This window comes from Diabrotica undecimpunctata, chromosome 5 (genome assembly GCF_040954645.1).
Source record: "Diabrotica undecimpunctata isolate CICGRU chromosome 5, icDiaUnde3, whole genome shotgun sequence".
In the NCBI taxonomy this organism is placed as follows: Eukaryota; Metazoa; Arthropoda; class Insecta; order Coleoptera; family Chrysomelidae; genus Diabrotica; species Diabrotica undecimpunctata.
The window spans coordinates 61,053,779-61,114,726 of record NC_092807.1 but is presented as its reverse complement, the minus strand read 5'-3'; the positions used below and the strand labels follow the sequence as shown (position 1 = coordinate 61,114,726).

Sequence of the window (60,948 nt, the reverse complement as noted above, 5' to 3'; positions counted from 1 at the left end):
CTGTGCCTTTACATTCTGTTTCTTCGTCCTTTCTTCTAGAGATGTTGTTCATGTTTTTCTCTTTTGGTATAACCATTAGAGGTGAGCGCTTTACAGAATGTAAAGGCAAAGCGTTCTTGCCCTATATATCAGGGGTAATGGACAGAATTGGGCGAATACTTAAGAAAGCCAACGTAAAGACCATTTTCAAGCCTACAAATAAAATCAAGGACTGTTTAAAATCGGTGAAAGACAAACGCGACCCATTAGCAACGGCCGGAGTATATCGAGTTACTCTATAATATCAATAGTTATAGGCCGGAGTTACTCTGTAATATCAATTCTGACAATCCAAGAGCAGCATTACTGCTCTCACATAATATTAAATATATTTCTGTTCCAGAATTTACCACAGCAGATTTGGTAACCGCAATAGTGGAAATGCTAACAGAAGTAGGCAAGAGGCAAATTGTTATCGTTTCGGCTTATTTTCCGGGTGACTCTAAAAACCATCCATCTCCAGAGAAAGTTCAAAGACTTGGGGACATGGGATGGTGCAAGAACAAGAACAGACAATTAATTATTGGCTGCGATGCAAATGCACACCACACAGTATGGGGTAGCACAGCAATCAATAACAGGGGTGAGCACCCCCTGGACTAAATATCTGCTAATAACTTAAATATTGCAAACAGAGGTAACAAACCCACATTTATAAACGCAATTAGAAAAGAGGTTCTTGATATAACACTAACTAGTTCGAGGCAGTAACTACCGCCTTAAAACTGCAACAGACACAAATAATGAAACCTTGAGATCTAGTTGGCCACCTACAAATCTTAGAAGAAATTCCATTGGATTCTAAGTACATGCCGACAGATATTATGCCAGTCAAATTCGAATTTGAAACACCCTCTGAACTGGTCATAAAAAACCACCAAATGGGTGAAGAAATTGAACCAAAAGTGAAAAAAGGTTCACTCGTATGGTATACGGATGGATCTAAGATAGATGAAAGGGCAGGTGTGGGAGTTACTGGGCCCAATTTCAGGCTATCCAAATCTCTTGGAAACGCCCCAACTATCTTTCAGGCAGAAATACATACTATAGACATAAGTTCCCAAGAACCAAGACACACGTAGGACAAAAGTCTTTATTTTATCAGACAGCCAAGCCACCTTAAAGGCTCTAAAGTCATTTACATGCGAGTCAAAGTTGGTTTGGGACTGTACACAGTACAGTACAAACAATCTCTCAAGAAGCTGTCGGAACGCAACAATGTAACTGTGATGTGGGTGCCAGGTCACAAGGGAATTGTAGGAAATGAGGAAGCTGACAGCCTAGCAAAAGAAGAAGCTAATACCCCATTTCAGGGTCCGGAACCCTTCTGTGGACTATCGAAAAGCCACATAAGAGAGGAACTCCGTACCTGGGAACTCAATCAACTTAGATCATATTGGTCTAACACACCAGGACAAAGGCAAGCAAAAATGCTCATAAAAGTGTCGCCTACTGCAACAAACCGCCTTCTCGCAATGAGTAAAAAAAGATATCAATCAAAATGGTTACTGGCCTTCTCACTGGTCACTACCTTCTGAGACATCATCTCAAGAAAATGGCAAAATCATATAGTGAGAACTGTCATTTCTGTCACAATGAAAAAGAAACGGCAGAACATATACTATGCAATTGCGTAGCACTGTTCTGCAAACAACTAAAATTCCTAGAAGAGGTCAGTCTGGCGTCCTCTGACATAGGAAACTAGTCACCTAGGAAGGTAATTAACTTCATCAGAAGTATTGGCATTCTAGAGTTTAACTAGATTAAGGTATGTACAAAAGATCTCTATAGGTCGAAGTGCAGTGAGGCCGCATGGCCTTAATGACCTCACATAATCTAATCTAATCTAATCTAGTTTCTTCACTTGTTTTATTGGTAATGGTCACTAGCGAGCTAAAGTATGTGAAACTGTTAACACTTTTAAAGATATGACTTCCAAATGCCGTTTCCCGTTTCTCATTTGCTATAGGATCCTTAGTAACCAACATGTACTTGGTTTTGTCTTTGCTGATGACTAGACCGACCTGTTTCTCCGCGGCTTTCAATTCTAGGAAATATTGCGCAACATCTCGCTTGCTCACTTGCTACGCCGTATTATGTCAATGTCATCAGCGTATGCTAAGATTTGTATCGGTCTACTGTAAATAGTACCGCCGTCTCTAATTCGTGTATCTCGCACTGCCTTTTCCTAGGCAATGTTAAAAAGGACTTTGAGATAAAGGATGGACTCAGACCCTTGTCTCAGTCCATCCTTTATCTCAAAGTATCGAGAATTACGTTAAATGTTTAATAGACTTGTGGAAATTCTTTTATTATAATTTAGATTGAGGATCTAATGACTCTGCGTAATTTAAAAAAAATATATATTCAATAAGGATTATACCTTTTATCTAACGAATATGCATTTTTATATAAATTAATATTGTAAGTGCGCAATATGCAAAAGAATTTAAGAAGAAAAAGAAAGTAAACAAATAGTTCTAATCCATAAACGATCAATAATAAAATTAATATTATTGGTTATACTAATTAGCCAATTGTTAACTCAGTTCAATTTTCTTTAAAAAATTTAGCTGTTGAGAATAGAGCTACCGCTAAAAGTTTGTAAAACATATATTAAAATTAATATTAAAACAAAGGAAATACTGTCCTAAGATTTGATTCACCTATTATGTTTATACATTTATTTTTACATTTTATTTGAATATTTTATTTGTAATTTGTAATTTATTTCTAAATAGTTATATTCATATAGTTATAGTTAATTTCGAAATCCAACTCCTAAATTGTTATGAAAAGAAAAATTTTTCAAAAATTTTGTTTTTTCCCTATATTTTATTTTAGATAATTATTTCTATTTCGCTGTAAGTCCGGATCTGGACTTAGGCATCTTAAATCTACTATAAAAATAATAGCGACATCACTTAAAAAATTAAAAGAAGTCAGAATGGCTCTCGCAGCACTACCGACATCGTATGAATACTACACGGATGGTGGTATCACCGCTGGGTTGTCTGATCAACAGCCCTATTTTACACTTAACAATAAAAATATTACCATATACAGTGGCGCTTTTCACTATTTTCGGGTTCCAAGAGCTTACTGGAGGGATAGATTAAGGAAAATGAGAGCGGCTGGACTTAATACTGTAGAAACTTATGTTCCCTGGAATTTACATGAACCGCAATCAGGTAAGTTTATATTTATTGTTTAAATAATAAAATACAAATATTTCAAAATCAGCTGTATACTAAATCGTTTTAAAGGAAGATAAGGTATTGTGTGTCTTCAAGTACCTTTAGGAGAGGAAATAAAGGTCAAAAGTGTAGAAAGATAAAATGTTTTCAACTAATCATATTTTAACGTCAAAGTATGTACCTATATGAATATATATATATATATATATATATATATATATATATATATATATATATATATATATATATATATATATATATATATATATATATATATATATATATATATATATATATATATATATATATATATATATATAATATGAATTGAGATGACGAATATAAAAAAATATACGGCAAAAGGAGCACAATTCGTCAAACTTTCCGTGTATGACTTGGTATCAATACACTTTTATAACGTTATTTTTTTTATATGCCCTACATCTTCGAAATTTTGGACGTCTTCTTGATCTCTTGACGCCTCTTGAATACCACAGTGTAATTCTAATGGACTATCTATTGTCAGTTCTTCTCGCCAAATGTCCCGCTCACTGCCATTTTAAAGATTTAATTCTATGGATTACATCAGTAACCATGGTTTTCTGTCTGATCCATTCTATTATTTTTCGATATGACTTTTTTATACCTAGCATGCATCGCTACATTGACCTTTGAGTGACTTTAAGTTTCGATATTATCTCTTTGTTTGGTGTCCAAGTTTCGCAGCCATATGTTATGATTGGAAGTATACTTTGATCGAATGCTTTTTACATCAGGTGGATTGACGTCGTCTGCAAATCTTGGATGGCTAAGGTATTCTCCATCAATGGATATTTCTTTGTTTCGCCAGTTCATTTTGCTGAATATATTTTCTCGAGTTGCAGTGAAGAGATTTTCTACTGGTAGTAGGAAATCCTGAAGTGTTTTCATAAATATTTATATTAACTTTTGCTTGTCTGTATATATTTGCTAAAGTTTCCATGTACGGTTTGTCAATTCCTTGGTTGGTCAAAGCTTCCATTACTGCTTTGGGATATAAATAATCGAAAGCCTTCTGGAAATCTATGAAGGTTAATGCTAGCGGTATTTCATATTCTTTAGCTGTACTCATTAGTTCTCGAAGTGTATATATATTTATATATTTATATATTTATAAATATATATATATATATATATATATATATATATATATTTATATATTTATAAATATATATATAACAAAGTAAATCATATATATCGTATGTCTCAGAAGTATTCCAATACTCCAATTTCCGTTTTTTAATTCCCATTCTTTCCCAATTACGAGTTCTTTATATTTCATCACTATAACAAATTGTAAGATCCGTAGTATTCGTCTGTGGCATCACATTTTAGAAATCTCTAGTTTTCTCTTTAGATAACTCCGACATAGTATATAAGCTTCCACTCTGTATAGCAAAACAAAAATCATAGAGCATTTAAGTAGACCTTAGACGGTAATCTTAGGTCTCAATTTATCAAAATTGAGTTTATAAACATTTATCTGTCCTTTGGCTATAAGTTGAATTATCTCTACAGAATAGCTCTATCTACTATATAATATGTGATTAAATATTTTAGCAAAAGCTGCCATCGCTTTTTTGAATTAAATGGCCAAATATATGGGCTAGAAGGAAAACTTTGTTAAACTTCGCTTACTTGAATCGGTATCAATAGAGTGTTATGACTCATTTCAGCATCCCGGCTTCATCAGATACTCGTGCTGGTACAAATTTAAACTCGGAAAGTCCAACGAATGTCTTCTAAAACTTTACCACTGCAGTGGTTAGCGTACCATCTACTTTATTGACCATAAACGAAAACGATTTAATAATATCGTTTTCTGTCCTCTGGGCTATACGAAATGCGTAAAATATTAAATCTTTTAGCAAAAGCTACTATCGCTTTGTGGAATGAAATTGCCAAATATTTGGCCGAGCAGGACAAATTCGTTAAACTTCCCCTGCTCGATTTAAAATTTAATCCTTTACACGTTTCATATAGTCCAGAGTACAGAAAACGATATTATTAAATTAACGTTATTAAAATTGTACTTATCTGATTTGACGTTAAAAATTTTTTCGCTACTGCTTTTTGTGCTATTAGAGCTTCTGGTTCTGTTGACACTGCAGAGATGTCACTGATTTATTTGTATGTATCGCAGTCGAATCATTCAATTTTTCTATTAGACTGGATTTATTGGTACGCATTTCACTACTATCACTAATAAATAAAAAGTTTAAGTCACTTATTGCCGGAACTGCTATATTAATTATCGTATTTATTTTATTACTCAGGAAGTACTAGTGATCCAAAATATAGACACATAGTTGCTCATAACTATCAACAATAACCTAAAATACTACATTTTAAACTTAGATTATTGCTTGTACTTATTATGGAATTATCATGGTACAAATTAGATCATGAATTGGTAATATAGCCTTTACACAGACATATGCAATAACTGATAATAAAGGCGATAAAGAAGTAGAAAATTGTTACGGTTATATTAAACTGATATTGAAATTAACCAAAAAATATAGCGTGTCAATATTGTTTCGAGATTTTATTGTCAAAGTAGGAGAAGGTGATGGAGCTTATGACGTCTGGGACCTTTGGTATGGTTTGCAAACAAGAAATGAAACTTTTGTATGTAACAACAGATAATTATTGCGAACACATGATTTAAACTCGTAAAGCGTGGATTATACCCCTAAAAATCACCAACACATACAAAAGATCATATTATACACAATCAGATAGATTAAGTATATCATTATTAACCGCCGAAACAGCGATACAACCAGTTTAAACCTTTTCTGGTACAGATGTAGCATCAGACAATCCATTAATTGTAACTTTTAAGATAAGATTAAAAAGAATGTCTAGATAATATCAAAATAACAGTTTTCATATAACAAACTTCAAAAACGAGAATACAATATCAGAAGTCATAAAATACCTAAACAGACTTATTACAAGACACTAGTATAAAAGGCGTTCATGAAATGTGGGAAAAAAATTCATAAAATTGAAATAAATTAGTTTTCAGATGAGCACACATATGCGTCTTTCATTGTTAATTTATTGCTCTAGTTCTGCTCCTTTTATTAATTAACCATCTTCCGAGAAATTATGAGTGCTGTAGCTTCCGAGAAACAATAAGTATTGTAGTTTAAGTATGAAGCTTCAATAATTTTTGTGTTTTGAAAAATAATGAAGCAATAAAAAGTATTGTTGGTGTTGAACTGCTTCAATAAATTAAATAAAAACCGTGTATGAACTAGTCTTAATTACTAAATACATACTGAAAATCATAAAATTGATCTTAAGTATCTAATAACCAGTAGCGTCTCAACCTCGGCAGAGGTAAGACGTATTTACAGTGATTGAGTTTGTATACACCATACATATATAGTATATGTGTCCACTTAGATAATAACTAACATATTTATAGTATATTTCACGGCTTTTCGTTGCCGTGATATAGATATGGCTATGCAAGCTTTACCGTAAAGTCAGTAGCGCACCTAGAATTTGCCTCTGGGGGGGAAGGGGGGCTTTGGTTGGTCTCCGAATTTGTTTTTATGATGTTACCTCCATTTTGAGTCCTTAAAATGTGTTAGTAACAGTGTCGAAATAGGGTCCGGGAGGGGGGGATTTAACCGCCAAACTCCCCCTGGGTGCACCACTGCGTTAAGTTAGCATAGTCATTATTTCTCGGACACAAACGGTTATAAATTGTTTCTTGGCGGAAAATTTTAACAATAAATTAGAAATTAATTCCTTGCAGTTCACTTGTGTAGTTTCATCGTTTTTGGCCGATATCTGGATTTTTCCAGGGATAACTTTTGCGCTAGCGAACGATGGGGTGATTTTAAGAATTGTTCAATTTACAAATCAACAGCAATTAATTAGCAATAACATATTCGGCAAACAGCTCTTACATCAGGTATCACTAACATATTAAACAACCACAATTCAGTTGCGACAAAAGAATTAATCAGTCAAGAAGTTTTATTTTTTTGCAAAGAGAAGAAAAAAGTACAAAAAAAACAAAGAAAAATAAAAGGTGTTAATAAAAACCTAAATCAAATTTGCCGTAGAAAATTATACGGATTTATACGGATATAGAAAAAACCTTATATTGGATGATAAAATGCGTTAGGCTTTCACGGCCATCGTCTAACTTGTTAAACCGTTTGTTCGGTCTGTTAGGCCGTTGGCTTCTGAGATTAGTTCTCGACGTTTCGCCAACACTAGGGGTTGGCATCTTCTGGAGATGTTACTGCTTCGATTGTAGTTTCAGCTTACAAGCGAATTAGTAACAACTCCAGAATATATAAAGATGGGAGAAATACATAAAACAGTTGTTCTTTACAGATGATGAAAGCAATAGAAGGTTACACAATTCACTCAAAATTTCTAAAATTTACTGATACCGTTAAACTTCAAATGTTAGTTAATTACTTTAATACGGTATATACTATAGAGATCATGGTAATTGGATGGCTTAAATCAGTATTACTCTACCGAAAAACAAATATAAAGAGAAACTTTTTTTAAAAATACAGAAAAAGTGGCATGAAATATACCTTGAATATGTTCCTAATAATAATCCACGAACTGATATGCAGAAAACTAGTTTCACATTTTAATGAAATTCAACTTAAGAAGCAGAAAAGCACTATTTTTTATCAATATACCAATATATGACATCATGACTTGAACGTCGATATTTATGTGTAGTATTTTAATAGCAAAAGGCGTTTGATAAAGTGATATATGAAATTATGCCTAAATAAGACAAAATTAGAAATCCATTTAATTTACTTATCTTAGTATTGCACTTCAACTGATACGTAGTATTAGACGAACATACAAACATGCAAATTACAAAATACCTATAACTATATTTTTTTAATATTTTTTAGGTGTATATGATTTTGGGAATGGAGGATCAGATTTTGAGGACTTTCTCCATGTAGAAGAATTTCTGAAAATCGCGAAAGAGGAGGATCTCTTTGCACTTGTTCGAGCAGGTCCGTATATATGCTCAGAATGGGAGTTTGGAGGATTACCGAGTTGGATACTAAGAAACACTTCATCAGTGAGAAACTCCAAAGATCAAAATTATTTAAGTTACGTTAAGAGATATTTTAATGTTTTGCTGCCTTTATTAGCTCTCTTGCAATTCCAAAAAGGAGGCCCAATTATCGGATTTCAAATTGAAAATGAATATGGAAATACTGGAAATGATGATGTTGAATACCTTAAATACATCCAACAAATTTTTAAAGATAATAATCTCGTTGAGTTGTATTATACTTCTGATCCACCTAGTGCGAATGGACGTGGTGCTATACCGGGTGTTTTACAAACTGCAAATTTTAATTCTGATCCAAAGTGGCAGCTAGACAAGCTTAACCAACTACAACATAATAAACCGACAATGACTATGGAGTTTTGGACAGGCTGGTTTGATCATTGGTTAGAAGATCATCATACCGTAGGTGCTCAACAATTTAAAAGTCTTCTAGAACAAATTTTGGATTATCCCTCTTCCGTTAACCATTACATGTTTGTAGGTAAGTAAAATTAAACATTCACTATTAAAGCCGTTCTTTATAGTAAATAATACTTTTAGTGTTTTAAAATTTTCATACTATTTTTACATTCTTTGCTATTCCGGTCTATTTAAATTATGCTTTTTGTATTCCCTTTTTTTAATTTTTTTGGTTATCTACACTTTTTCGATCATTTGTAATCTTAGATTTTTTGTTAAATATTATGTTTGTTCTTCATAAATAGTGGTTACTACCAAAAGTTCAACCTCTACTTGATTTATCAACTTGTCCTTTAATCCTAATGTTTGTTTAATTATCGGTTAACCAATTATTGAGATTATTACATTATTATTATAGCTTTGGTATAATTCACTTATTTTAATTTTTCTAGTTTCAATATCGGTGATCAGTTTTTTCCGTAGTTTTTAACTACTTTGTAGATTTTCGTCATTCAGATTAATTTCCGATTCAATGTCGTGCTTTGTTTATTCTATTAGCTCGTCGTCTGCGGTATCTGGATCTCCGCCAACTTCTTCAGCATATACTTCGCTAAATATAGCTTGAGCCATAGCCCTAAGTTTATCTTTTTATGATAGTTTTTTGAGATTTCTTTCTGGTACACGATCCCTGCAAATTATGTAGTTTGTTATACCCGTGATTTATAATTGTTACGAGAAATATATAGAGGCAGTCATTTTTAATTTTAATCATTCATTTTTAATTAATATTTTAAAGAGATATGACCGTATTGCTACGAAATAAAGAATAGAATATAAAAAAAACAAGACCACAAAAGCAACTAAAGAGTCGTTAGGTAGTGCAATATAATAGATCCTCACAAATATCCAAAATGTCTACCTTTTGTTACATATAAGTCTCTATACATTAATTATATTAGAAAAGCGTAATATAAATCTCACAAAATTCACTCACATAACTAGTTGCTTGGTGTATCACATACACCACTGACCACTGATAAACTTTTTCTGAATTTTTCCAATTGTCAGTCTATCTTTGCAGTAATCAATTTAGAACTGTCGAAGCTTATGGCTGACACATCAGAGATAGGTTAGGTAGAGGGGCGCGTGTGGCAACCAGAGTTTGTCAGGCATGGCAGCCAATTTAGTGCGACTGGTATAATACTGAATACGCCGTAGTCCGTAATTAGAGGTTAAAATGAGGTTTTAGAAGTTAATCGCACATATGAAAATTGAGTTATACTTGGAAAAGCCCTATCGAATGCCTATTTGCAAATGTCTGCATGAAATTTGGCATAACTCAGGTTCTAACAATCGAATCAAAGTTTACCAAGTGTCAGTTTGTTTATTGTTGTAAAAGGAACAATTTTATTTTGGTAAAATTAATTATCATTAATAGTTTAGCAGATACAATCGTTTAAACAATTAAATTGCTAATAACAGATTATCTGACGGATTTTCAGCCTGAAAAAAAAACGTCAAGTTATCGAGGGGTCATAAACCCCCTCCTCTGGCAAAATACAAACAATAACGTTTGTAGCTTGTTTACAAGTAAAGTTAAAAACAAAAAACTTTAAAAGAAAATGTTAAAAATATCCACCATTTGTTTTAATTCATTTTATGATATGGTTTCGGAAAGATTTCTTAATATCAAATAAACTTTGTCTATTATTTTTATTCATTTTAGAATTGTAAAGAGGTTACTCACTGGATTAACTTTCTACATGTCTGCATTCTTTACCATACCAAATGCTTAATGCCCAATGGGCAGATTGTTGTACTCAATGGAGTTAATAAAAAAAATTATATACGTTCGGGGTGTCTTCTATTCTCTGTCGCAAATATAAAAGAGAAATTGCTTTATTCGCCACCAAATTGACGCGACGAATTGTTTTTGTTTATAAATATTTTCTAGTGTTCGAATTAACGTGTAATAACAAATCTAATTATTTTTTGTGAAATATTGAGTGTCATCATTTTAATTTTTGTTGTTAAATTTTTATATATTTTTATAATTTATATTTGATTTTTTAGGTAGTACCAACTTCGGTTTTACGAATGGAGCTAATAGTCTTCATTCAGGTATGGACAATACTGGACTTCAACCTACTACCACAAGTTACGACTATGATTCTCCTATAACCGAATATGGTGATTACACAGAAAAATATCAAATTGTAAAGGATGCAATTGCTGCTCGTAACCCCGTTAAAACTAAATTGCCCGATCAACCTAAAGCAGAACCTTTGGTTAAGTATGCGTCTCTACAAATTGAAGGGCAGTTAACTTTAGCGGACCTAATAAACTCAGAAATTAAATCAGGAGAAAATGTAATTCAACACACTGGTGATCCAATTCCGATGGAACAGTTGCCAATTAATAGTAATTCTGGACAAAGCTTTGGGTATATTGTTTATAGACATACCCATACTACAGCTGGAGCTGTAAAACTAACATTGACTGGAACTATAAGAGACACACTGCTTGTATTAGTTAATGGAGTACTCCGAACTCCAGTCCCTTCAAAAAAGAGCGACGTTGATGGTGTAGGGTTTTGGAGGTTAGTTAATACATCATTAGATCTTCAAACAGATACAAATACTCATGAAACAACATACGTTATTGACATTATAGTTGAGAATAATGGACGCAACAATTTTGGAGGATTAGATCAGTTTAGACAATTTAAAGGATTAACAGACTCATTTCAAATCAATGGAAAAAATATGATGAAATTTGATATTATTCCACTGGAATTTAAAAAATCTTGGAACGGTGCTCTTAAGAACTGGCAACCTCTTACTTCAACACAATCTACACCTGCTTTATACAAGTTTACACTAAATATTGATAACGACCCACAAGACACATATATAGATTCAAGTCAATGGACAAAAGGTATAACCATAGTTAACGGATTTGTCCTGGGAAGACATTTCTTTGTTGGTCCCCAACAAAGTTTATATCTGCCTGCACCTTTATTAAATAAAGGTGAAAATACAATTATCGTATTTGAACACTATAATGCTCCCGATGAACTCACCTTTGTAGATCATCCAATTTTCCAATCACGAGGCTAATACCTACTATTTAAATGTAATATAGAAAATAAAAAGAATTAGTATATACTTTTGGTAATTTTAATAAGTTTGTATATCCTTTTTAATTTTCTAATATTTTAGTCAAGGTTTAATATTAAAAAAGAGGATTCTAATTCCAACCATCGAACCGTAGCATGTATCGAAGACGAATTTTTTATCAAACAGTAATTATTGGTATAAATATATCGCTAATAAATAAATGTAGTTAAAAAGTTTAATTAATTATATTTAATTTAAATTTGACCATATCCAAGTGAAAAAGTGTTTTACATCATATATGCTGAAATAAGCGATTTTTATTTATTATTACCAACAAATTGCAAACTTCATGCGAAATACATACACAAAAAATCGAAACCTTACTTTTTAAACACAAACCGAAAAACCTGTTTCTAATCGGTAATTTATCGATAAAAGACAGTATTAGCTTTTAAGAATTGAGCATGTCAAAATTATTAATAATGGCTAATTCAAGTCATATATCGAATTTACCCACTACAATTTCAAAACCATATTTACAAATTACAAAACAACAGAAAGCAGTGTCATCCCCAACCCAGTAACAAGCTATATGCTGAGAGTTCCATGGATAAGTGTTGAGAGGTGGAAGATATGAATTACTCCAAATCATATTGTAAGGTAAAGTGTAGGGCAAAAGATCAGTTGGAAGACACCACGTCTTGTGGTTGGAAGATCTGAGGAGATGGTTTGACCACCATTCACATAAATCTTTCGTGCAGCAGTTTTTTAAGCTATAATTGCCATTTGGATCGCCAACCTTCGAAATAAGACGCGGCAATAAGAAGAACATGCTACAGTAATAAATTCTTTTATTGGAATAATACTGGAAGAATACCTTAAAGCTATAAACAGTATAATTAATCCAAATAATATTAGTTTTTCTTCGTCAATTTCAAATAACTGAATATGCGTATATTTATCAATTTTAAACACATCTTAAGTTTCCGCCGCATTGTCTATATAACCCCATCAGAGATTTTAATCCCTATCAGAATTTTGGTTAATTTTGAAAACACACCTTACTGCATTTTCTTCTAACACAAAAGCCATTCATGTTCAAATTGTAACACAAATCCCAAACACGTCAACACTCACATTAGAAAATAATATTGAACCAAACATAATATTTGAATCAAATGAAATTAGCAACATTTATTCGTTCTCATCCAAACCAAACACAATCATCCTACATGAAATAAAAATTATAGAACTGACAGATAAAACTCCATCTAGCCACCTAAAAATATACGCCTCCTCGAAAAACTTTGATTCAAATTTATCTTGCGCAGTTGTAATATCCTCTTTATGTCGTCAGTCCATCTCGTGAGTGGTCTTCCCGGATTTCGTTTATCCGCTTTTGGTCTCCAGTCCAAGATTTTTTTGATCCATCTATTATCTTTTACTTCAACTACGTGTCCTGACCACTTCCATTTAATTTTAGCTACGTAAATATTTATAATGTGCTCGACACCACTTCTTCTACGAATTTCTTTGTTTCTAACCCTATCTCGCAACGTTATGCCCAACAATGATCTTTCCATTATATGTTGAGTCACTGGTAGTTTTCGTACAGATGAGCTTGTTACAGTAAGTATCTCTGCACCATATTTAAGAACAGGTAGAACATTTATTGAGAAAAAACTCTTTGTTTAAGCTGATAGGTATATCACCTAGAGTTATTTTTCTTAGCAGCTCAGCAGTTGATTAACTTTCCTAATTTTTACCATATGTTCAAGGTATATGTAGTTGTCAACAACTTTAATTTCGACGTTTTTTACCTTTAAAGAATGACTAGAAACTAAATTCATCATTTTTAACTTTTGCTAATTAATATTTAGACCTACTATACGTGCTGCATCGCTAAGTTCATTTAACATATCATTGACAATTTTTAGGTCATGTGGAATCAGGACAATGTCATCTGCGAATCGTAGATGACTAAGCATCTCACTATCGATATCTAATCCGTTATTTTCTCATTCAAGTTATTTCAAAGCATTTAATTAAAGTACTATTTATAAGGCATAGTATCTCCCTTTAAAATATTTATATTATTGGTAGGACCATGCAAATGTATTTACATTATAATACATTATGCAATATATACATTGCTCTTTATATCTTCTATAATGTTGGTGTACCAATGATCAATTCGACACTCTTACAATGCCTTTAGAAGTGCAGGTAGTTTGATAGTTTCAAACGCTTTATGGTCTATCAAAGTCTATAAACGTTAGAACTAAAGGTCTATTGTAGAACTTAAGATACAAATCAAATTTTGTTCCAAACGATTGGTTATTATTCTAGTGTAGTTTGTATAAATGGTTGACTAGAGAAATTGGCCTGTAATTCTCTAGGTACATTGTCACCCTTTTTGTGGGTCAAAAAACTGTCAAGTTTAAACACAATTTTCAAATTTCCTTACAATTTTTTACGATTTAAATAGTACTAAACACCAAACCTAAATTTTATTTAGTTCTACACGAAACGTCGTTCGTGTAAACGACTTTCGTGTAGTGTGTAAATCTAATTAACTAATTAGTCATGTATTTAGGTACTGTATATAGTATACATTAATTACGGTAAATACATTGAAAAATTATTATGAATAATACTTAGGACGAAAACAATTCCTCGTCTTTGAAGGATCCCCCAGATATAGATGTCACAGAAAATAACATGGAAACAGGTAACAAATCTTATAATTGAAATAATAAATTTAATTTCACAGACATTGGACTATAGATACTATGTGATTATAAAATCTTGTGATTTAAATATTCGATTATCAGCAGTGAAAGTTGTTAATTATTTATTTAAAAACTTAATCTTTAAAAAAGACATTATGGATATTCCATTAGTTGGTAGAAACAAATTAAAAATTATATTTAAAACTTATACTATTGCAAATTCCATTATAGGACATCAATTGATTAAAGATAATAATTTAGTTTCTTACATTCCTAACTAAAAAAAATCATAAAAAACCTATTAGAGAGTGGACACCTTTTTGGACGAAAAATACACATTAGAAAATATCGAAAGCAACAAAAAAGTTGTTGACGTTAAAAGAATGAAACGTAAAATTATTGATTCTGATAATGAGGTACAGTTTATACTAAGACAAATGGTCGTTCTAACATTCATAGGAAATAACCTGCCACAGTTTGTGTGTGTGTGTGAGAGAGAGAGAGAGAGATGGCATTAGACAAAAAATCTTTTTGCCACAGAAAATTGTTATAAGGATGTTTAAATTTTTATTTTAGAATCGTTTATAAACTTGATTAGAATATTATATATAGATTTGTCAGAATAAGATAACAGATTGCTGATGTTAACTGGTAGGCTAATATTGAGATCAATTAAATCTAGATATAGGCTTCGAGTCTGTTCCCTATGATTAGGACAATCGAAAAATAAGTGGTTCAAATCTCCGACAGATTTACCATCACAAGGACAGAAAGGGGTTTCATAGATTCCAATCCTATGCAGATGCTCTGGAAAGAGGCCATGGTTAAGTTTTAACCGGGTTATTACCGAAGAATGTACTTTATTATAGTTAAGATTAAAATGGGGAATATTTTTTGGTAAGCATGGATGAATAGAAAAGTAATGGTTTCTTGAAGTCTTCTGAACCTCTTTATATTTTGACATCCATCTTTTCCTGCCAATACTCCTGATAATAGAAAAAAGATCTTTAAAGTAGTAAAAATTTGTAATTTCTGATATCTCAGATGTATTTTTTGCCATACCATCCACTAATTCGTTTCCAATTACTCCATTATGTCCTTTAACCCAGAGTAAAGTAACTGTTTTTTTTTGTGAATTTTAGATCATGTAATAATTTTTTGATATCAACTATAATGGAGTTTTGAAAATTATCCAATGGATGGCTACGAATAGCTTGTAATAATGCCTGAGAATCTGATACTATTACGATGTTCTCACAATAATTAGTGACACACCAAGTTAGTGCTTTCTGTATAGCAGCAGCCTCTGCTGTAAAAATAGAACAACATTCAGGAATTCGATATTTCTCAACATAATTGCTGTTTGAAACAAAAAAAGCGAAACCAGTACTTTCAACAGTTTTTGAACCATCTGTATAAATTATTGTTAAATCTTCCCCTAATTTGCTTAGTATGGATTTGAATATCATACTAGTTAAAATTGCCAAATCTGAATAAAAGGGCATTATAATGGTTGGTTTGTCTATCAGAACTTCAAAGTCTTGTATGTAAAAAGGAAATTTTGGGAGCTGTAATATATAAGATTCAAATGAATTCGTATCGATAAAAGATTCTGCAAGAGGAGGAGAATTTTTTATTCTCCAATAAGAATTTGTTAAATTTTCTGTCAAAAGTAAACCTATTTTGTGAACCATAGTTGTATTAAACGATCTGTATGTTATTAGACGTTTGTTGGCTAACATTTGCCAACGTATGTGTAAAGGTGGTTCCTGGGCTTCTGCTAGAACTGCTTGGTTTGGTAAAGACATCATAGCCCCTAGACAAATTTTTATTGATTTAAATTGTATTCTGTCAAGAGTTAATAGATTTGTTTTGCATGTTGAACCGTAAAGAACACAACCGTAATCCAGAATGGATCGTATGTAGGATCTATAAAACATTAAAGAGATATTTTGATCTGCACCCCATCTTTTTTTAGAAACGAAACGCAGAAGGTTAATTCCACGCTCGCACTTTTGTTTTACGTACTTTATATGGCTGGACCACAAGATTTTTTTTATCTAGGATCATGCCTAGATACTTATACTCTTCTGCTAAGGGGAAATTATAATCACCTATTTGGCATTTGCCTGTGACTTTTTGTCTACGTCTAGTGAAACATACAATCGAAGATTTTTCTTGTGATATACTAAAACCCATTTGTTTCACCCACTTATCTAAGTTACTAAAGCTAAGTTTTAGATTCAACATACAATCTTCATAGGATTTATGGCTGGTATATAAACATATATCGTCTGCATATTGAATTATTTTGCATTTTTCATCCATCAAACCATGCAGATCTGCAGTATAAACATTAAATAATAAAAGACTTAGAATTGAGCCTTGTGGGAGACCGTTATATAATATTCTTGGACCGTGTAATACATTTCTATGGTCCCGTAAGTATATTTTTCTATTCACATACAAATTTATTATATTTACAGATAATCTTTTATCAATACCACCCCCCACCATTTTTGAATATAATATATCCAAATCAACCACGTCATATGCACCCTTTAAATCTAGAAACAAACATAGCATAAATTCGTTTTTTGAAAAACAGAGTTGAATATCCGTAACTAAATGTATGAGAGCATCAATGGTACCTCGACCTCTACGAAATCCATACTGTGAGTAGGGAAAAACTGAACTACTTTCAATAAAATGTTCTAATCTAAATTTTATAAGCCTTTTTAGTAAAAGGTTTTTTTATGGGCATAGATTTGGAAGCAGCTAGAGAGATAGTCTGAAAGAGTAGGGCTGTCTTCTCATCGTTAGAAAGATTATTAGATGATAAAAATGAGGATAATTGTTTGTCTAAATCTGTCTGAAATAGCTTCCAGTCAGCGCGGCAATCGTTCCATTTTGTTGATGGATTAATTAGGAAAGAAGTAGGATTAATTTTAAGCTCTATTTTAATAGGAAAATAATCGGATCCCAATGTGTCGGGATATACTGACCAGTTTATACGATTTGTTAATGAGGCTGAGGTGATAGTCAAATCAACGGCAGAATGATTGCCACTCGCGGCGATTCTAGTAGGTGTTCCGTCATTTAGAGAAACTAATTCGAAAAAATCCATGCTTTCGACTAATATTCTACCATTACGGTCATCCGGGATCGGACCCCACATGTAATGGTGGGCATTAAAATCACCACAAAAAACTTTCTTTCTTTCTTTCTTTCTCCCCTTCCTTTTACCCTAACAGGGTGTCGGATTTGGGCTAGCTATTTTAATTTCCATTTACCCACCTCTTCCATTCTTTTCTGTTTCCTGCAATTATTTTCAATTCCTCGAGTGATTTTTGTTTAAGTTTTCCCGCCTCTACTACTTGCTGTATCCATTTTTTTCTTGGTCTGCCTCTTTTTCTTTTTCCGATGTTTTTTGCTTCATAAATTTTTCTTGTTATTCTATTGGATTGCATCCTCATCAGATGCCCATACCAGTTCATTTGTCTCTTTGCTATTTTGTTCATTATCGGTTCCTGGTTGGCCATTCTCCTAATGGTCTCGTTGCTTAATCTATCCCATTTTGTCTTTCCAACTATCCTTCTTAGATGTCTCATCTCCATTGCGTTTATCCTGCTCTTATGTTTTTCCAGAATTGTCCAGTTTTCACTTGCATAGAGTACAGTCGGTACCACTATTGTGTTATATATTTTTATTCTTGTTTCTCGTGCAAGTTTTCTTTTTCCCATTATTGGGGCTAACGCATAATATAACTTGTTTAATTTCTTTGCTCTATTTGTTATTTCCCAGTCTATTTTTCCATCATTAGTTATTATACTTCCCAGGTATTCGTAAGTTGTTACTATTTCCAATTCTGAGTTTTTACATTTTATCTTTATTTGATTATCTTCCTTATATCCTTTGCCGCTGATTATCAATATCTTACTTTTTTCCTCGTTTATCTCCATTTTAAGTTCTTCTATTTGTTCTACCCATATATCCATTAGTTTCTGCATTTTCTGCATATTCTCGGAATCTGCTATTAGTACTATGTCGTCTGCATACATTAAGGACTCTATTGTTACCGGTTGTAATCTGCGGTAACCTATTATTGTCTGTAGTTGATTAGTTCTGACTCTAGTGTTTCTTATCAACTCGTTCATTACTATTATGAATAGCAAAGGGCTGAGACTATCTCCTTGTTTAATACCTCTCTTCCAATTAAATTCTTCCGATCTTTCCCCTATTATTTGTACCCTTCCTTTTACCTCTTTGTAAGTACTTTCTATAATTTTTATCAATGCATTTGGTACGTTAATTTTCCTCAAGCATTTCCCTATAATATGTCTTTCTATCGTATCAAATGCTGCTCTTAGGTCTATGAATGCTAATACTAGTTTTTTCCCCGTATCTATGCTTCTTTCTATTAGGTTTCTAATGATATATATGTTGTCATTTGTCTGTCTTCCCGGTCTAAATGCCATTTGTTCTTCTACCAATACCATTTCTACTTCTTGTCTCAGTCTCTTCTCTATTATTTTCGTATATATTTTAAAGCACACCGATGACAGACATATTGCCCTATAGTTGTCGCAGTTTACATGTTCTTCTTTTTTGTATATTGGCACGATGATATTGTTCTGCCAGTCTTTAGGGATTGTTTGTTTTTCCCACGCCTCTTTATATATTTTCCATAGCCAGTTTATTCCTTCTTCTCCCATGTATTTTACCATTTCCGGTTCAATTTCATCATCTCCACCTGCCTTGCCTATTTTTATATTTGATAATCCTTCTATTACTTCTTCTCTACTTATTTGCTCTGGCTCTGTGTTTTCTTCGCCTTCATTGATTATATTGTCTTCCTTTATCACTTCGGTATCAAATTTTTTCTCATAATATTCTTTCCATACCCTAGCTATTTGTTCTGGGCTTATTTGTATTTGGTTTGAAGTATCTCTTATTGCGTTTATTTCCTTTCGTTTTCCCTGCCTTATGTGTCGTATTGTCGTCCAAAAGTTTCTATTATTTGTTATATATTCTTCCTGAAGTTCTTCTCCTAATTTATTCCATGTTTTTGTTTTTGCTTGTGTGACTGTCTTTTTTGCCAATCGTCTCTGCCTATAGTATTTTTCTTTATCTTCTTCTAATCCCGTTTCGAGGTATTTTTTCCATGCTATTTTCTTCTTTTTTATTTCTGTCTTCACTTCTTTATTCCACCACCTTGTCCTTTTTAACTGTTTATTATATTTTTTGATTCCACACACTTCAGTTGCTGTTGTCTTTAATACTTCACTGTATGTATTCCATCTTTCTTCCATTGTCCATGTTTCTTTTTGGCGCTCTATTTGTCTCAGTCTTTTGTTAGTTTCCTCCGTGTAAAATTCTCGCACACTTTTTATCTTTAGTTTGTTTACATTTACTTTCTTGTACTCTTTTCTTTCCACTTCCTCCATTTTTTTATCCTCCAGTTTTGCAGTGACCATCCTGTGTTGTGTAGACAGTTCTGGTTTCTTTTCCGTTAAGATGTTTTTTATATTTTGTTCTAGGTTTCTCGTATAGACTATATAGTCGATTAAGCTTTTCGCATTTCTCTCTTCAGCCACAAATGTATATTTGTCGTTAATGGTTTGTTCACTGAATGTGTTTCCCCACAAAAAACTGTTTTATTATAATCGAATTGTTCAAATAAATGCATCCAATCAGTCTTTTCTACTCTGATGTCAAATGGTTTATATATAGACACAAAAGATATATTAATTTTGTTAAGTAAGACTGCACACACTTCTATTCCGGTATTAAAATTATAGTTAATGTTAATTATTTGATAATCAATGCCCTTTAGTATGAAAATGCCTACACCGCCATTGCCACTTTCACGACATTTTGAAACAAAATTATACCCTTTTAATTTAAAGTCTATTTGGTTTTTCAACCAAGTTTCGGATAAAATTATAATATCTACATGAGAATTATTAATATAATTTATGAGATTATCCCTATTACTTACTAACGATCTACCATTGTAAAATATTTAAGTAAGATTGAGTAAGTTGACTGTGCATTTGGAAATTAATAATACGAGTGAATGCTTTCATTGTCACTCGTCGCTAAATTATCCGTTTCTGTGTTATTACCTGTTTCTTCTAAATTATTAGAAATAAGTTTTCTTAATTCATTTTTTAAATTGCATATAGGTTGAGATTGATTATTGGTATACATAAGTTGATTAATATGAGATGTGACAAGAAATATAAGTTTCTCTTTATAGTCAATAAATTCGTCCCTGTAGGGATTGGGTATTATAGGATTAGATTTAGGGGTAGGTCTTTTGCTAGAAGTTGGCGCAGAGGTATGGGGTAAAATTGGTGGAGAAGTTGCTTTACGTTTATTATTTGTAGATGTCTGAATAGTTTTCCTTACCGGTTTATTTAATATGAAATTAGGGACATTGTTAGACGAGGTAGGTAAACTGGAAAAATTGGAAGTGTTATTTAGAATAGAAAATCTATTATTAGTTATTATTTTTGCGTAACTTGGATTGTTATGTAATTGTTCTGCTTCTCTAAATGTTATATTTTCTGATGCCATTATTGCTTTGATTTTCTTCTGTTTCTCGTATATTGGACATTTTCTAGACAACGAGGTGTGATCGTTGGTTTTACAATATATGCAATGATTATTTTCATTACAAGTTTCTACAGTATGGGTGGTGTCTGTACATTTTTTACATCTACTGTCCTTAGATTTACATTGTTTTGAGGAGTGACCATATCTGAGACATTTATAGCATTGCACTACCGGGTGTATGTATGGATCTACTGAAAAGTTGCATAAATTAATTATTATGTTTTCTGGAACCTTGTTGTCCAAAAATTCTACAATTATCATTTGTCTTGGTACTAATTGAGTTGTGCCATCGTTGTTCGTTACTTTTCGTTGCATCCTTTGAACATTTACCACTTGTCTCTCGGATATTATCGCATCCTTTAAATAATTCTCCGAAAAGAAAGTATCAACCATACGGACTATGCCCTTTCTATGTGTATAAAATTTTGGAATATAAGCTATAAGATCATTTTTATTTATTAAATCATGATTAATTATTTTATTTGCTATAGAATATGTTTTAAAAATTACTTTTACTCTATTAATGCCAACTGTTTTTATATCAAGTACATCATTTTTAATGGACGAATCATTTAATAAAAAATGTCCTACCTTCATTGGAAATAACCTACCGATATTTTTATTTTTGTGTTCAATATATACAAAAAATGGGGCCTTATCGCTGGGTTTATACCGGTTTTCAAAATCAATTAAAGTATTTACAGACCTGTTATCATCAATATTAGTTTTTTCAGACGTGTTTACGGAATGTAATTCATCGGGCGGTCTATGACCTCCAATAGTATCTTCTTCCATACTTAGATTTTTTGGAATACCAAATTATGGGCCTAATTTGCACTAAACAAATTCACAAAATAACACAATAGCGATCACTATCAAACTCGCACCGACAGCAATATCAAAACAAACCGCTCTCTACGGCTATCGACTCGGGTATGTGACCTGCCACAGTTTGTTACAATTAATTTAATAAGATTTATTGTTGAACCTTATATTTACCCAGTCGTGCCGTGTTTTAAGTGTCTCCGGTATGGTTATACAACTAAATACTGCAAAAGCACAATAATTAAATCTAAAATTGATGACAAAGAAGATGCCGAATGTACTTATAACGATTATTGTATAGATTGTGAAAAACATGAACATAAATCTGTATCAAAAGAATATCCAAAATATCAGGAACAATTTAAGATTAAAAGGTTATATCTCAACAAAATGTGTCCTTTAAGGAAGCATAAAGCTTAGAACACATTTTTAACACGTGTAGTGTTAACACGTGTCAACACAGCACGTCAGAATACGACATATCAGATATGCCGGACACATATCTGTTTCGTAAAACGTGTGTTATACCGACATTTTGATATTTTTAATCTAGTGAATAGTGAGCTTATAATATAATACCATAGAGATAGATTGGTTAGATGAAGCCTCTTGTCGTTTTCTTTGGTCTCGGTAGTCCTTATGTTGCAAGTTGTACAACAAAACATACTTTCCTACTTTTTCTATTAATTGTTCGTCTATATTTAATCGTATAAGTATAATAAATATGTAAAAAAAAAACAGACCGCAGTGGCGCAGAACCTAGTGTTGATGTCTTAAAACTGATGAAAATCTGACCACGTTAGATATTGAAAACACGCGTTATAACGTGTTAAAGAGAAATTGGCCTGTAATTCTCTAGGTACATTGTCACCCTTTTTGTGGGTCAAAAAACTGTCAAGTTTAAATACAATTTTCAAAGTTCCTAACAATTTTTTACGATTTAAATAGTACTAAACACCAAACCTAAATTTTATTTAGTTCTACACGAAACGTCGTTCGTGTAAACGACTTTTGTGTAGTGTGTAAATCTAATTAACAAATTAGTCATGTATTTAGGTACTGTATATATTATACATGAATTACGGTAAATACATTGAAAAATTATTATGAATAATACTTAGGACGGAAACAATTCCTCGTCTTTGAAGGATCCCCCAGATATAGATGTCACAGAAAATAACATTGTTGTCAGTCATAACGTAATATATATTTCTATAATACGTGTTATTGCGTGTTAACACGATGCATGTTAAAAATGTGTCCATAACTTTAGTTTTAATAAAGAATCCATCTTACTCCTCATAAGGAATCTTTTTAATCATTTAAAGAAACATTAAAAATACAAATCTTACAAAAACTCCCACATATTTTTGAAAATCTGGTTAAAAAATTTAATTTATTAATCCCACACAAACATAATTAAGAACGATTTTAGGTACAATACATTACAGTGATTCTGATAGTGACGGAAATTACTATTAAATGATAAATATAATGCAGTGGAATTGTAACTCAATTAATAAAATAAACCCAATCTTTTTAATTTTCTCAACGCATCAACCGCTAAGTTTGACATAATATTTCTGAATGAAACTTCGCTATGTCAAAATAAAAAATTCAACTTACCAGGTTTTAATATAATACGTGTAGATAGATCAGATGGATAGATAGGTATTGCTATACTTATAAAAGATTGTATACTTCTTAATAAAATTACTATCCACAAAAATTTCCATTCTCAAATAGAAGTTTGTGCATATCCATGACCTTAAAATTTCCTTAGTCTGTATTTATAAACCTCCCAAAATACAACTAACCAAAAATGACTGAACTAAACTTTTTTAGAGCTGCAGGGTGATATTACTTTACAGCTTTTTTCACAATGCAGGAGGTAGAGTAGACTTATGTATGAGTGGACCAGTCTTTGTAGACTATCTGTATCTTTTTTTTTTAATTGCAGTATTGGGGCTATCAATAATACGTCGTTTGAGTAACAGAATATTTTTACTTCTTTGTTCACCATTCTGTATTCCCATCTCTTTCTTTGTTAACGATTTTGATGATTTCATCTATGATTAAATTAAAGAGAATAGCGCTCAATGAGTCCCCCTGTTTTATTCAGCTGCCTATTTCGATAGGTTCTGTAAATTGTCCATTTATTCTAACTTACATTTTGTTGTTTCAGTAGATGTTTTCAATAGTTTTTATAATATTTAGAATAAAATTTAACTTTTATATAATAAAAGTTATTTAAAAATAAAAGTTTAAAATACTTCTTCATTTGACTTTACATTACGCCACGTCGCCGGCGCCGCCTCGATTTATCTTTCGAAGTGTTAGTTACTGATATGCCAATTAACAAAAAATTTTTTTTTTATTTATTTAAAGGCAGCCGCATCAACCATAGTGGTTATTAGCGGATAACAACGAATTTGTTTTGATTTATTGCCGACATTCGAATATTTTGCTTAGTTTACTAGATTGGTTATGTGTACCAAAAGTAATAAGTTTTTAAACAAAATGAATTGGTACTTTGAGTATTGGACAAATACCCGTTACTTTGTAACGAGTAGGTACTTTTTTCACATCACTACTTAGCAGACAGTTCCGCATCTTGTACTTCGAGCATTAATTTACTTTACATGCTTTTCGTCAAACCACTTTTTTTTCTTCTTGGTCTCTTCTCTAGGTATGATTAGTATCTACACAATCAATATGACAGACATGAAGAATTTCGTAAATAAGCGAGAGTATAACATAGAGTGCTGGATACAAATATGAGAGCTCTCACTAATATAAAAATGTCTTAAACATTAACGATTATAAAGGCTATCCAAAGGTAAAAAACGATTTACCAAAAGAAAAGTATAAAAACATAAATAAAATCCGTATAAATGACATAAAAAAACAAAAGTTCTGTCACCTCGGGGGAACAATTAAGGGTCTAACCACCTTCTGATATCCCCGGGTGCTCTGTAGAGGGCTTCGAATATACTGTCGTGAGCTTCTCTACTTAAGTCCATTTTCGGGTTATGGACTTAAATATGCATAAAAATACAAGAAAAATGTTCATAAAATATTCAAAAAGAAATTCACACAACACTGCACTACTTACAGGGGGACATCGGTGGTGATGACGGCATCTCAAGCTCCTACAGGTCCATCCTCGGTCGGTGTGCCAACTCCTCCAACGGGCTTGTCTTCTTCTCGGTCGTCCGGATCCCATCTGCCATATCCAACGGGGTTTCGTAGAGTACCAGTGTGCCGAAGCCGTTGTAGTCGTCCAACCACTTTCGGTAGGGGGGCGATGACTGGGTCTACTCCGGGACTTCCATCGGCATCTGGGGCTTCTAACTTCGAATAAGCCTGGCTCGTCAAAGGTGTCTGCACGTCGAAGGCGTCAGGTCTGCAGAAGGCCTCGATGTCGGAGTGTTAGAGTATTGCTTTCTAACACTACGTGGTTCTCCCCATTCTTCTCTTGACTTCAACCTATGTTAAAGTCAATGGTGTGTTGCCTTCTGTGAATTCGAGCTGGGTCGTGGGTTTGGATTTTAACCACGTTGTCGGGCGCCATGTCACCTCGGGGGAACAATTAAGGGTCTAACCACCTTCTGATATCCCCGGGTGCTCTGTAGAGGGCTTTGAATATACTGTCTAGATCTGCTCTACTTAAGTCAATTTTCGGGTTATGGACTTGGAAAATATTTATCTTTAGTGTCTTGACTTGAAAAAGGCAAGATATTTCTTACATGACAATTTCTTCGTCGAAATAAAACAATTATTAAATTGAAACAATTCTCAGCCTCAGAGTATGGAAAATAAATGCAGGAAGCAGAGCCCTGAGAGCACTAAGCTCTCGGAGAGCCCGTGAGGGACTGCCCTGGCTGACCTGAAAATCGCCAATATTTATATGCGCTGTTCGAGCGATAAATAGAGATTTTCAGGTCAAGAGCCAATGGGAAAATTCGAGGCGGGGCGGTGCGCATCGAAATGCGCACTAGTCCACAGACTATGGCATTCGATGACACTACTACTTACTAGTTAACAAGTCTTTCAAATATCATTCACACGGCCATTAAACAAATATTGGCTAATCACATAGTCCCCAACAATACCATCCAAATATTTATAGACCACCTAGTTTGACTATGACTGTTAATAAAGTAGGGATTGAATAATAGGCCAGGAATATAGGCAAAAAAATACCCTGTTTAAGACAATGAAAAGGGCAGGCAAACGACGGTTATTTTGAGTAGTATGGAATTCCATAAAAAATACCTATACGTTTCTGCAGTCGATTTTTTAGACTTATTATTAACAAATTAAGGTAAAAAAGAACGTTTTTTTAACCTTTTAGGATATAAGCAAAAAGTGAATTATTTGAAACACGTTAAAGAGTAACAAACTTATAGGGCATATAAAAATCTTTAAAATGTCTCTTTTAAAATGTTTTTATCCTTATTTTGTTGCTTAGAAATATGCAAAATAAGTCAGAAATTTCGGTTTTTTATAACTGTTTGTTTATATTTGTTTATTGCAAATTAAATTTTTTTGAAAAAGATAGGTCAGATAATGAACTTGTTGTAATTCTACGGAAAGATTATGAAATAAGAAGGATTGTTCATTACCATTATTAAAAAAAAATGAAAAATAATTTTAAATATTTCAAAATTATTTTTCAAAAACATATCGATTTTTTGCTTACAAACAATTACAATAATTTTTTAACTATAACCTACCCGAAAATTATTTCTTAATATTTGGAAATCTTGCATTGTTCTACAAATTAAAAAAGACGAAGTTAGTCCCTTTTTTAAATTGACAGCAACTTTGTTTATAACAATTAAGATATTAAATTAGCATTATTTAAAGAACACACTTTAAAGTTTTAATGTGAAAAATTCTAACAAAATCGGCTGCTTTGCTTCTCGCGTGGCGGCGGAGGGGGAGGAGCTGTTAACTGCATCTTTGGCTCTTGTTTATGGATTTTGAAATTTCTTTTTTTAATTTAAGGGCCTTTTTTTAAGGGCCTGCGTAGCGCAAGCGGTAGGATGCTTGCCTTGCAAGCCGGTGGTCCGGAGTTCGAATCCCACCACCGGCAAGAACATCTAGACATTTTAAAAATGTCTATAGGCCCCAGGTCGACTCAGCCTGAATAAAAATGAGTACCTTGGGTAAAACCAGGGGTAATAATAGACGGTTGAAGCGTAGCACTGGCCATGTTACCTTCCTTGTATACCGTAGGCCCTAGATATAGCAGACTACCCTGCTAGACTCCCAAAGCCGCGACAGCGGTATAAAACGGGAGACTATTATTATATTAATTTATAGGTACTTTTTACGTAAATTACTAATATGTATTATTAAAGTACCTTACATTGTTAAACAAACATTTTAATTTGTTTAACAATTTTTTATTTTTTTCAGTATTGTCTGACGTAACACATACATATTTATGATGAATATATACTTTTTTCACATACGTCGTAAATAATTTATTTAAAATAGATTTTATGAAAAAAACAAATGATTCTATTTAAACATTTTTAAAAATAGTATTGGTTGGTATATTGCTTTGGAAATAAATCTTCTCAAATAAACTAGGTGTTATTTCTAGCTAAACATGCTAGGCGGCTGACTTTTGTCGAAAAAGATGGATTTTATACCCACAGGCTAAAACTTATTTTACTCGATGTACATATTATGATGCCAATATGCTTTTATAAAAAGTTTATCAAAAATTTTCGATGGCAGCCTATTTATGTGTAACAATTTTTAAACAAATTGTAAATAATTGCCCTTTTCCCTTCAAAACCAAGTTTTTATTAATTTGGTTATTTTAAGATAAACTTTATTTTGTGATTTTTATGTAAAGCGCTTATTTTAAGAGTAAATTGCAAATAAACAACTAAAATAACTGAAAAAGGGCGATTTAGTCGTTTTTCGAGGCCATTTCATAATATGTTTATATTGCAAAAGTCAGTTTACAATATCCATCAACAAATTAATATACCGTTGCGTTTCGGAATATATAGACTTGTCGAACGTCTAAACTTTAACGTTGGAAACACATTGTTCGTTTCTTACCCACAAGGTGAATCTTATTTTAATCGGAAGAATATGATGCTGCAATATTACAGTAAAAAGTTGACCCAAAGTTTGCCAAGAAAGCCTGTTTATTATAAACGAAAGAATAAATTGGTTACAAAATTTTTATCTGTTGAAAAATAAATAAATAAGGTAAAAGAAATAATAAATTAGACTTCGCTTTCTTCAATATGCAAAGCATCTTCTGGTCACCATACAAAGTTAAATTAATGCTGAAAATAATAAACCCATAATATTAGGGTGTTGTCTAATAAAGGTAAAACAAAGATAGGTGATAAAATTATATAAATTACAGTAATTATGCCAATATTACATGTCTGTGGTTTTTAAAAACGAATAAAATGTTTAAGCAGACAAGGTAAGACCCACAAATTGGTACAATAGTCTATTAAACTGTAATGAAATAATAAATAAACAAATAAATAAAACATTACTTACATGCCGGTACTCTATTAATTGATGGTTGAAAGAACATGGTTCAAACTATCTTGTATTGTTGATTGGAGAACTCAAGTCAACTATTGTAATGGTTTAAACAGTAAACGGGGAAGTTCTTGAGGAGACAGATTTTATCCAATAAAGTAGAGATAGGTAAATGTAATTGTTTGTTTGATGAAAGTAATGTTCTATACCATTAAGTTCTTTAAAGTTATTTATATTTATTCTGGAGATATATTTATGAAATGTGTGTTATTTATTGAGATTTTTATTTTTGTTTTGGAAGGTGACAGTTGTGAGACAATGAATAAGAATAGATGTACAAATTGTCTGGGTGTGCAAATATATCAGCTTGTAATTATCAAATTTCTTTGATAAAGTTAGGTTACAATATGTGGCAAATTGTTGTAAAGTCCAATATATAAAGTTAAAAATTAAAATTGAGACACTTTAAGACACACAGAAAACACACAGAAAACACTTAAAAAAAACGGGGGGACAAAACAGACATTAAGCTTAAAAAGGGAGGATTTTAAAAGAACTACTTTTCTTACTTGGAGACAATGAGTTTATTATGTGTTATATATCAGATTTTAGAAACCGGTCGTCTGATAGTTAAATTAAATTGATTGTGAGTAAGTCTAATTTATTATTTCTTTTACCTTTTGAAATGGACTCACACAAGCAACACATTCATGATTTTAATAAATAAATAGCTTCCCGTGGTAAACTTTGGGTAAACTTTTTATTGGAACAGTGCATTAACTTCTTTATGGATATTTTAAACTAACTTATGCCTTATAAAGTTAAAATGGACTTGCGCATTTTGAAACTAATGAGCTTAAGCTTTCACCTCATATTTTTGGTTTTTTAAATTCGATGAAACCCATTGAAAACTTTGCTCGAGAAACGTTAAAATCGGCTCTTTTCGGAATTTTTAATTGTTTATTTGCGTTTTACGTTTAAAGTAATTATGTTACAAAAAAAAAACACAATAATAATTTTCGTCTTAGAAAAACTCAACTTATGAAAAAAAAAATTGTTTAAAAATTGTTAAATAAATAATAAATAAATAATAAATAAATAAAAATAGGTTGCCAGGAAAATTTTTCATTAAGAAACATTTTAAATTTTTATTTGGTAATACGTAGAAATAATTGAATGGGATTATTTTGTTTTTCTATAATATTCATTATAAATAAATTATTTATTACAATTGAAAAAAAGTATATATTATTCGTATCATATTAATATACATATTATTATAATATATTGATAATATATTGTTATATTTGTATTAATCTAATTTATTGTTTTTATTTATTATCAAAGGTTCTACACTTATAAGACTTACAAGTTTATTTAAAGTCTTTATTTGTACAATATAACTAATTTATTTCACACGAATAGTTATATAATTTATCTACATTTATTATAACACGTGCGTTACATTTTAAAAACTCGACGCGATGTTTAAAAACTTACTGTCCCCTTTACTAAAATGTCTCATATATAAATAACCGTTAGTTCTGGAATTACGGCGAAGAATCGATGACCTTCCATCGAAGGAATTCCATCAAAAGCAGGTTTTTTATATCGGAGGGGGACCCATACATCTAGAAATTCGACGAAGGATGTCGACCTTCCTGACCCTTGGCGAAAAGACTGGAAGGTCACGCCATACTGGTTTTTAGCCCAAGGAGACCCATGGATCTTCTTACTAGAAAAAGCTCGAATGAATAAGGATTTGAGTAATAAATATGTTTACAGTTTTTGAGTCATATGATGCGTCATTATCTATCATAACAATATTAACCATAATCAATTTATTTATTTTATTAATACATATTCGTCATGTTCGCAAAAACTACATACAACTTAAAAAACAGGTCGAAATCTATTAACAGGAGCCAGAGAAACAGTTAAGTGCTCCTTCTCCTTCCCCGCCCGGCGAGTTTTAAGGCCAGCTGATTTTGAGAACACCTTACGAAGCTTTGTGGACATTAAAACGGTATTTTGCACTTTAAAACTTAAAAAAAAGGACAAACTTCGTGCCAAATTGTCCTAGGACAACTTTTTCTGTTTAGGACCCCGGCACTTTTCTTATGTAAAAGTGGTTTTAGTTAAGTTAACTAAAACATTACAGAGAGGTAGCTTTGGTCATGCTCATTAAAATCTATCATTGCCCCAAGACTCAGAATTCAATTTCTGAGTTAAAGAGGTTTAAAGTGTCGGTTTTTAGTCCTTTTGAATAAAACATATTTGTAAAAGATACAGGGTTTTAGTAAATACGTACAACTAACTTCAGGGAGTGATTCTGCATGAAAAATACTGATAGTTTGCTACATAAATGTACATCCACAAATCCTTCATTTTCTGAGATACGCGGTGTTAATTTTTTTTTACAAACTAATGATTTATTTATTGCCCTGAAACTAGCCGAGATATGCACATTGAATTTGATGGATATTAAGAGTTGGTTATTTCGCATTTTTAGCATAAAATTAGGAATTTTATATTTATCAGGATTTATTATAAATTTAAAAAAAAATGGTATGCCACTGTTATTTTTTAAATAAAAATCATTATTAAATTTTTTTTTTAATTTATGATAAAATGTGGTAAAACGCCAGTTATTGGACACGAGACAGTTATTGGATATTATAGTGTTAACTTACGATTATACGATTTCTGCAAGTGCTAACAAGAGTATATTTTACTAGGTGGCACTACTCGTTTCTATATTACGTACATTTGTATGTCTATGTTCTGCCTTTAACGGGTTCTGTGATTTTGGCGGTAAATATTTTTATGTTATATGAATGAAGTAACATTTATATATTGTGTTAAGCATCTGCCCTGACTTTTTTTTTCAAAACTACGTGTTATTTTTAAGGCAAGATTGTATTTTCATTTAAAAGGGTGTAGTAAAGGCACTTATAGTCCCTAAGGTAGATTGAGTACAGTAATAGGGATTTTAATTCGGATTTAATTACGCCTGTCCAATAACTAAACTAGAAAATTTGCTGAATTCTATTATGTCCAATCACTAGATAACTATACTTATCACATATTTCTACAATTTTCAACGGATTCACGGTAATTAACTGGAGATAGCAGTAAAATTAATTTAGTAATCGATTTGACAATTATTGGACGGATGTCCAATAACTAAATTTGACCGTCCAATCACTAAATTGATTTTTTAGGATTGTAGTAAAATGCCTAAGAAAATACGATAAGATTAAACTTATAGAGACTGTTAAGGATGTCCAAAATGGCACTGAATCGTATAGAATAGTTGAAAAATATATGGAATTATTGGACGGATGTCCAATAACTAAATTTGACCGTCCAATCACTAAATTGATTTTTTAGGATTGTAGTAAAATGCCTAAGAAAATACGATAAGATTAAACTTATAGAGACTGTTAAGGATGTCCAAAATGGCACTGAATCGTATAGAATAGTTGAAAAATATATGGAATTCCAAAGTCCACTATAGAATTTAAATTAAAACATCCGGAACATAAAGATACATTTGGACCGTCTCCTATTTTAACTTGCGAGAAGGAGAATACTATGGTTAAGTACGTTCATTAAATTTATCTTAATGTATGGCATTATTTTATTTTACATTTAATATTCCAGATGGATACAAGAAACCGCTTCAAAAGGTTTTCCCAAAATGGATAAAGATTTAAAAAGCAGCGTAAAAAATTTTTAACCGAAAATCCGCGCCCTAATAACTTTAAAGATAATCCAAATGGAGATGGATGGTTGAAAATAAGTCACCAAAAAAATGTATTTTATTCTGTATTTATCGCTTAATAATTTTTTAGGATTTTGGAAGCGACATCCAGAGGTTTCTAAAAGGACAAGTGAAGGTATGACGGTAGCTAGCACTTGTATATCTGAACGAGACATCAAAAACTGGTTTAAAACTATGTTAAAGAAAAACATCTAGAAGAAGTTCCAACTGATTCATCTAGAATTTTTAATGAAGATAAGTCAGGATTTCAAATATATCCATTTACTGGAAAAGTATTTGCTATGAAAGATTTAAAAAATGTTTATAATGTTGAAAAAAACTGTTTAAAAAAAACGTCACTGTGATGTTTACGTTTTCAGCAGACGGTAAAATTTGCGTGCCTATGGTTATTTATCCTTATCAACGTATTTCAGACAAAGCTTCTATAGGCATTATTCCAAAATGGGGTGTGGGCAAAAGCGATAATGGTTGGATAGCGGCAGAGACATTTTATCAGATATATTGGAAATGTTTTTTACCCTCACCTAATTGAAAATAATATTTAGCATTCAGTTATTCTTTTTGTAGATGGGCACAAGAGTCACTTAAGTTACCAATTAAGTCGATTGTGTCGAATGAACTGCAGATTGAAGTAATTGCACGTGACGTTTCTATTTTCCGTCCACTAAAAGCAACTTGGCGGCAGTCAGTGAGAGAATGGGTAGATAAACATCCAGGAGGGGTAGTGAATAAGTTTGTATTTGCTTCTATATTGGAGCAAGCTACAAAAAAAGCTGTAAAACTGAAACAATCGTAAACAATTTTAAGGTTTGCGAATTGTTCCCATTTAAAACAGATGCCACTAAATGTTTAGGTAAAGAAGTAGTAAAAAATTGAATCATTTCAGATCATCAAAAGAAACCCAAGATGGACTATAATAGTTTTGTAAATATCTTAGGTCCTGAAAAAGTTCATAGCTTAGAGAATTTAAAAGAAAATCCAAAAAATAATATACCTAGCGATGATAATTTAAATTTGTTGTTCAAAATTTGTAATTTTTCTTAAAATGATCCAAAACATTCGGATAACCCAATGGTTCTAAGAAATAAAGACACAAACATTAATATTATTCAAATATAGCTATCCCATCTCCCGTTAAAAATACTGAGATAAATACATCAGAACAAAGTGGTATTGAAAATGTAAATATTTCTGAGATAAGTAGTACCAATGACATCCATATTCAACAATATAAAACTACTGTTTATAACTTACCCTCTACAAATAAAATTATTGATTATTGTTAAATACGAATTGTTGGGTATTTTTTAACTTCTCCTACTGTAATGGAAAGAAAAAATAAACGTAACACGAAACGACTTCCTTTTGCTATTACATCTGCTGTATACCAAAAAATGTTACGAAAAAGGAAGGAGTTAAAAGAAGAGCAGGAAAAACAAAAAAAAGGAAGGAAACGGAAAAGAGAAGAAAAATTAACCAAAAACCAGTGTAGCAATAAAAAGAATTCAAAAAAAGTCAAATGTTCTATTTGTTCAAATGATATTTAATTGAATAAATTAAAATGCGATGACTGTAGTCTTTATTCTCACGAATTTTGTATTCCTGTTAAGCATAGACAGCATATAACTAACCATTATGATCTATTTATATGTCACAACTGCTTCAATCTACAGGATAATGATTCATATCCTGAATAAACTTTTCTCTCAATACAAAGAAGCATATAAGCAATTATAAAATTTAATTGTATTAACTGTATATAAGTACCCCATACTGCAGAGAAATCTTTGGTTTTTCTTGTAATTTTCATTTGTTTCTAGTTTTTTATTCTGTTAAAGCAGTTGTCCAATAACTAATTTTGTGTGTCCTGTAACTAAATAAACTGTACAATAACTATAATTTTTGTAACTATTTTTAATAAATACATATTGACAAAAAAGATTCAACATTTTCTTTAAATCCTTTTAGTCATATTGTAATAAACTGTTTAGACTACGTTTTGTATAAATTTAAATTCAATCTGCAGAGAAAAATGTGAGTTAATTTGTGAAATTTGTTTAAGTGTCCATTAACTGTATGGTTTACCCTGCCTTTTTTTTTCGTATATGCTCCATTTTTATAAAAAAAATAATAGAACCTTTGCATGACTTTAATAGGTACATTCTGAAGAACTATCCAATATAATCATATTAAACCACAACAATGGCAGAAAATGCAACGCTTAGCCCCATTGGTTGTCGTAGTCGTGCAAACATCTCAGGTATATTTCTTATTCACTTATGTAGGGGTGGTGGGCTAAGACGGGATATATAGGTAACACGGGAAATGCTATTTTGGACAACATGGCAACGTCGCTAGTTTAGTTTTCCTACGGCTAAGTGTGACGCATACCGGTTATTGTTGATGTGTGTTGTCGTCGGTGCAATTTTGCAAGTAAAACGTAAGTATTATTTTTTTTTATGATCTATGTAAAGGGTCGAGCTGATATTTATGATAACCTAACGAGTTCCTAGCATGAGCAAAACGCATGGTATTCAGTCGCGGCTGTGTTTACGCGAACTGGATAAGGTTAGGTTACATTTCATGCATGAACTTCTGCTGCCAGTGTCACACAGTCCTTACCCGCTAAATTTAAAAGTGTGGCTGTAGAGTGTAGGTAAAACGGGATTCCCATGTAAAGGTAAAACGGGATATCCCGTTTTACCTACATATCTATATATGATTTCATTTATTTCCAGATGCCTTCCAATTATAAAAGGAAATCTAACCGCAATTCGTGGTCCGAAGAGTCGATGGCTAGAGCTCTGGAGTCTGTACGAGATGATACTCATTGTTTTCTGAGTGCTGCGAAAACGTTTAATGTTCCCAAGTCAACACTAGAACGAAGATTTAAGGATACAAATCAAGTAGCAAAAGAAACCACAAAGAAACTTGGCAGCAGGAAGTTAACATTCCTGGTGGAATTGAAACAAAAGGTAGTAGAATATGCAAAAAATATAGAAATGATGTTATATGGATTAACAACAAGAAGTATTCATAGTCTTGCATTCCAATTGGCTGAAATTAATAATATCGAAAATCATTGCAACAAGACCACCAAACTAGCTGGATGGCACTGGTTACGTTCGTTTTTGCAGCGACATAAGCTCTCTTTGCGATTGCCAGAAGCTACTTCTGCAGCTAGGGCTAGAGGCTTCAACAAACAAGCAATAACATTTTTTTTTGATATTTTGTAGCCCCTTCAAGATAAGATGAAGTTTACTCCAAATCGAATTTGTAGAATATGCAAAAAACATAGAAATGATGTTATATGGATTAACAACAAGAAGTATTCATAGTCTTGCATTTCAATTGGCTGAAATTAATAATATCGAAAATCATTTCAACAAGACCACCAAACTAGCTGGATGGCACTGGTTACGTTCGTTTTTGCAGCGACATAAGCTCTCTTTGCGATTGCCAGAAGCTACTTCTGCAGCTAGGGCTCGAGGCTTCAACAAACAAGCAATAACATTTTTTTTTTGATATTTTGTAGCCCCTTCAAGATAAGATGAAGTTTACTCCAAATCGAATTTTCAATGTGGACGAAACGGGGATCACAACAGTGCAAGGGCGTCCATCAAAGGTAGTGGGCTTGAGAGGTAAAAAACAAGTGTGTACACTCACATCAGCAGAGCGTGGTGCAGTGATCTGAATGAGCTCTAGTGAAATATTCATCCCACCGATGATCATTTTTCCCAGGGTAAATATGCAGCAACACTTTATACATGGCGTTCCACCAGGAACTTTGGGGGTAACACATAAATCTGGCTAGATACAGATTGATCTATTCACTAAATTGTTTGATCACTTACTCATCCACACTCAAGCCTCTAAAGACAATCCAGCATTACTTATACTCGATGGACACAAAACCCACACTCAAAATATTGCCGCTATAGAAAAAGCAAGGGAGAATGGTGTGACAATTTTATGTTTACCTCCACACTGCAGTCACCGTATGCAGCCGCTCGATGTTTCGGTTATGGTACCGCTAAGTACCTTTTATACTGCACAAGTGGAAGTTTGGCTGAGGTAAAATCCAGGCAAGTGTGTAACTCTACCTCAAATTGGTTCATTATTTGGCCATGCTTATCTACAAGCTTCAACACCGTTAAATGCCATAAATGGGTTCAAGAAGACCGGAATTTATCCAGTAGACCGTACTGTCTTCACAGATGACATGTTTGCAGCTTCTCTGCCTACAGAGAGACCATTAACTGAGCCTAATGGAGACGATAGCGCAGTATTATCGAAAGAGTCCCCAGAACGCACAGATTTTATTGAAATTCCTAGGGAAGTTACGCCAGTGGAACAAATCGGACAAATCCGGCAGCCACTATGTTCAATCGAATCCGAGGAAAATGATTTTCCAGTTGAAGACGATATTAGACCATCCACTAGCAAAATTCACCACTATATTTCTCCTTAAAAAATTGCCCCCTACCCAAAGGTGGCAGATAAGGTAGCTCCGAAAAAAACAAGGAAGGTGAAGACAGGTAAAGCGGCTATTCTCACAAGTATCCCATACAAAGAAGAATTAAAGAAGTCTTTCAAAGATCAAGAAGGGAAAAATAAAAGAGTGAGCGTTAAAAAAATTAATGCTAATACAAAAATTAAATCTCTTCAAAGCAGTGGCCGAAATAAACAGTCTTCAGAAATAAACATTAAGAATAAAAACAAGTCGATGGAGTTGGATAATATTGAAGTAAGAGGGAAAAGGAAGAAGTATATGAAGAAGGAAAATAGCAGTAATGAATCCAAAACTGAAGAAGTTGCCGTCGCATGTTTATATTGCAGCAACAATTTCTTAGAAGATAGGCCCGGCGAGGGTTGGATAAGGTGTTTTGGTTGCCATAAATGGGCGCATGACGCTTACGCCGGTGCCGAGGATGACGAGGACACATTTGTATGTGATGTATGCAAATAATGTCTAATAATCTTTTGTTTCAGTTCTTTTTATAAAAATTAACTTTAAGAATATATCATTTGTGCAAAATTCTTATCCCGTTTTACCTCTATTTATTTCCCGTTTTACCAACACTTATAGGTAAAAAGGGAAACTGTGCATCTGTTTGAATATAAATTTTTTCTGACTACGTTTTTCAGAATTATTCATAAGTTTGATAACAATGTTTTGCATAATTGACTAATAAGCGACAAGCACCATAATTAAGTCTTATTTGACTTTATACTTGTGCTTCAGAAAATTTCAAAAGTATCCCGTCTTAGGCTCACCTCCCCTAATAGTGGTTTTAGTTAAATTAGTTGAAAATTTTGAAATAGGTAAACTTGACCATGCTAATAAAAAATTCTCATTGGTAAGAATTGTTTTTGAGTTATAGAGCTTTAAAATATCGGTTTTTAGTCCGTTTTTCAAAATAATTTATTTGGAAGCGTAAGTAACAGGATATTCTACCGGGATATCTTACCCAAGACATCGTACTTTTTTTTTGATAGAAAAATATTAAGAAATGTTATTAAGATACTATATTTATTGATAATCAAATACAAACAGATTCATTGCACAAACTTTCTACCGGTGTTGTTCTAAATGCTCCCATGCTAAGTCTTAGTGCTGCATTTTATATAGGTACTAACAAACGGTTTCAGTGTTGTGCCGGACGCAGTGTACGCAATGGAGTCATAATATTTTTTAGGTCTGATTAATACTTTATATAATACAGAGTCATTAAAGTATTATAATCAGAACCCCAATTTCTCTTAAATACTATTCTTGGTTGGTATATTAATTTTGTATTGTCGGATGCGAAGAGTTTATTTACATGTTTTTTCCAAGACAATTTTTGATTCAAGTACATTCCCACAAATTTTGCGTTTATTTAAAATATGAGCTCTGATTTAGCTGTTTTAGTTTTAAGATTAAATAGTTATTCAGACGAGAAAATGTCTCAAAACTAAATTTTTATTTTCCCCAATGACAAAAAATATTTGTGTAATTTAAAAATCTAGAGAAAAAATCATATCTTTAAATAAAAGCTGAAAGTTCTTTATCCATTATGGAAACTAATACTTTTCGATATGTTTTAACGACGTAATTCGTTAAATCATGGTTTTTCGATTACAACATGTAGCCATTGTCTCTCTCTGGAATTCGATACTAACTCGAATATCAATTCCTAACTCAGAGAGTCTAGAGTCTAGCGAGCGGATCGAAACGACTAATCGTGTGAGAGGATTTCCAGTTAATCTGAATTTAAGTAGGAATAGAAACAATGAAAGAGCTCGTTACCAACACCTAAGCATAGTTTGTGTTGTCGACTTTTGTAAACGAAACAGTTCCACATTTATATTACTATATTCTTTTTTGTCAAAACAAAAAATGTAATGTAAGTTAAAAAAAATTGTATCGATTAATTTTACACTGGACAGCAGTTATAAATAATATTATTACAATAATATAAACTGTAAAAAATAAATATCAGTAGTAACAATTCCTTTTAATCTGCATTCATACCAGACAAAACATAAAAAAACAGATACGAGGGTGGATTGATATAAAATTAGCCTTTGATAGAAAAAACAAGTTTTTTGGAAATAAATCGATTTATATCTTTAAAATAGGCCGAAGATTCAGCGACGACTTCATCATTTGTTGCGAAAGGAGTCCTCCGAGCCATTTTTTTAGGTTTGGAAACAGGAAAAAATCGGTGGCGGCAAGATCTGGGGAATACGGTGGGTGTTCAACCAATTCATAGCCCAATTCGTGTAATTTTGTCATGGCGACGGCCGATTGGTGAGCCGGTGCATTGTCTTGGTGAAAGAGCACTTTTTTGCGTTCCAAACCGGGGCGTTTTCGACGCAATTCGGCATCGAATCGATCCAATAATATTGCGTATTACTCACCATGGATTGTTTTTTCTTTTTCCAAGTAGTCGATGTGGATGATGCCCTTCGCATCCCAGAAAACAGTCGCCATCACTTTGCCGGCCAAATGTGCACTCTTTGCCTTCTTCGGCGGCCCTTCGCCGCGTTTGCGCTACCGTTTCGACTGTTCTTTGGTTTCCGGTGTGTAATAATGCACGCAGGTTTTATTAACGGTAATAAATCGGTGAAAAAAATCTTTCGGATTGCGTCGTATCATCGCCAAAAGCGTCTCCAAACTGGTCACACGTTTTTGCATTTGATCGATTGTCAGCAAACGCGGCAGCCATCGCGCGGATAGCTTTTTTATGTCCAAATGATGGTGAATGACGTTGTGTAAGCGTTCGTAGGAAATGTTTAGGACCTCTATTAACTCACGGAGCTTAATTCGACGATCTACCATAATCATGCCATGCACTTTGTTAATAAATTCCGGCGTGGCGACTTCATGTGGTCTCCAGGGACACTAATCATCAAAAACACTCGTACGACCACGAACAAATTCAGGTTTCCAAAATTTTACTGATGCTAGTGAAGGTGCAACCTTACCATAAACTTCGTGCAGGTCGGCTTTGATTTGCACATTCGTTTTACCCTTTTTGTGGAGGAACTTAATCACCGAACGATACTCGACTTTTTCCATTTCTCTGAAAACACAAAATTTGCTTGCTTTTGACGGCCGTAAAACTAATTGTCTTTAAAACTTAAAATTTTGACAGACGTCATGTTATGAATGGCAAATGTCAACACCTAAACCAATTTGGTGTCAAGTAGCGCCATTTATCAAAGGCTAGTTTAATATCAATCTATCCTCGTACACAAAACATGGTGTAAATGACTTATAGTCTGGTGGCGGGCTGTATAGAGGCTCTCCCCATATACATAATTCTTAATGTATAAAAGAATAATATAATGGGGGTTAACTTCCAGCTCAGCCGAGGTTGGAGTAATATTGGCTTCCACTCCCCGCTGGCGCAGGACGACACAAGAATTTAAAAGTTTAAGCAGATTATGTCTGTTGCAGTCTACTTTTTTGTCTTCTTTATGTTTTATGATTTTAGTGACAAAACTAACGAAAAGCTCGCCCTGTATGATATACAGGGCATACAAATATCACGTGGTACGCGTTATTCACTACTCCACACTCAGTGCACAGATCATCCTCGGTTTTTTTATATCGTACATATATGACCGGAAAGATCCGTGCCTTGTCATGAATTGTGTGAAATAGTAATTGACGCGCCTGTGTCTACATTCGTACCACTTTACTACATCAAAGATAAGTGTTTCCCTTGACAACTGGTGCTGCCACATTTCCAGACTTCTTTTTCTTTTTTCTGGTTCTGAACCTAAAATTTCGTTGCTTCTTCAATGCATTAGGACTATCTTGCTGGCCAGAATATGCACCGGTACAACGCCGGCAACTACCTGTAAAGCAATGGTTGATTATATCAAAATCAATATATGAATACATCACTACATTGTCTTCCTAACTCGTCTTCCCAACGACTCCATAGCGATGAATCAGTTGCTATAATATTTCGTATAAGGTCTTTTAGTGTTAATTTTTCCTGATTTACTAAATATAAATTTTAGCAATTGAGTAAATTTAATCCATCAAGTGAAAAAATAATTTTTTGTACCACTTGATGGATTGTCTGACGCATTTAACTAAGATATTTGCATGTCTGCTTTATCTAACATTTGCATATTTTGCGAAAAATCGATGACAAAATTGGATTTTATTGCGTTTTCTCCTCGATTATTATTTGTTGATGTTAGTTTGATATCGTGAATTGTTGTCGGCATGTAGCTAAAATATTGTCAAAAGTCCTCATTTCAAAAGTTATACGAGGTACTTCTAGTGGAAATTTTGGAAAATGTTTTCGATTTCTTTTTAACATACCGCAAAAACCAATGATTGTATCGTATAATTACTTAGCCAAATTTGGACTTAAGTACCAACTGTCTGCTTACAATATATGTCCTTTATTTTTATATTGCGTTATAGAATATTTTACTACGTTATCACTAAATCCTAATAAATTGCCCCTTACTATATCTATTGTAGCCACTGTATAAACTAATAAATATACTTTTTTGGACAGTAAAAAGCCCAAAACTACCAAATTTTTGTCAAATTTGTGTCAGAAAATCTTGTAAACAAAAATGATAACGCGGAAATAAAAATTGCATTATTAAACAAGAAAAATTCATTTTCCAAAGTGCATTTCGAAGTGATGAAAATTGATAAATTTGCAATTCGGTCATAATTGATAGAAATAAGTTCAATATTATTAGTTGGGGATTTTTGGGGTCACTGAATACGAATATCATGACGACAATGGTCCCCGAGACACCTGGTGCACCTAGGCCCACATGTACCTCTTTACAAAAATTCGATACACAATTAGTGTCCGATGTACAAGCTCCTGAAAAAGAAGCCCGTCCTGAGCACAAGGTGCATCGCACACTATCGCCGTCATGATATGAGTGTTCAGTGACACCAAAAAATACCGATTAACGAGTTTGCACTAAATTTTGTATCGAAATTTCAACAAAACTCTAAGAAACGCGGTCAGTCCTGGGAAATGCCCCGCACACCATCGCGGACTTGATATTAGTTCAACCAACAATAAAATCAGTAAGTAACGAGTTTAAAGTGATTTTGTATCAAATTTCTTCTAAATTCTAGAAGATGAAGCTCAGGTGCACCTGGTACTTCGGAGATGATCGCCGTCACAATATTCATGTTCAGTGACCCCAAAAACTCCCGAGTGGTTATATTGAACTCATTTCTGTCAACTATTTACGAATAAAAAAGTTATCATTTTTAGTCACTTCGAAATACATTTGAGAAAATGCATTTTCTTTGTTGAATAATATAATATGAATTTTTACATCATCATTTTTATTTACAAAATTTCCAGACACTCTTACGAATCAAATGCATCTAGTTTCATTGAGATCCATCCAACTGCAAAAATTTGGCAGGTTTATTGGTTATAGCCAATTTAGTGTAAATGTTATCACGCTTATTGATGTAAAGAGTTAAAATGTTTAACTGTTCTGACACTATTTTGAGCAGCACCGCTGCAACGCTCTGAACAAGTAGGTATGGTTATATTATAACAATACCTGCTTATTTAGAGCATTGCAAAGGTGTTGCTGAAAATAGTGTCAAACATTTTTTTAACATAAAATATAAAACATGTTTGGTTTTATACCATTAATTAAAGTAAAATGTTTTAATTCTTGCCATGTTAGCTGCGACCATTCTCGATGACAAATACTTCCGGTAAACCATACAAAAAAAAACACTCTTAAGTGAACCAATCGTAGCCACTCAGGTGATTAAAGACATTGGACAAAGTTCTACCAAGAAAATAAGTTTTTCGGCAAAATCTATATGCACCCGTGACCAAATATTTTGAGGAATACTCCAGTCTTGCAAGGCAACTCTGGGACGATCTGCCTGCAGGTTCTGACAAGAGACGCAATTCTGGCTGAGATCTTCAATTTCTCTATTCAATGATGGCCACCACATATAAGACCTAGATAAGACGCCATCTTTATTAGATATTTCATTTCATTTAAGGAAGTAGGGTTTAATTTCTAATTCACCTTCGCTGGTCATTTGACCATAACATATTTAGTTACACGAGAAAAAATCGGAATTTTGTATCTTCTCTTATATCACTCAAGTTAATAGGAATGTCTTTGTTTTAAGCTAAATAATTTAAATTTACAGTTTTTTCTATAATAAACTTAGAACAATCTAGCCTTATCGACTTATTTGAAGCTAATCTACATAATTTTTTAACAGGTTAAAAAATATTATTAACAGTAGATACACTTAGTTTTAAGACTACTGCAACACACTAAAATACATAAGAAAACATTTTAATACAAAATTGTGTATTGTAAATTTTAAACTTACCTCTATCAGAGCATTAATAGTAAAAACGTCCTGCCATTATTTCTTGGTCAAAATAATTTATTAAAGCTTATCAGCTTTCTACAGACTATTTAGTTGCTTTGGCATAGCACAATCACAATACACCACAATCATTAATTTTTAAAGCTAATAAGCTAAAATTAATATGTATGTATAAGTAAAATTTATTAACATATAATACATTATGATCAAATTACGTAAGAAATCAAAACATAAACAAAATTATTACTCTAAAAAAGCAGTAACACTTTAAACAATTTTGCCAAACGCTGAACTGTCATTGAAAGTTGAAGTATTCCTGTATCAGTGGCGTTTAATTGTCTAATATATTTAATTAAAATTAATATTTTGTGACTTACTGGACTATTAAACTTAAATAGTTATTTCATAAAAATTTATATTATTAATAATAGCCAAAGTGTTGGTTATTTAATCAATTTAATTATAATATTCCTAATATAATCATGATTACGTTTTTCTGATTATTATACCATGTTGTCTGACGAGATAAGAGGCCAAGGAAAGTCTTGGAATGAGGTGAAGGCCTTAGCGCAAAAACCAGATGGCGCGTTTTCACTGAAGCTCCATGCTCCACTTAGGAGTTCAAGAACCTTTTATATATATATATATATATATATATATATATATATATATATATATATATATATATATATATATATATATATATATATCATGTTGACTCCTACGAAAGATCGAGCAGTTCCGTATTGTTGTCGTATTATTGGCTGTGTTAGGGAAATTTTAACTCTAATTTTGATGTTCTGAAAATTTTAAGTACAAGTGACGTCACTTTATATAAATTGTGACGTAAGTCGTAAAGGTGAATTTAAAGAAACCATTCAGACATTTAATAAAGCATTTAGTTACCTACATAAACAATTGGATGTAGCGACTTTACTAGGGGTTTTGAAAAGCTACTCTACTGTAATTTTCGAAAAATCGTTATCATCACCAATGTACCAGAAAAATATTTTTGTTTAGACAAAGTCAAAGTCAATATAAAAAGTTATTAGCGTGTATTGAAAGATTACAATATAAATTTAATTTATAGATAAACTTATAAAAATTTATTAACTTAAATATTATTACATTGTATGCTATAAATTTATATCCTTAACAAATTTTATTCTGACTTGATTCTTCTGAAATATTGATTCTTTCATATACGTAAAGGTGCCATCATGTAATAATGTGTTATAAGGCATTTACAGTATGAGCATTCTGGTGATAGTTGTTTGATCAATAAGTGCTTAGGTTATGAGTTAGTCGTATAACCAATTATCTCATTTTTCTGGTAGCTGGAGCTGTCAACTAATAAAAGTTGGATCTATTTAAGCTTTGAATTATTCGAAATTTCAACAACTCTATCAAACTTGTATACAATATTGTTTAATATTAAAATTGACGTTTCTGACTAGAATTTTTTTATTATATTATTTCTTTCATTAGTAGTTGCCAACTATTAATACATTTATCTTTTTATTGCCTCAGTACCTATATGCCATGGTACCCAAAGTAAGCGGGTATTTATATTTTTGTTATTCAAACAAAGTGGGATACATTTTATTTTTTGGATAAAAGTATGAACTGAATAATCCCGTTTTATACTTTGAAGTACATATAGTTAATCTGCGATTAGAAGAAAGTTGACATCTTTATATTTTTGTCAGAATTTATGTGCTATTAAAATAATAACAGTTTTTCTAGTAAATATGCTGTTAACCTTGGAGCAGTGGCGTTAAGTCTCTCAGACCCAAGCGTTGTACTAGACGGTAAAAAAAGAGTGGGGTTTAAACTTTGAACTTCGTGCTCTTGATACCTTACTAATATTTATTATTGCATCGACTGCCGAGCCGAGAACTTCTGCCAGATTTTTATCTTTATTGTTATAGCCTCGTGGTTGGTCTCCGTTTTCGTGGAGGAGGAGCTCCGAACTGAGTAGGGGCTCTTTTGTACTTCACGGAAGACAGACTGGGCGGGGGATATCCTCAACCTCGACACGGTACGTCCCATATGGATGATAGGGAAAGTTCCTGCAGATATGCAGGACAGGTACGAATAAGGCATTGCCAAATAAGTACCCGCGGATCAACTGAGGATATGACATTAGGCAGCAGTAATGTCATTACTGGATTAAGGTTGTGGGAAGTAAAAATCCTGTAGGCTTAATTCCAGATACTCACAGGCGACACTCACATTATGAGTTAAGCGGCTGTGATACTGCGATCTTAGGGCACTCTTTTGTCCTGGAGTTTGAGAAATCGGCTTCGAAGGCGGAGGAACTAAGGCTTTTAGTGAACGGCATAAGGATGCAAAAGGCAAGGAGAAACCACTGCATTAAAGACTTCTTGTAAGTATCTCTAGTACAATTATCATGGTGATAAAAACTTTAAGATTCCGACTACTGATCATGAAAATCGGAATTCAAGATCCGGCAGGGAAGGTAAATCTAGCTCAAACCGTGAGGCCTTCCAGGTCGTTATCAAGAGAAATTCTCACGAACCAAACTACATTCTAGATGATGGATCTCTAAGAGTATTGCGAACAGCCATAAAAATAGGTACATGGAACGTTAGAACAATGTACGAGGCGGGAAAAATCTATAATGCTATTCAAGAAATAAAAAGACTCTCGATTAATATTATGGGAATAAGCGAAATAAGCTGGATAAATACGGGATACCGAGTTATCAAAGATCACAAAATATTCTACTCAGGAAATCTTAAGAACGAACATATAAATGGAGTGGGCCTAATTATGAATAATAAAATCGCCAATTGTGTCAGTCACTTTGTACCTGTATCAGAAAGGATGCTCTTAGTTCAGCTAAACACAACTCCCATAAAAACAAACATTATTCAAGTATACGCTCCTACAGCGGACGCCCCAGAAGAAATCATAGAAGAATTTTACAATGACCTTACTAATATTGTCAAAAGGATTCGGAAAAACGAAATAATACTAATAATGGGAGACTTTAATGCCTAAGTTGGCAAAGGACAAAGTGGAAATTTAGTGGGATCCTTTGGTCTAGGGGAACGTAATGAACGCGGAGACCGTTTGATTGAATTTGCAACTGAGAAACAGCTTGTAGTGACAAACACCTTTTATGATCTTCCTCCAAGACGACTATATACGTGGAAATCTCCCCAGGATACTCCAGATCAGACAGTACGAAATCAAATAGACTATATTCTTATTAACAAACGATTTAGAAACTCTATAACATCTGTTAAAGCGTACCTAGGATCCGACGTAAATTCGGACCACAATCCACTTATCGCCAAAATGAAACTTAGTTTAAAGAAAGTTCAAAGACCAAAAATTATGAAGTACGATATTAACCAACTGAAAAATAAAACAGTAAAGGAAAAGGTACAAAAACGCCTAAAGAAAAAACGTGGGGTCGTACAGAAAAACCATGGGCCCATACAGAAACATATAACACAGATGTAGAACTTGAAAATTTGCACAAAGTAAGTCAAGAAATAACAGAGAAATACTTAAAACCTGAAAGAACAAATAAAAAGGAATGGATGACGGAGGAGATTCTATGTATGATGGAAGACAGAAGAAACGCTAAAGATAATAAGAATTACTACAACAACATAAATAACGAAATAAAAAGGGCTATTAAAATAGCAAAAGAAAATTGGTTTAGCTCGAAGTGTACAGAGATAGAGTCATTACAACAAAAACATGATTCATTTAACCTCCATAAAAAGAATAAAGAAGCGGCAGGCTTATATAAACACAAGAACACTGGATTCCTGACAGATAATCAGGGAAACATAGTACTGGAAATAGAGCATAAAAGAGATATTTGGATTAAATACGTGGAAAAAACTTTTGAAGATATACGAAGTAACCCTGGTATTACAACAAACACCAATTACGAATCTGGACCACCATTTACAGTCGAAGAAGTAAAATATGCCATCAAAAGCACCAAAGATGGTAAAGCAATAGACCCTGATAATTTTCACTCAGAATTCTTAAAACTTATGGACTATGATGGCATAAAATGGTTGACAAATATATTTAACAGTATATATGATACGGGCGTGGTTCCCCAAGAGTGGTTAGTGTCAACTTTTATAAATCTTTCAAAAAAACCCAATGCAAGAAAGTGCGAAGACTATGGAATTATAAGCCTTATGAGCCATTTACTTAAAACATTTCTAAAGGTCATTCACAAAAGAATATATACAAAATGTGAGGAACAACTCACAAGAACACAATTCGGATTTCGTGATGCTCTGGGAACACGGGAGGCCCTTTTTGCTATACAGGTGCTATTTGAGAGATGCAGGGATGTGAATTGTGACATATACGTATGCTTTATAGATTACCAGAAGGCATTTGACAGAGTAAAACATGACAAATTAATGACTCTAATGCAAGAAATTGGAATTGACAACAAAGATCTTAGAATTATCAGAAACATTTACTACAATCAAACGGCCAAAATCAAAATAGAAGACCAGTTAACTGATAAAATTGCAATAGAACGTGGAGTATGACAGGGCTGTATTTTGTCTCCATTGTTGTTCAATATTTATTCTGAATAGGTATTTAAGGAAGCTTTAGACGGTTGTGCGAAAGGAATACTAATAAACGGTGAATGGTTAAATAACATTAGATATGCAGATGACACTATAGTTTTTGCCGATAATCTGAATGACTTACAGATATTAACAAATTGCATAACAGAAGTCAGCAACAGATACGGACCAGCTCTTAACATAAACAAAAACCAAATTTATGACAATTAGTAAAAAATCAATACTAAACGCTCAACTTACAATCAACCAACAGAATATCGAAAGAGTCGAGCAATATACATATACATATCTAGGCACCAATTTAAATAGCCAATGGGAAAATTAAACAGCGAATAATAAAAGCAAAAGCAGCATTCGTTAGAATGAGAACCATTTTCAACAGTCGAGACATATCATTCAAAACAAAATGCCGTCTATTGAACTGCTACATATACACAGTTTTGCTCTACGGAATGGAAGCATGGACACTGACTGTTGCATCTATGAATCGGCTCAAAGCTTTCAAAATGTGGTGTTATAGGCGCATCTTACGTATATCCTGGGTTGACAGAGTTACTAATGTGGAGGTCCTACCTAGACTGGGGAAAGAATGTGAAATTCTCATGACCGTCAAAACTAAAAAGTTGGAATATCTAGGACATGTAATAAGAAATCAAGAACGTTATGGTTTTCTCCAGCTGATTCTCCAAGGGAAAGTAAATGGTAAGAGAGGAACGGGAAGAAGACGCATTTCCTGGCTTCAAAATTTACGAAAGTGGTATAACACGACTACCACTGAACTGTCCGCGCTGAAATAAACAAAGTAAAGATAGCCGTGATGATCGCCAATATCCGGAACGGATAGGCACTTTAAGAAGAAGATTGTTATAGCCTATTTGGGTTCATTGGACTTGGCGCCACCACTTACGTAACTTAGGTGACGGTTGTTTTATTGTCGTTTCTTAGTATTTATTTTACAAGTAGTGAGTAATTTTGCTAATATTATGTATTCTCTTATGTAAACATGTATTATTTCTATATTTTAATGAGTCAAATTTATTATTTTTAGCACAATGAGTTAAGAAGAGGAACAAAGTCGTCTTCTTCGATTGCTTAAGGATGTAGAAACTGACACAGAACAACATTTTGATGACGTTAATTGCTCCAATATCGGGTACTAGAAGAAACCTTAAGTGTGATAATTGGTTTACTAGCTTTAGAGCTTGTTACAAAACTTCGTCGTGATCACAATCGTAATACGTCGGTACTTACAGTGAGAAAAAACAAAAGACGATTACCGTTGCAATTTATAAACACCAAACATCGACCTGTTTATTCAACTATGTTTGGATTTCAAGAAAATACTACAATAGTATCTTGTATACCCAAGAAGGGAAAAAATGTCATACTGGCGTCAATTATGCACAATAATTATCAAAAAGACGTTGATGAATAATGCCACGTATAATGTAGCTCGAAATACCCGGAGATTGAGAATGGTAATTTTTTATTCACTTATGAATGTGGCTTCATAGAATACTCATAAAATGTTTGGTTGCAGAGCGAATCGACCAGCATATAAAGCGTCGCTAGATGGCTATATCTCTTCATCTATTCGCAACCGACTCCAAAAAGTGGCTGAAACTTCAAGTGAACTTCCAAGAGGTAATACCGAAAATTTAAATATTAAAAAACGATGAAGCTTTTGCGATAAAGGCAGTAAGACTCGTTATTTTTGTCAAATGTGCAAAAAATTTATTTGTTTAACACATGCCCAGTTTTAGTGACCTGATTGTATATTGCACCCACACAATGTTTAAAAGTGCAACTCATAGGATTAAGTTTGACAAATAAATCTTATATTTTAATGTTTTGTATCCTTAATAAAATAAAAGATAATTTGCATAAAATCTAGTTTTATTTTTCGCAATTCATGAACGTCTATCATTTATTAATTATTTTAGAATGTTATATTATTTATTGGGCCCAAATTACATTTAATTGTTTAAATTATATTCATAAAAAAGTAAAGCTAGATAACACGCCAGTATTCTTTTGATTTTCTAAATAATAAATTATTGAATTTTGGGTCTGTCAGACTTGGCGCAACTACTGGTGTGCCGATATGGGGCGCCACCAGTGCAGGGTTAAAAATATAGGTATTTGTATAGCATATTCGATATTTTATGTTATAAAGGTCGGATGATATAACGATCATCCTCGGATATTGAAACATCGGTAAAAATTTGAATAAAGTTGTTGTAATGTAGAAAGAAAAATCTCTACTCACAATGCTTTTTGCTTATTAAGTCTTTACGATGTTATGTTTCTGTGAACCTTTTCGAAGTTTACCAGGCTTATGAAACCTATAAAGGATTAAAGCAGAAGGAAAAAAAAACTGTTGAAAATTATTAGATACTATAAATTTTTCTTTGGAAAACTTTTAGATTTCATTTTTCAGTTTCACAGTTATTCGACGTATGAAAAAAAATTGACCTAATAAGGGTTTATATTTTATCAAGATCTACAGACACTTTTAGATAATGTAGTAAATGCTAGTGAGGAAAGCGGACTAACGCTTAATGCTAATAAAACAAAATTTATGACAATTTCCAAAACACAACAACAAGACTTTTTAAACATAAGAGGGGTTCCAATAGAAAAAGTAAAAAAATACAGATATCTTAGTACAATTATTAATAAAAATAACGAGTATATAGAAGAAATAAAAATGAGAATTGGACAAGCTAGAGCAACATTTAACAAGATGAGAAAAGTATTATGCAGTGGAGACCTTAGTTTACAACTCAAAATAAGAATATTACGTTCATATGTGTTTTCGGTGCTGCTGTATGGGGTGGAGGCCTAGACGTTAAAGAAAGAGGTGAGCGATCGACTTGATTCGAGATGTGGACCTACCGAAGGGTATTAAAAATAAGTTGGGTAGACCGAATAACAAATGTTAAAGTCCTCAGAAAGATGACAAAGGAAATGGAAATCATGAATACGATTAAGATAAGAAAGTTACAATATCTCGGCCACGTTATGAGAGGGGATAAATATGTGTTGCTACAAACCATAATGCATGGAAAAATACAGGGAAAACGACGTATGAGAAGAAGACGCTGGCTCAATAATCTGAGAAAGTGGTATAATTGCAGTTCCGTCGACTTCTTCAGAGCTGCAATCTCAAAAGTGAAAATAGCTGTGATGATTACCAAGAATATAATCTATTTGGTTTTTATATCTTCCCCCGGTGAAGTTTAAGTTGATAGTCTTCGCGGTTGATGCTTAAACATAGTGTTCATGACACTAAGTTTAGTGTCGATGACAAATTGTAATAGCCTTTCTCCTCTCTTATTTCGTTCACCTATTCCAAACCCGCTAACTGTTCCTTTCAGCAGATCTTCTATTGTTGTTTTGCCTATTTTGCGTTCCAATTACCCAATATTATGACTGGTTCTTTTTGGGTATATTAACGATGTTACTGTTTAATAACTGGTATATCTCGTCCACTTCGTCATCTGTTCCATCGCATGTTGGCATATACACTTGTAGTACATGGATCTTTGTCGGCTGTTTTTGACCGGTTTTATTGGCTCCTGACATGAATATTTTATAGTAGTTGGATTCCCAGTGACTCTGACCTTCCCAGTCAGCTTCTGAAACTCCACATATGTCTACTTTTTGTCTCATAAGCTCTCGTTCTAAGATATATAGTTTTCCTGGTTCTAACAAAACTCTAACGTTTTATGTGGCTATACGGTGTTTTGTACGTAGTTTTATATTTGGGTTTCCAGTCACCAATTTCGCAGATGTAGCCTGGTTGCCCACATCCATCTTCCCGGTCGTCCATTTCACACCCGTCGACCCGGACTCGACGTGGCGCCGGTTGCTTGCCGGATCGCATAGCACTCTGTTGCTTTCGTTTGTCATTTCATAACGTGCTCTGGAATATATAATCAATCATTCCGTTCATCATTCCGTTTGCCTGCTTGATCCTTATGCCGTTGACACATTGTTGGTTCATCCGCCTTCGGAGCAGATTTCTCAACTCCAGGGCAAAAGAGTGCCTTAAACATTTACTAACTCATACACCCGAAGCCGTTGGTTAGTAAGTGGGGGACTGCTTATACCGGCAATCACTCGGTGAAATTTTCGCCATATCTGGCTACCCTCACTTAGTTTAGCCTGCAGACCAATGCAATTGTCCGGGGTGTGGCACGTGGAGCCATAAGTAAGAGTTAGATGTCTTATGAGGACCAGTTATCAAGAATCATCTGCCGTCTATAACGCTCGATTTGGTCGTTCCAATAAAAGGTCTTCTTCTTCTTTGAGTGCCTCTTCTATCGGAGATTGTATATCATTAGGGCGATTCTAATTTAATTTACTGCTGTTTTGAATAATTCGTTACTGGTATAGCCAAACCACTCTCTTAAATTTCTCATCCAGGACATTCTTCTACGGCCTGGATTTTGCGTCCCTGGATTTTTTCTTGCATTATATTTTATAGGAATGTGTACTTTTGTCCTCTCATCAGGTGGCCTAAGTATTCAAGTTTGCTCTTTTTTATATTTAGTATTACTTCTGGATCGTTATTTATTCTGCGTATTACCTCTTTATTTGTAATTTTATCCACCCAACTTATTTTTAGTATACGGCGGTAGCATCACATCTCAAAGCTTTTAAGATTTTTAACATTCTTCTGTTTAAGAGTCCATGCCTTAACACCGTAAAGCAAAGTACTGAATACATAGCATTTTAACATACTAACATTCATTCAATAAAAGGTACTACCTCTATAACCCAACCCTACACCCCAAAATTAGATATTTAAATAAGAAATTAGATAATTTGTATCAAAATTATAAGAATCCCTATTATTATTTACGATGAGTCTACTTATTTTGATAATTTAATAAATTTCGGCAGCAATACTTTTTCTAATAAAAGGTAAATAAAAGTCTTATTTATTTATAAAAAACTAAATATATATGACCACAAATTATTAATGATCTGGCCTAAAATAGTCGGCGACCGACTATTTTATGTAACTCTGCTGGTATCAAACAAGAAAAATCACACTTTTTATTATAAGCATTATCAGAATAAGATTTTCCCGCCTTTCAAATTAGTCTCTAGCGACAAGCATCATTGCTTTACTCTTTTGTTTCTGTAGTGTAATAACAAAAAGGGAGATACCTATGTATTAGGTAATTGGAAATAATCTTGCGGTAAGGATTTTCCTCATTTCACGTGACATGCGCGACTGCGCACTCTATCTTAAAACACAAACTGTGTATTCTTCTCATCCCTCCCCAAACTCGCGCTTTAGTGGCATGCTGTTGTTCGGCTTCGCAACATCAAAAATGTTCTAAAGCGAGATCCTTATGCGGTGCTCTTTTTTCCTTTTTCTATTTACTTAACTTTTTACATTCTATATCTGCGGCTACAAATATACATGTGAACTTTTCTATTTTTTTTATTTTTTAATTTTAGTTAAGAGTGTATTTCTTTTAAAATAACTATATTGACTTAACGTGTGTGTTTGCAAAATTTGCAAAAACGAAGTTCTACGAGGTATTCGAAATAAAGAAATTCTCCTCTTCGCAACATGATGGCAGAAAGTTTATCGTTGTTCAAACTGGGTAAGTATATCTTTCACATTAAAACGTATATCTTTTCTTAAAAAAATAAAAAAACAGAAAATACAACCTCATATACATTAAGAATTTACAGAACAGCTGCTACTATGCGTAGAATGATTTTTAATATAACTCACAACACGTCGTAATGTTTACATCTGAATTTTATACATACATATACTTGTGAAGTAAACAGACGTTTTTTACATACATTTTTTTGCATTTTTTATAAAGATTTTATGTACATGGTCGCTTTTTATGTTTATAAAATTGTTCATTGCCTATATTTTATATGTTACTCTAGATTAAAACACAACAAAAGTTTGACTTGCTTTATTAAAGTAAATCGAAATTTACTTTAGCAAAAATGAGATAAAAGTAAACATTACCTAAAGAAATATAAATAAAATTCTTTAAGTAAATATAAAGTACTAACAAATTAACCTGTGCACATGCTTCATAATTTACATCCCACAAGCATGACAAAATTAATTTCATAAACGTACACATTTCAGTCGTCTACATTCAAAATCTGACATATCCATTAAATCCAATTTTAAGTAAAAACGAAAAAACTTTATTTGGTTTTAAAGTAACTGGCATGATTTTTTTTGCATATTTCTACACTTAATAAAAATGATGCCCAAATCTATTGCATCGGAGGTTTTTAAATAAAATTTAGATTTGGTCCTGTCGTGTTTTGACCATAAACGTTCACTTAAAATGTCAGGAATCGGTAAATCTTAAAATTTTTTATATTTTCTACTAAACAGCAATATATGTAATCCTGGACATATACCAGTGATATGAAAGATACAAACTATTTAAATATTGACATGTAAGTGTTCTTCCAAATAGAATTTTTTAGTTTTGTTGTCGTCTGCTTCCTCCTCCCTTAAATTATCTTGCAATGTAAGGCAACTAGTTTCTTTTGACGTTGATACTGTATGATTTTCGTTAAAGGATTTTCTGATGGTAAATCTACCTTTACAGATGCAAGTTGCAAACGCAGTTTGTATTCTTTTCAACGCAAATATTTATTGGTACCGAGATCATTGTTATAGAAACTGTTGCCTTCAAGTGCGATGTCATTTGGAGTTTTTAAAATTATTACGCGTTTTAAATTAAAAACTGGAGTATCGACTTCCCAACCTGTCGTCTTTATCGCAATTTATTTACAGTGTTATTAAACATTTTCAGAGTTTTCGTATGGGTAGATTTGTCGGTAAATAAAATCTGTGGGAGCAATTTTGAATGACAGTTATGAGATTCACAGCACTTTAGAGACTTCAAAACATTTTTATTAGCGGTTTGCTTGTTATTTTTCTTTCGCTCTGTCTCCCGCACGATGATTCTTGTGAATTTCGTTACATTTTTTGAACGTTTTGGCAATATTAAAAATTCTGTCGTTTTTCAATAATACAATGTCCATTAAAGCTCATCTAAACATATTAATTATCAATTATCTTAACAGAGTATAATATAGTTTTCTACTTCGTTTGGGACCACCAATATATGAGTTATTTTTTCTGATGATCTATAATATCCGCTATACAGACGATGCAATACTATCTCTCTTAATGTGAAGGTAATTTACAACGTATGTTTCACCAATATATTATATATATATATATATATATATATATATATATATATATATATATATATATATATATATATAAATACATATATATATATATATATATATATATATATATATATATATATATATATATATATATATATATATATATATATATTAACGCACCACCTAAAATGGACCATGATTTTAAAACTATATTTCTTTTGAACCCTTAATTGGATTTGCATGATTTAATTTTCAAGTTGTAGGTATATTTCTAGTTAATGACTATATTTATGTTTTTTAAGAAATGTCAACGTTTTACTTATATACAGGGTGTAAAAATAAAGTTGTGTTTTTTCATCTAATTTTGCAACACCCGGTGGAATGTATTAGAAACAAACGCTACATGCTATTAATATTTTAAGATCGCTTCATTCTTTCTTCACATTTTGGTAATAAAATCATTACGATACGTTTATTATCAAAAAAGAAAAGTATGTTTAAAGCATTGCGTGATTTTTTACTCTCCAAAATTAACGCCCGACCTCAACTGTACCATAATTATTAAGCTATTTTTCTTGTGTATGCTTGATTGGATTTCAATAAATTTTTTTGCTCATTGCAGACCTATTTCTAAGTAATTACGGTATTATTGTTTTCTGTGAAGTATCAACATTTCACCTAGATACGGGTTGTAAAAATAAATTTGATTTTTCATCTTATTTTGCAACACCCTGTGGAATTTACTTAAAGCAAATGCTACATCTTAATCTTAATACTTTCAGTTACTTATAAGTTTCATTTCTTTTTCAGCATTTTCGTAAATAAATCATCGATATCTTTATTATCAAAAAAGAAAACAACGTTCAAAGTGTTTCGTGACTTTATTGAATTGTAAAAATTCAACATTCAATTTCAAGAAATATGATCAAAGATGAATGTGTTCAGGCAATTACTTTAGCTGATGTAGGCTTAAGTTATCGTGAAATAGGCTTGAGGTTAGGGGTATTTCATAATACAATATCACGAGTCATTCAATGTTTTCCAGAAACAAACGACCATACGAAACGGCGTGGATAATGAAGAGGAAAACTTACAACACCACGACAAGATCAGGCTTCGTGCTATAAGAGAACGTTTTCTCACAATGAGACATTTACAAATACAAGTGACAAATGTTCATAATATTCAAATTAGTAGAAACACTATATAAAGGCGTCTCGCTGAACAAGATCTGCATATAAGGATACTAGTCAGAGCTTTAAACGTAAATCATTGTAGAAGTATATTAAAATTTGCCAGGGAGCACCTTGACTGAAATGTTGATGACTGGAAGTACGTGTTGTACCACTGATGAGTCGTGGTATTGCTTATATAGCTCAGTGTGAGAGTTAATTGACGGCCAAGAGAACGCTTCGCACAGTGTAATATACGACCTATTACTTTATTCAATGGTGGATCTGTAATGGTTTGGGGAGGAATATCTCTTACAGCGCAAACCGACCTTGTTGATTAACGAAGAGATTACTTAACATGTGAAAGGTATATTAGACATTTTGTCTAACCATGTAGTTCCATTTGCTCCTTATATAGGAAATAATTTTCTTTTAATGCAAGATAACGTTCGACCACATGTTGTCCGTGTGGTTCGAAAATATTAGAACGAGGTTGGAATACAAACCATGAACTGGCCACCCTGCAGCCCTGATCTCAATCCCATAGAGAATTTGTGGGATATTATTAATCGTCAACTCAGGAGCCGATAACCACCACCTGTCTCACTTGACGACATAGAAGTTATGATGAGAGAAGTTTGGGATGCAATTGATCAAGACCAAATACGCCGCTTGATTTTAAGTATGTCTCGCCGCTGTGAAGAAGTAATTAGATGTAGAGGTGGAAATACTCGTTATTAAGTGTTTTTGGGAAAGGGCAATTGTTAAAGAATATTTAGGTTATATTTTCTTAGGCTTTGTTTGTATTAAATATCAATAAAGTTTATGTAAGTAATGTTTTCTTTTCTTTAAATGTTGACAAAAACTTGTTAAATTTAAAGTTCTGTATAATCTTTGATAATAGAGATATCGAGATATTTTTTTCACAGAAATCTTAAAAAAGAAAAAATCTATCTCAAAATGTTAATAAGAGGTAGCGTTTATTTCTAATAAATTCTACAGAGTGTTGCAAAAAACGATGAAAAAACACACCTTTATTTTTACACCCCGTATACGGGTAAAACGTTAATATTTTTTAGAAAACATTAAAACATTGATTTACTAGAAATAGACCTATATTATGAAAAAAACATCATCAAAATCTAATAATTAGTTGAGAAGAAAAATAGCTTCAAACTTTTGATACATTTAAGGTGGTGCGTTAATTTTGGGCATTAGTGTATATATACAGGGTGGTCCTTAAGTAATTGTACAAAAAGAAACAGTAGATTCTACACTTTAAAAATATTACGATTTAAGCCAAATTGCTTTAATAAAATATTGATATTAAGAAAGATACAGGATGTTAAAGTGCGAAATTAAAATATTATTTTTTGCTATAACTTTCATGTTTGTAAACATTTATATATAAAAATTTACAACTGGGTACTTTTTAATATGAGAAATTATAATTTGATGCACACTTTGATGTAACTGATAGAGGGCGCCACTTATGCCACATATGTGGTATAAAGTTGCACTTAACTTTTTTGCTCTTCAAGTTACCTGTATTTGGAATAAAAAATATTAAAGATACGTTACTTTAACAAAAAAAAAGGTATACTTGTTAATAACTCCAAAACTCAACAGTTTTCGAGATAATCGCATTTTAAAAATCAGCTGCATAATTCTGATCTAAGGCAATTACTCCAGGCAACGAAGAAAAAATAGACAAAAACATTAATACTTTTGAATTTTGGTATAAAATACCTTTAACTAAAGTTAATAGTTAACAAAATATTAAATAAAATAAATATTATCAGCAGGATAATTAATAATAGGATTTGACAAAATAACAGAAGAATAGGATTTTACATCAAATAGTTTATGTTTTATGTTAAATTAAAGTCATAATCAAACCATTTTGTTTACAAACCAACTTAAGAAATATTTAAACTAAATAACACAACTTTTTGTCAAAGTAAGTGTTCGATATGTCCACCATTTTCTTTAATTCATTTGTCAATATATTCCATAAAAGATCGTCTCATATTAAATAGCATCATGGGTTCTAAAGAAACTGCTGCAGTATTTATTTCTGTCCATAGTTGGTTGCGAATGTTTATGGGATTCTTATAGACACGTTGTTTTAATGCGCCTCATACACCAAAATCATGCGGATTAAATTCAGGGCTACGTGGTGGCTATAATGTATAATGGATGAATATATTATTTTGGATACATATCCAAATCTTATGCTATATTATGCTATATATGCTACATCTTATTTGTCGCAGAAATTAAATAATGTATTAAATTGTGATGTATCTCAATCATTGGTTACTTATATACACATGGAATAACCTACCGATGACATTACTTATTTATATGATTACGTTACAGCTTTTTACGAGTAACTATAATTACATCTCGAACAAATGGACTATTATGATTTACTAACGAACTAATATTATGCTGAACTAAATTGCCTGTGTGTTTACTATATTTATAACAATATCGGTTATTAGGACAACGATGATGTTTTTGTAAAAATGCTGAGTCTTTCAGGTTAGATTTATAGCAAAAGTATTATGAAACAGGACACATATGTGTTATTCAATACCTGTGCTCCAGTTTCTATTTGTCCTAATAAAAATGGGTAAACAATTTACGTAATGAGCAATAAGTATTCTTTTCGGATTTTTTATGAATTAAATAATAATATCAATATCTCACCACATTGCCAAGATATATGACTACCACGACCAATTCAACGTTCAGAAAAGTTGTATTTAAGTATGTTCTAACTGCCTTCTCTCTAGAATGTGGTGGTGTACCATCTTGCATAAACCACATATTTTGGGTTTTTAGCATTTTACAATAAAGAAAAAGTAATACGCCATTATAGAAACTTAAGAAGCGATAGCAAAGCGAAATTGTAAACATGATGACGGCCTACGTCTGAATACGGATACGGCACCTAAAGAAGAGTAAATATCTTTTCTCCAATAAGACATTTAGCACCCATACCAAAGCACTTTGTGATGTTATATTATCATCTTTGAGTTGTTTTAATAAGAATAAACTATGAATTATGCTTATCTACAGGTATTCAGTGCTTTACCGAACAAATATCAAACTAAGAATTATTGTGCAGCTGACCTATGAAAGGCATTTATCTCGAAAACGGTTGAATTTTCAGGTAACTAACAAGTATACCTTTTCTTTGTAAAAATAATGTATCTTTACAATTGTATACAATTATAATTTATCCTACTCAAAAACATCCAACTGGAAATTTTTGTCCAAAAATATTTACAAACGTAAAAGTTATAGCGAAAAATAAAATTTTAAATTTCCACTTTAACACCCTGCATCTTTCTTAATATCAACATTTTATTAAAGCAAGTTGGCTTAAATCGTAATATTTTAAAGTGCAGAATCTACTGTTTCTGTTTGTACAATTACTTAAGGACCACCCTGTATATATATATATATATGTTCGGCAAGATTTCCGCGGTTAGTACAATTAAACCTAGAGCTAAGATTAATACTACTAAAAAAATTAATTAAATTAAACTAGCCAGTCTTCCGGGTTGAACCGCGTCGATATCCATTGGGCCGAGCTTTCGACATTCTCTCTGATATCTTCTTCAGGGTTCTTGAGGTCTCAGTCTCCCGAGCCCCCAGACTTTACTACACTCACTAGTCACTTCTAGTTCACTTACTAGTTCACTACATTCACACATAGTACGTCTGGTCTTCTTTTAAAGGTTAATCCTTTAAGTTTCTGTTTAATCGAACTGCTGCGATGTGGTGAAGGTGGAGGTGAGTCCTGCGGATAGTTCATGGCAAGTCTTGGAAATCTTTTGCGTCTACATTTGCAGAACATGTATACAAAAACTAGAATGATAATTAATGATAAAGACAATATAGTGAACCAAGGCAAATGTTCTTCGATGAATGGTTGGTTCATGATTCGGTCAAGTTCTTCTGAATATTGGTCCAGCTTATGTTGTGCAATATTTAAATGGTCTGCATTGATCTTATTGAGTTGAAATGGTTTCAAATTTGGTATATGGTTTCTTCTTTCGAAATGGTCACAACATCTGGATGTTATGTCTGGAACATTAACTGGATGACTTCTGTAGGTTATATTTGGATATTTATCGATTCGATCTCTGGCGTGGGCTCTAGTACTTCCAATAAATGCTGTACATTCGGGTGGTAATCTTAGAATTGGGTTTACTTTGATTGTCTGGGTACTGATGTCTTTTCTTTCACACTTGATTGTAACTGGTAATGGATCGGATACTGTTGGATAGGGAAGAATATCTGTGCACATTCTTTGGTTTGGATTAATTGATTTGCATTCTTCTGTGTTTCTGGGTAATACATATGAAATTGTATTATCATGTCGCGCTACATACTTATGTATTGTAGAAAGTGTATGAAAAAGACCAGTTTGATTATCTAATATTGGTATTGAATATAAATGATATAAGGTATAGATTTCGGGGTCGACTAGTGGAATTTCTAAGACTAATACAATTTTTGAATCGAGTTGATATGCTTGAAGTTTTATTATATTGATATACTGGGCTATATTTGATGTATAAATGGGTAATGGTAATACATTATTTTGTAATGATTGTGAGATAGTTTTCAATGAATCTAGTATATCATTGGGCGAAATAATTGAACTGTGTAAAATTTGCAACCGAGAAAAAGTGATGGCA

General features: G+C 32.6%; 1 protein-coding gene across 1 annotated transcript; it reads left to right on the top strand.

Annotated features, from left to right (window-relative positions):
* Positions 1–2,951: 2,951 nt before the first annotated feature.
* On the top strand, positions 2,952–11,930 carry LOC140441342 (beta-galactosidase-1-like protein 2). Its single transcript, XM_072531998.1, has 3 exons — positions 2,952–3,230; positions 8,192–8,845; positions 10,837–11,930. Exons 1-3 carry the CDS (start codon positions 2,987–2,989, stop codon positions 11,880–11,882), a joined length of 1,944 nt encoding a protein of 647 aa, XP_072388099.1. The 5' UTR covers positions 2,952–2,986; the 3' UTR covers positions 11,883–11,930.
* The last annotated feature ends 49,018 nt before the right edge of the window (positions 11,931–60,948 follow it).

Coding starts and splice junctions, on each gene's coding strand:
- LOC140441342 (XM_072531998.1), top strand. CDS start 2,987: ATGGCTCTCGCAGCACTACCGACATCGTATGAATACTACACGGATGGT. Junction 3,231..8,191: donor TTTACATGAACCGCAATCAG/GTAAGTTTATAT, acceptor AATATTTTTTAG/GTGTATATGATTTTGGGAAT. Junction 8,846..10,836: donor TAACCATTACATGTTTGTAG/GTAAGTAAAATT, acceptor TTGATTTTTTAG/GTAGTACCAACTTCGGTTTT.